Source organism: Pristiophorus japonicus, chromosome 19 (genome assembly GCF_044704955.1).
Source record: "Pristiophorus japonicus isolate sPriJap1 chromosome 19, sPriJap1.hap1, whole genome shotgun sequence".
Taxonomy (NCBI): Eukaryota; Metazoa; Chordata; class Chondrichthyes; family Pristiophoridae; genus Pristiophorus; species Pristiophorus japonicus.
Genome location: NC_091995.1, coordinates 5187739 through 5258403, shown reverse-complemented (window position 1 = coordinate 5258403; position 70665 = coordinate 5187739). Strand labels below are relative to the sequence as shown.

Genomic DNA, 70665 nt, shown 5'->3' with positions numbered 1-70665 from the left:
CTCTCTCCCCGCCCCCCGCTGTGACAGATGCCCATCAGTTTGCAGGAGACAGGGTGAAATTATGGGATGGGCCTGTTAGTGACCTTTAACCCCACAGATTGTCAGCGGGGCGGAGTTTTTCCCGTCATTCTGTCCCGGATTGAAGAAGGGAAAGATTCTCTCAGTGAAAGTCTGGGTGAAAGTGTGGAGATGGGACATGTTGTCCGCATTGTAAAATGACACCTGTCCGCCCTCATAGTCCAGGTACACCCCGATCTTCCGGGGCTCCACACTCGGGGTGAGGGGGGTCTGTGAGGGGGAGGTGCCGGCAAAATAGTCACTTCCGCGATACAGCCCCACAATCCAGTATACGGTCTCTGGGCTCGGGGGTGAATATCCCTCTCCTCCCGGCAGACTCTCGGGTCACTCCCAGACCCCACTCAGTCTTGTCCCCCACCTCCACCTCCCAGTAGTGTCTCCCTGATGTGTATCCCTCCGATCCCAGGACACAGGACCAGCGATCAAACCTCTCCGGGGTGTCAGGGAGCGGCTGTAGTCTGTCTCCGAGTCTCACACGGGTCCGGTCCTCAGACAGGATGAGCCGGGGATGGGCTGTGTTCGGATCCAGAGTCAGAGAGGCTGGAGCTGGGGGAAAGTTAAAGTAACACAGTCAGTGATTTAGTTTCTTGCTGTGATTTATTCAAACACTTTCCTGTTTAAAGAGCCCACTCGGGCTCTGGGTTGTGATCCTGGAATCTGCTGCCGCTCCAGGCTTTACGTCCCGGGGGTCGATTTCGGGCCCGACTCAGCGCAGTCAGTGCCCAGAGATAAAGACCCGGAAACCACTGGAGACAGCAGGGTGGGGGTGGGCAGAGAGAGATGGTGGGGGGGAGACTGGGGTTTAAGCAGCTGTTTCCAAAGGCCACAAGGAAAGTTGTGTTGTAAATAAAGTATTTCACAGGTAAGACAGAGTCCAGTATAAGGAATGCGATGGAAATAAACACACTGCAATTACATCTGAAGGAGAAACTTACATTTCTAATGTTCCTGACAAATGCCTCAAAGCACTTCCCACAATGTATTACTTCACATACACTCCGCAAAAAGTATTTGGGAGTGATTTACGTCTCACAATCGCCCGGATTTACACCGTAAACGGAGCAGTAACGAGACAAAAACCACCCGCAGTGCTTCCCACCTGGTTCCCACCAAGGCACGCCGGGAAATTATGCCGCATCCGCAAAATAGGAATCCAGCGCTCCCGCGCTAAACATGGGGGAAGCCTCATTAGTTTATACAAACCGGATCCCAGAATGTACATGGGACCCCAGTGCAATCTTGATCTTCCATTGGACGGTGCGTGAGCTGTGCAAGTCCCACCCAGTGGAACAGTCTGTAGAATGGCCCAACCTGTGGTCCTTAAAGGGACCGCTGGAACCCTCACAGGGAATGATGCAAGGAGTTAGTTCCCTCCGGTGTCCTGGACAATATTTATCCATCAACCAACATCATGAAAACAGGTTATCTGGTCATTATCACGTTGCTGCTTGTGGGAGCTTGCTGTGCATAAACTGGTTGTGGCGTTTCCTACATTACAACAGTGACTACACTTTAAAAACTCTTCATTGTCTGTAAAGAGCTTTGGGACGTCCTGAGGTCGTGAAGGTCGGATATAAAAACACGTTCTTTCTATTTATTCTCTGTGTAACAGCTTCTCTGTGGCCGGGAGGTGCATGAATTGTCCTGCCCGCTGCTGGCTGCTCCTCGGCTTTGCCCCTTCGCCCCACAACCCCCACCATCCTACCTCCTCCCCCCCGGATATATTTTCCTGTCATTCTCTGAGTTTGAGACTGTCGCTACTTTGTTGTAGACTCTGTGACTGTGTTAAACCTCTGGATGTTTATCTTCTCTCTGCGGTTTAGGATCTTGAATACTTCAGTAAGATCACCCCAAGCCCTCCCTTATCCAGTGCAAAGACTCCTGACTTCCAGACTAGACACGGACATCAGTGATCATTTAATCCGGGGTCTGGGAGCCGGTTTAGGCCCCTCTCATCTGGATTTAATGATCATGAAAAGGAATATAGGAGATTTACCGGGGTTAATGGCGTCTATCATGTCTCTCCACGTTGTGTACTGTAAAGGGCCGTTGAACTTTCCGATAGACAGGGCGCCATCTGCTACTGACAGCACGGGATAGTCCTCACTAAGCTTGTAAATATTACACAGTTAATGTTATAAATTGACCATAAACACTTCACCAAACTGTGCAGAGATTCTGTAAAGTGCATGTCCTACTTCCTCTTCCGACAAGCTTCCTCCTGAAATAAATAAAACACAAACAGTGAGGACAGTAAAAGACTTTCACAAATCTTGGAGAAGTGAGTAGGGATTTTATTATCAATGGCTTGTGATGATCTGGAATGCACTGACTGACAGGGTTGAGGAAGCAGATTTAACAGTAATTGTCAAAAGCGAATTGGAAATACACTTGATAGATCCAAGTATAAGAATACATAAGAATCAGAGTGTGATACAGCACAGAAGGAGGCCATTCGGCCCATCGTGCCTGTGAACCTTCAGAGACAGTCGCCACTTCTCGGGCCATTTTAATGGGGAAATCTTTCCTGCAGCACTGATATCCTGCCAGCAGGTGGCAGCGGTGCACCGTGTAACACTGAAAGACTTGCGATCAGACAGTGTCTCAGGGACTGGGAGGGCAGCACTTGCAGTGTTCAAATACAACAGTGCCGACATTTCTTCAAAAGTACTTCGAGCACTTTAAAGCGCTTTGGGACGTCCTGGGGTCTTCTGTGTACCTGTCACCGGATATCACTTCCTGACATTCAGGGCACTTTGTGCTTTCGGATGAGCGGCTGCAATCATTAACACAATTCAGTTTATCAATCTCGATCTCACACCGTGTGTCACCAGAGGGTTTGTGGTCGGCAGTGAGTTCGGTCTGGAGCAAAGTGCACTGGAATCTGGATCCCCACCCATCCCCGCCTCCTCCCTCCCTCTCTCTCCCTCCTCCCACTGCCAACACCCCAGGGACCGTTACCCTCCCGGACAGGGCTCAATTATTCCCCTCGGCTCTCTAACCCTGTTAGTCCTTCAAACTGCTCTAGGTTTTGTCTCCCTGTGTAAAAGTCGACGGGACATACACAAGTGTATAATAATAGTTCCCCGAATATTGCAGTGAATTCATCAGGAAATCGCTGAACTGAATTCAAGGCAACAACATCGAAACTGAAAGCGGATTGAACCAGGAAGTGCTGAAACTCAATCATGGCTTCTAATCAGCGGGCCCAGAGTTTTGCTGAGGAATTAAATTGTCCCATTTGTCTGGATTTCTTCACCGATCCGGTAATACTGGAGTGTGGGCACAACTTCTGCCGCTCCTGTATCACACGGTGCTGGGCAAAGAAGAGGAGAATCTCCTGCCCGGAATGTAGAGCGGAGTTTTCGAAAAGAAACCTCAAGGCTAATCGGGCCTTAGCGAGACTGGCTGAGAAAGTGCGAATATTAAACTTGAATCTGAAAGAGAAGGAACGTAAACTTCACTGTGAGGAACATCACGAAGAACTGAAGCTGTTTTGTGAAACTGACAAGAAATTGATCTGTGTGATCTGTAGAGATGCGCGGGAACACAAATCGCATAACTTCATGCCCATTAAAGAAGCTGTTGGAATCTACAAGGTAAAAGGGAACACATTGGATCACCTGATTATTTTATCACATTTTCATGGTCTAACACTTTAATTCTGTGATTTTCTCTCCCAATCCCAGGATCGGCTGAAATCTTCCTTAGATTCTCTCACAGAGAAGAAATCGGCGGCTCTAGAGACGGAATTAAAACAGAAACAGCAGATTTCCGGAGTTAGGGTAAGGTCTCCCTGAGCTGATTTTCTGGGATCTCGGTTAGTTTTGTTCCCTCTATCGCGGTACATTAATTATGTTTCACATTTCATTTGGTAGGAACAGTCGAGCAGTCTGCAGACCCGCATCACATCCCAGTTCGCTAAAATGCACCAGATTCTCACTGAGAAAGAGCAGCGTTTAATCCGAGATCTCAGGGAACAAGAGGGGAAGATTGTAGAAAAAATGGAGAAAAACCTTCGAGAAATTCAAGAGAATTTAAATTCTATTCAGGAGGAGCTCTCAAAGTTACAGAAACAGATGGAGCAAAAAGACGGACTGATATTTCTGAAGGTGAGGATTATATTGTGGGTCAGTTCAGTGAAACTTCACACAGTCACAAAATAACCGATGACAACTGAAATAAATGCAGCATTTGCTGAAAAATTCGAAACTGATTTAAACCGATTATTTTGTCTATTCCCGGCCGGTTCTGTTGTTGTCACTGAACTAATCGGCTCCCACTGTGTCCGCACATTCCCGGGAATACCTGCCACCTCCCGGGAATAAGTTGTTGTGTGTGGGTGTGTGTGGCACTGTGGGTGTGACAGTCACTGTGGGTTTGACAGTCACTGTGTCTGTGAGAGGCACTGATACGAACATATGAACAATGACGGACAGGTAAAGACCATCTGGGCCTGTCCCAGGTTCCGATACCTTGTGTATCACAACATATCCAGTCCACCCTCCCCGAAACCATGTGATCTTCTGGGAGAGGCAAAAACAGATTAAAAAAACCCGGGCCAATTAGGGGGAAAAATCTGCGAAATTCCTCTCTGACCCATCGAGGCAATCGAAACTAGTCCAGATCATCACTCTGGCCATTAAACTCCCTGTAATACCTACCTTCTGTTCGAGTTAATCTCCGCCGCAGCCAGAAACAAATCCAGCGTTTGCTCGAAGGAATTCAGTGAGTCTGCATCCACCACATGAGAGGGCAGCTTGTTTCAGAGGTCTACTATTCTGTGTGTAAAGAACCACCTCCTGACATCTAACCTAGATCTAGCCTTATAGAACTTAACTTTGTCCCCCTGGTCCTGCCTAGCCCATTGAAATAAACGGTCAGCTGGAACACTGTCGATTCCATTCATTATCATAAACCTCAATCATATCCCCCTTAAGTCTATACTGCTCCAAGGTAAAGAGTCCCAACTCATTTAACCTATCTTGATAACTAAGGTAACTTAGATTTGGAATTAGTCCAGTAACCCACTTCTGCACCCAGTCCAGAGCCTCAATATTAACCACCATGTAAGGAGACCAAAACTGGACATAGTATTACAAGTACGGCCTGACTAAGGTCTTGTACAAGGACAAAACAGTATGCCTCGTCTTATACTCAATTGTCCTATGGATACACTCCAATACCACATTTTCTCTAACTATTCCTGCATGGCACTGCTCATGTACCTTTAAGGATGTATGCACTAGAATGCCCAAATCTGTTTCTATCTCCACCATCTTTAATGCCGTTCCTGGAGGATGTATGAATATTGAGTTACAGTATCTGACACACAAATCAGAATGTTCAACTACTTACAACCATAGAATCTACACCACAAAAGGCCCACTGTGACTGTGCTGTCTCTTTGAGAGATATCCCAATAGTCCCACTCCCCCTGCTCTTTCCCCATAGCCCTGCATTTTTTTTTCCTTTCAAGTTTATTTCCAATTCACTTTTGACAATTACTGTTAAATCTGCTTCCTACACCCTGTCAGTCAGTGCATTCCAGATCATCACAAGTCATTGGTCAAAAAATTCTTACTCACTTCTCCAAGATTTGTGAATGTGATCCCCAGGTCTCTCTGTTCCTGCACCTCATTTAAAATTGTACCATTTAGTTTACAATGTCTCTCCTCATTCTTCCTTCCAAAATGCTTCACTTCACACTTCTCTGTGTTAAATTGTATCCGTCCTGTGTCTGCTCATTTCACCAGCCTGTCTGTGTCCTCCTGAAGTCTTTTACTGTCCTCACTGTTTGTGTTTTATTTATTTTAGGAGGAAGCTTGTCGGAAGAGGAGGTAGGACATGCTCTTTACAGAATCTCTGCACCGTTTGGTGAAATGTTTATGGTCAATTTATAACATTAACTGTGTAATATTTACAGGCTTAGTGAGGACAATCATTTGCTGTCAGTAGCAGATGGCGCCCTGTCTATCGGAAAGTTCAACGGCCCTTTACAGTACACAGCGTGGAGAGAAATGATAGACGCCATTAACCCCGGTAAATCTCCTATATTCCTTTTCATGATCATTAAATCCAGATGAGAAGGGCCTAAACCGGCTCCCAGACCCCGGATTAAATGATCACTGATGTCTGTGTCTAGTCTGGAAATCAGGAGTCTTTGCACTGGATAAGGGAGGGCTTGGGGTGATCTTACTGAAGTATTCAAGATCCTAAACCGCAGAGAGAAGATAAACATCCAGAGGTTTAACACAGTCACAGAGTCTACAACAAAGTAGCGACAGTCTCAAACTCAGAGAATGGCGGGAAAATATATCCGGGGGGAGCAACGTGATAATGACCAGATAACCTGTTTTCATGATGTTGGTTGATGGATAAATATTGTCCAGGACACCGGACGGAGCTAACTCCTTGCATCATTCCCTGTGAGGGTTCCAGCGGTCCCTTTAAGGACCACAGGTTGGGCCATTCTACAGACTGTTCCACTGGGTGGGACTTGCACAGCTCACGCACCGTCCAATGGAAGACCAAGATTGCATTGGGGTTACATGTACATTATGAGATCCGGTTTGCATAAACTAATGAGGCTTCCCCCATGTTTAGTGCGGGAGCGCTGGATTCCTATTTCGCGGCTGCGGTATAATTTCCCGGCGGGCCTTGGTGGGAACCAGGTGGGAAGCACTGCGGGTGGTTTTTGTCTCGTTACTGCTCCGTTTACGGTGTAAATCCGGGCGATTGTGAGACGTAAATCACTCCCAAATACTTTATGCGGAGGGTATGGGAAGTAATACATTGTGGGAAGTGCTTTGAGGCATTTGTCAGGAACATTAGAAATGTAAGTTTCTCCTTCAGATGTAATTGCAGTGTGTTTATTTCCATCGCATTCCTTATACTGGACTTTGTCTTACCTGTGAAATATTTTATTCACAACACTACTTTCCTTGTGGCCTTTGGAAACAGCTGCTGAAACCGCACTCACCCGCCTCCCCGCTCTCTTCCGCGCCCCGCCCACTCTCTCTCTCCATCCCCCGCTGTCTCCAGTGGTTTTCGGGTCTTTATCTCTGGGCACTGACTGCGCTGATTCTGGCCCGAAATCGACGTAAATCGACCCCCGGGGCGTAAACCCTGGAGCGGCAGCAGATTCCAGGATCACAACCCAGAGCCCGAGTGGGCTCTTTAAACAGGAAAGTGTTTGAATAAATCACAGCAAGAAACTAAATCACTGACTGTGTTACTTTAACTTTCCCCCAGCTCCAGCCTCTCTGACTCTGGATCCGAACACAGCGAATCCCTGGCTCATCCTGTCTGAGGACCGGACCCGTGTGAGACTCGGAGACAAACAGCAGCCGCTCCCTGACACCCCGGAGAGGTTTGATCGCTGGTCCTGTGTCCTGGGATCGGAGGGATTCACATCAGGGAGACACTACTGGGAGGTGGAGGTGGGGGACAAGACTTGGTGGGAGATCGGAGTGACCCGAGAGTCTGCCGGGAGGAAAGGGGCAATCTCCCCGAGCCCAGAGACCGGATACTGGATTGTGTGGCTGCGTCGCGGAAGTGACTATTTTGCCGGCACCTCCCCCTCACTGACCCACCTCACCCCGAGTGTGGAGCCCCGGAAGATCGGGGTGTACCTGGACTATGAGGGCGGACAGGTGTCATTTTACAATGCGGACAACATGTCCCGTCTCCACACTTTCACCCAGACTTTCACTGAGAGAATCTTTCCCCTCTTCAGTCCGGGACGGAGCTTCCACAGAATAAACTCCGCCCCGCTTACAATCTGTGGGGTTAAAGGTCACTAACAGGCCCATCCCATAACTCTTTTGGGCGGGGGGACAAAATAAACATTAGATCGAGTGCCCCCCGATCTGGGGGACACTGCAGACACTTTTAACTGCCCTCTTTATTTATTTTTTGTTTTTTGGGGGTTTTTTTGTGATTTTTTTGGGGGGCATTAAAACCATATAATTTACAAGTGCCCCCTATAAAAGGGGAGGGGGACACTAAAACCCAGCAATAAAAACAAATTAAACTTTAAAACATATAAAATCAAATTAAAATGTGGTTGCCGGGGGTGATGATGCTCTCCAGTCCCTCCGGCGCCCACCTCTCGCGGACCGGTGGAAGGCCCATCCCATAATTTCACCCTGCCTCCTGCAAACTGATGGGCGTCGGTCTCAGTCACAGCGGGGGGGGGGGGGGAGAGAGCGGCGGGGTGGGGGGGGGAGAGAGCGGCGGGGCGGGGGGGGGAGAGCCGGGGGGGGAGGGGGAGGGGGAGAGAGAGCGGGGGGGGGGGAGAGAGAGCGGGGGGGGGGAGAGAGCCGGGGGGGGAGGGGAAGGGGGAGAGAGAGCGGGGGGGGGGAAGAGAGAGCGGGGGGGGGGGGAGAGAGAGCGGGGGGGGTGGGGAGAGAGAGCGGGGGGGGGGGGAGAGCCGGTGGGGGAGGGGGAGGGGGAGAGAGCCGGGGGGCGGGGGGGAGGGGGAGGGGGAGGGGGAGAGAGCGGGGGGGGGGGGAGAGAGCGGGGGGGGGGGGGAGGGGGAGGGGGGGGGTGAAGAAACAAATGGATGGTGAATTGTGGAGCGGAACTCACTGGGTGGAATGAGCTGTGAACTGCAGGAACCCGGTGACCTTCCTGCCTGTAATGTTGCTCCACAGGCAGAAGGTGGCGCTACATGGCGGTGTTTGAGATCAATCAGCAACACCTCTGCTGCCAAGCCTGTTATTAAACTGCACAATAGAAGCGGCGTGTATTTGTTTTAAGCGATTTGGGGAATAATTACGTCCCAGAGTCATGGACTAAACGCATTTTTTTTCATTTGCACCTTGCTCTGGATCCTTATTTTACCCATCCCTGGAATTTAGAAGTTTCAGACGTGATTTGATCGAAGTTTTCAAGATATTAAGGGGAACTGAGAGCAAGTATTTCCGCTGCTTGGGGAGTCTAGCACTCGGGACATGGTCTAAAAATTATAGTCAGGCCTTTCAGGAGTGAAGTTAGAAAATACTTCGACACACAAAGAGTGGGAGAAGTTTGGAATTTTCTTCTGCATACCGCAATTGATGCTGGATCAATTGTTAATTTTAAACCTGAGGTTGATAGATTTTCGTTAACCAAAGGTATTAAGGGATATGGGCCAAAGGCAGATATATGGAGTTAGGGCACAGCTCAGCCATGATCTCATTGAATGGCGGGACAGGCTCCAGGGGCTGAATGGACTCCTCCTGCTCCTATCCTGAACTAACGGGGCCAATTTTAAGAGCCCCCACCTGGTGTAACCGGAGTGATAGTCGCCTGGAAATGGCACTAAAGTTTACGCTGGTGCTTCAGCCATCGCCACCTTGGGTGGGGTCCTGAGATGGGCAGCGGGAACGCCCGCCTGTTTCAGGGGGGAAACCTCGTCAAACCGGGGTCCCATGACGTAGAGGACCCTGATTGCAATCCTGAGATACAAATGGGCGGAGTGAAGGCGCGTTGAGCGGCCGAACCAGCTGCTCTTCAGACACCCGCTGCTCTTCAAACACCCGCTGGAGGCCACTCAGAAATCCCGCAAAGTTTCTTTTATTTTGTTCTGTCTCTGCTTCTTTCTAAAATCTACAGATTTAAAAGAACATTCCTGACATCACTTAACCATTATATTTCAGATTTACTTCATTTTGTTCACAAATATTTTCAACCTTCCCCATGTTCCATTCCCTTCAAGGCCGTTACTTAATCTTTTTTCAGAGAAGTGCAAAAATTCCATGTTGAAAGTCTCTTCTGTATTTTGTTCATTCATTCCTGGGATGTGATGGTGCAAGGCCAGCATTTATTGCCCATCCCTCATTGTCCTTGAGAAGGGGGTGGTGAGCCGCCTTTTTGAACTGCTGCAGTCTGTGAGGTGAAGGTGCTCCCACAGTGCTGTTAGGGAGGGAGTTCCAGGATTTTGACCCAGCGACAATGAAGGAACAGCCGATATATTTCCAAGTGAGGATGGTGTATAACTTGGAGGGGAACTTGTAGCTGAGGGTGTTCCCATGCGCCTGCTGCCCTTGTCCCTCCAGGTGGTAGAGTTCATGGGTTTGGGAGTTGCTGCAGTGCAACGTGTAGAGGGTACACACTGCAGCCACAGTGCGACGGTGGTGGAGAGAGTGAATGTTTAAGGTGGTGGGTGGGTGCCAATCAAGCGGGCTGCTTTGTCCTGGATGGTGTCAATCTTCTTGAATTTAATTGGAATTGCACTCACCCAGGAAAGTGGAGAGTATTCCATCACACTCCTGACTTGTGCTTTTTATATGGAGAACGGGTTTTGGGGAGTCAGGAGGTAATTGAAAGTCATTTGACCTAATCAGTTGTGAATATTCTCGTGCATTAATTCTCCACTTTTAAACATTGAAAGAACCTACTGTAACAGGTTAATGATTTAAATCACTGTTTTGGTTTGATAATGAATGAATTATAATGGCTGATTGCTTCTAAAATAGTCTATTATTATTTGATTGTTGCATTATTAATCATGAATCACACATTGCGTGCTGCCATTTCATTTATTTTCGTATTTGAACTGGGTATGGATAATATTTCCATTCTTGTACTTGTATCTGGTATTCTTAAGATGTACCCCTTATTGAGGGTTTTACTGGTTAAGTAAGAAACAGGAAAGGCCCTCAGTACCAGGGTTGACAATGTCCATTACATGCCTCCACACTATACTGAGTGGGCCCTTTGTGTTCAGAGACAGGCTGCCTTCCACTATGTTTGGCTGATGGTTGTCTTCACTAATAATGTAAATATGAAATATTAAATAGAAAATAAAACCAGCTCTTCAATATGCTACTGTATAATGTTGTTCAGTTATTTTTGGAGGACTCTCCTGAAATAGACAGAAACACAAATGTTAACGCACAGCAGACCGCTGGCAGTGCTCAAACAGACTAAACAAGGCTCGACTTTGCAGCATGAAAGAGCTCGAGAGTCAATAGTAAAGTGTGGAGCAACTCGCTGATCTCAGCTGCCCAAAACCTGAAGGAAAATGTCTGGGTCTTTCAGAGGAGCGGAAGGGAACTAATCAAAGGAAACGATTGGAAAGCTAATTAGTAAAGACCAATGGATAGTATTGGACTAATTGAGTCAGAGTTTAGTGAAGTGGATGGGCTCGTACTCAATATTGAGGGCGAGTCACTGGGAACCTGTGACAGGAATTTTTGCAACAGGTACAGGGGTAGCAAGAAACAGAAATAAGTGCTGGAGGAAACTGAGGACATAAGATAATAGAGAATACAGTGACGGCAGGAAGAATGCTTGTAAAGACACAATGTAGAGAGATATAGGAACATAGGAACAGGAGTCGGCCATTCAGACCCTCGAGCCTGTTCCAGCATTCAATTAGATCAAGCACTAACTCGTAATACAGAAGAACAAGTCATGGAGGAAGAAGCAGTTCAGAAGCCAGAGAACATGGTTAGGACAAAGATGCAGTTGGTGGGATGCAGGGAGATTCTGGCTGTCGGGAGGTGGGTGGCGATGAGTGTGGTAATGATGATGAGATAGGTCTGTGCACATTGAAGATAAATGACAAAAGTTACTGGAGGAGCAGGAAGGGCTAAATGACAGGACTGCCCTGCCTGAAAGGGCGGTGAAAGCAGATTCAATAATAACTTGCAAAAGGGATTTGGATAAATAGTTGAGTAGGAGACATTCACAGGGCCCTGGGGAAAGAGCAGGGAGTGAGACTAATGGGACAGCTCTTTCAAAGAGCCAGCACAGGCACAATGGGCCGAATGGCCCCCTCCTGTGCTGTGTGTCTATGATTCTAGGTGCTGACAATAGAGACATGGTGACCCCCCTTCATCCTCCTGACCCTCCCACCCCCCAGTCACCCTCTTCCGCAACCCCCTTACCCCAGCCACCGCTCAGCAGGTTCCCGGGGAAGAAGCGACTGTCCACCTCGCTCACCAAACCCGTTGCCATGACGCCCCGGCTCCCCCCGAGTGAATAATAACAAGAAGAATCCAAAGTGTGAAATAAACCCCGCCCCCCGAGTATAAAAGCAGGCGGCGGCCGCCGTGAGCCGCTCCCACCGGCTCCAACTCGCCGAGACAAGGGCCCAGCGCGGCGTCACTGGCGCACGACCCAAACACACTGCCCGAGCTCCGAGTCCGACTCCCACTGAGGCCCGGGCCCGTCCCGGAAACCCGCCTCCCTCATTCTGAGTGACAAGCACTCCGACCAATCCGCTTACCCCAGCAGTGCCCCGCCCCGGAAACCCGCCTCCTTCACTCTGAGTGAGAGGCACGCCGGCCAATCCGCTTCCACGAGAGCTCCTAACAGGCCGCCACTGACCAATCAGCGCCGCCGGGAGGCGGGGTTTGCGGCCATGATTCCGGTTGAAAGAGGCTCGCGCTCGGAACTTGCCGGTTGGGTTTAAATATTTAATGTTTAACGGCCGACAATCTAACACTTTAATTCTGTGATTTTCTCCCAATCCCAGGAGCGGCTGAAATCTTCCTTAGATTCTCTCACAGAGAAGGAATGGGCGGCTCTAGAGACGGCATTAAAACAGAAACAGCAGATTTCCGGAGTTCGGGGAAGGTCTCCCTGAGCTGATTTTCTGGGATCTCGGTTAGTTTTGTTCCCTCTATCGCGGGACATTAATTATGTTTCACATTTCATTTGGTAGGAACAGTCGAGCAGTCTGCAGACCAGCATCACATCCCAGTTCACTAAAATGCACCAGATTCTCACTGAGAAAGAGCAGCATTTAATCCGAGATCTCAGGGAACAAGAGGGGAAGATTGTAGAAACAATGGAGAAAAACCTTCGGGAAATTCAAGAGAATTTAAATTCTATTCAGGAGGAGCTCTCAAAGTTACAGAAACAGATGGAGCAAAAAGACGGACTGATATTTCTGAAAGTGAGGATTATATTGTGGGTCAGTTCAGTGAAACTTCACACAGTCACTAAATAACCGATCAGAACTGAAATAAATGCAGCATTTGCTGAACATTTGGAAGCTGATTTAAACCGATTGTTTTGTCTATTCCGGGGCGGTTCTGTTGTTGTCACTGAACTAACCGGCTCCCACATTGCTCCCTCCCGGGAATGAGTTGCCGTGTGTGGGTGTGACAGTCCCTGTGTCTGTGTAACCCTGATGTTCACTTCCAGTATCTGACACAAATCATAATAAGAACATAAGAACATAAGAATTCGGAACAGGAGTAGGCCATCGAGCCCCTCGAGCCTGCTCCGCCATTCAACAAGATCATGGCTGATCTGGCGGTGGACTCAGCTCCACTTACCCGCCCGCTGCCCGTAACCCTTAATTCCCTTATTGGTTAAAAATCTATCTATCTGTGACTTGAATACATTCAATGAGCTAGCCTCAACTGCTTCCTTGGCAGAGAATTCCACAGATTCACAACCCTCATTTTCTATGTTTCTATGTTTCTATGTTTCTCTGGGAGAAGAAATTCCTTCTCAACTCGGTTTTAAATTGGCTACCCTGTATTTTGAGGCTGTGCCCCCTAGTTCTAGACTCCCTGACCAGTGGAAACAACCTCTCTGCCTCTATCTTGTCTATCCCTTTCATTATTTTAAATGTTTCTATAAGATCACCCCTCATCCTTCTGAACTCCAACGAGTAAAGACCCAGTCTACTCAATCTATCATCATAAGGTAACCCCCTCATCTCCGGAATCAGCCTAGTGAATCGTCTCTGTACGCCCTCCAAAGCTAGTATATCCTTCCTTAAGTAAGGTGACCAAAACTGCACGCAGTACTCCAGGTGCAGGCTCAGCAATACCCTATACAGTTGCAGCAGGACCTCCTTGCTTTTGTACTCCATCCCTCTCGCAATGAAGGCCAACATTCCATTCGCCTTCCTGATTACCTGCTGCACCTGCAAACTAACTTTTTGGGAGTTCATGCACAAGGACCAATGGTGGAGCTTTGGAGGCGTGGCCTATTCAGTTGGAGCCTGGAGCAGTGAGGGAAGGAGCTACCTGTTTTTGCTCCTGTCTGGAAGGCCTTTGAGAGACCTGAGACCAGCCCAGGAAGAGGAGGAAGGGGCATTCTACAATTCTAATCCATCTAGAGGGAGAGGAGGAGAGCTGCAAATTCAACAACTTTATTACTGCTACAGAGAGTTGGGGAGAGAGAGGGAAAAGAACAACAACCGGAAAAAAAAAAACACCATCCAGTATGGAAGGAGGGAGAAACTTCAACAACCAAAGGTGGGTGTGTTTTGGTGCATTCCCCTAAAAGACTTTGTTGTATTGGTGGGGGGAGGAAAGAAGACCACTCGAGGGCCGGAACATCGCGGGGGGTGTGTGTGTGTGGAAGTGTGTGTGGGGGTCTTGCTTACAGCTAGGCCCCACACACCCTCCCCCATTACCTAGCATGGGATAGCTGGAGCTACCTGGCTGAAGAGTATTTAAGTACACTATTTAACATCGTTGGGAGTGTGTGCCTGGGTGGCTCTAGCTACCCCAGGTGAAGACATCTTCTCCCCCCACCCGAAGACCATCCGCAAAGACTGTGTTTGCTGTTTTTCCATCATCTGGGGAGTGCACCCCAAGAAAAACACCCACCCATCGCTGTGAGGGGAGACCTGCCCTCGCAGACTCCCTCTTTCACACCCCCCTCTCTCTTTCTCTCTCTCTCTGCCTCTCCCCTCTCTCTCTGAGAGCCCCTTTCCTCCTTAAAATTAAATTAAGACAACTGAGCAGAGGGAGCAAGGCCCCTCCCCATTCGTTATTTAGGGGAGAGGTGTGCCCCATTAAGAACTCCCTCTGCTCAAAACACCAATGAGGCCAATTAAAGAACACTAAGGCCTGTGACTTTGGGGTGGGTGTGGCCCTTAAAGGGACCCTGTGATGGCGACTCCATCCACGCCGGTGGCAGGGTCAGCAAAGACATATGCGCAGGCAGCGTTGACATCCACGGCGCGTCCTGCGCCTCCTGCTGCCCTGCCACCTTTCAGATTGATTACAAAAAAACACGGGGTCAAGAGCTACACTCACCCCACAATGAGCATCGAGGAGTGCGTGCGGGCGATGGCTGGGGTAGTCGGCCCCTCGGCCATTGTCGCAGCCTCCAAGATGTCTGGGAAGGCTGTGTTCTTCCTGGGGTAGGAGCGGGCGGTGTCCCTGGCCCTTGAAAAGGGGCTCACGGTGGGTGGCACGTTCCTGCCGGTGGACCCTCTCGAGGCCACTGCGCAGAGGGTCATCATTTCTAACGTCCCGCCCTTTGTTCCCACTGATCTCCTCCTCCCTCACCTACACCAACTGGGGGAGGTAAGGTCGGGGATTAACCCATACCGCTCGGCCTCAGAGAGAACAGCCTGCGCCACGTCTTCTTCCGCCGCCAGCTTTTTGTCCAGCTGGCGCGGGAGGAGACGACGGAAGGTAATTTTAATGTAGTGCACGAGGGGACTGCCTACCGCGTCTTCTGGACGTCGGACGGCGTGCGGTGCCATGCCTGTAGGGAGGTGGGGCATGTTCGTAAGAACTGCCCCGCCGCCAAACCACCGAGGGCGGCCAAGACTGGCGCCGCCACCACCCCTCCCCCTAGTAGCATCCGCGTGCCGGGAGCTGTGGGTGCGCGGGCATCGTCGGGGGGCCTTTGTTTTCACGGCCTCCGGCGGGGGGGGAGGGAGAGCGTCCGATCGGAAGGAAGGCGCGGAAGAAGGCGAAACATCTGGAGGCGGGTCCCCTCGGTGCGCCAGACAATTTGTTTATCGCGCTCATCCCAACCCCGTCACCGGCGAGCGCGGGGTGCCTTGAGCCCGTGCCCAAGCACTCTACCAATACCGCAGAGGGGTTCGGGAGCGAGCAAGATAAGGAAAAGGGGGGAGTGGAGCGGGAGGCCTCGGCAGACATGGAGGTCTCCCTGCCTCCGCTCCGCCCCAGGAACAAAAGGAGGCACCGCTCCAATGAGGCGGAGGGGGAACAACATCCCTCCGCGGAGGAGTCGGTGCCCGCCGCGTGTCCCGCGTCCCCCACCGGCGCCCCCAAATTGCGCCGTAGGCGGGAGGAATCTGTCCCCGGGGAGGGTGAGGCAGTCGAGGCTGCCCAGCCTCTGCCTCCCGGGGATGGCGTGAAAGATCTGCCTGTCGTGGGGGACGTGGGGCCAGCGGAGGAATGCGTAGCCGCCGGGTCGAGCGTCCCGGGGACTGAGGCGGGCGGGGCCGAAAAGGCCGAACCTGAGCCCGCCCAGCTATTAACTAACTTCCCCCGGGAGTCGCTCGGCCCGGAAGAAACTGAAAATATGATTAATTTTAACGATACTCTACACGCTGGGCCGGGGGGTGGCGGCGGGGAAGGGGAAGAACAACAACCCTCGCCCCCTACTTTGGAGCTGAGGGACTTGGTGGACCTGGAGAATTTCCTAGACCAGGTCTCTCCGTGTTCCCCGGCTCCTGGGGTGGGGGAGGACCCCCTTCCGCTGTCGCTTCCCGACCCAGCACCACTTTTAAAAGAGCCCAGTGGGGACTTCTCTGCCGACGATCCTGGGGGTGGGATCGGGGCAGAGCCAGGGCCAGAAGGAGCGGCCAGGCCGTTTGCCGTACCTCGTGCGGTCGACGGGCCGGCAGCTGGCGGCGACATCCCGGGGGAGGACGGGGACTCAGTGGGGGACGCGGGAGAAGATCTAGAGGAAGGCCGCGCTGAAGGACCTGCAGCTCGTCGGGTCCCGAGGCGCGTTCGTGAGGTCGCGGATCCGGTTCCTGCGGGATCTGGACCGCGGCTCCCCCTTCTTCTACTCGCTGGAAAAAAGACAGAGTGTCCGTAAGCAGCTCTTGACGCTGCTGGCCGCCGACGGCTCTCTCGTCTCGGATCCGGAGGGCGTCAACAACAGGGCCCGTGAATATTACGGGGCTCTGATCTCTCCGGATCCGTCCAGCGAGGAAGCGCGTAGAGTTTTGTGGGTGGACCTGCCGAAGGTCGGCCCGGAGGGCGCCGATAATCTGGAAGCTCCGCTAAGCCTGGTGGAGCTGACCGGCGCCCTCGCCCGGCTCTCGAGGGGAAAAGCCCCGGGGCTGGACGGGCTGACCGTGGAGTTCCACAGGGCGTTCTGGGACGTCCTGGGGGGCGACTACGCGCGGGTCCTGGGGGAAAGTCTGGCGACCGGGGAGATGCCCCTCTCTTGGCGCAGGGCAGTCATCGACCTGCTGCCTAAGAAGGGCGATCTCCGCCTCCTTAAGAACTGGCGCCCGGTCTCCCTCCTCAGCACGGACTACAAAATCTTCGCCAGGGTGATGTCTGCTCGCCTTGGCGCCGTGCTGGACCACATGATCCACCCCGACCAGTCCTACACGGTCCCAGGCCGGACAATCCACGATAACATCCATCTGGTCCGGGACCTCATCCATTATTCCCAGGAGGCTGGTCTGTCGGTCGCCTTCCTATCCCTCGATCAAGAGAAGGCGTTCGACAGGGTGGATCACGACTATCTGCTCGGAACTCTGCGCGCTTTCGGGTTCGGGACGCATTTCGTCGCCGGGATCTGACTTTTCTACGCTGCCGCGGAGTGTCTGATTAAGGTTAACGGGTCCTTGACGGCGCCCCTTCGCTTTGGGAGAGGGGTGCGCCAGGGATGCCCCATGTCCGGCCAGTTATATGCCGTCTGCGTGGAGCCTTTCCTGCGCCTCCTGCGGACGAGGTTGATGGGAATGGCTCTGCAAGGGCCGGGCATGGAGGTCGTCCTCTCGGCTTACGCCGATGACGTGCTCCTCGCGGTAGAGGATCCCGCTGACCTGCGGAGGATGCGTGAGTGCCAGATGTACTCGGCCGCGTCCTCCGCCAGGATCAACTGGGAAAAATGTTTCGGACTCCTGGTGGGTCAGTGGTGGGTGGACTCCCTGCCGGAGGAGCTCAGGCCTTTTGCCTGGAGCACGACCCATCTCCTCTATCTGGGAGTCTTCCTTAGCCCCGACGAGGAAGCCTGGCCGGCGAACTGGCAGGAGCTGGAGGCCAAGGTCGCCGCTCGCCTAGGGCGTTGGACAGGACTGCTCCGAGTGCTGTCCTACAGGGGTCGAGCGCCAGTCATAAACCAGCTGGTGGCCGCAATGTTGTGGTACCGGCTGGTCACTTTGACCCCTCCCCCTGCGTTTGTCGCCAAGATACAGAAGAAGCTGGTGGACTTCTTCTGGAACAACAGGAAGCACTGGGTCTCTGCCGCTGTCTTGAGTCTCCCGCTTAGGGAGGGCGGTCTGTCGTTGGTGTGCGTCAGTGCCCAGCTCGCGACTTTCCGTCTTCAGACCCTGCAGAGATACCTTTACGTTGAGCCCCCTCCTAGGTGGCGTGCTCTGGCGATGTATTTCTTCCGCCAGCAGCACGGCCTCAACTACAACACGCAGCTCCTGTTTGTGAGTGTGGGGGGCGTCAGGACCGCCCTCCGGGAGCTGCCTGTCTTTTACAAGGAACTCATCAGGGTCTGGAACAAAGTCTCCACCAAGTGCAGCTTTCCACCGGCTGGAGTGGCGGCCGTCCTGCAGGAGCCGCTGCTCGGGAATCCACGACCGAGGTTTTGGGTGGCGGTCGGACGAGAGGGCTGTGGCTGGTGAGGTGACCAGGGTCAGGGACCTGCTCGATGGCGGAGGAGCAGGCTGGATGGCGCCAGACACGCTGGCGCGGCGCCTAAATTCTGCCAACGTCTGCCGCGCGGCCGATGCCATCGAGTCGCTAAAAAGAGCTCTGGGCCCCGACTCCGTTAGGTGCATCGAGGAGGCTCAAGCACGTGGGGAGATCCCGTCCGAACTGACTCCCGTCCGGACGGAATTCCTCATCGGCGCCAAACCCCGGAACCTCCCTCGGGGGCCGGCGCCTCACAACTTGAGCCGCCTCGGGGAAATCCCTTCCGTACCTTTCAGTTCCGCGCGGAGGGGTTTCCTGTACGGGCTGCTCCTGCACACACTCAACTTTGCCATCCTCGCCTGCCATCCGGACACGCCATGGCGTACCATCTTGCCGTCCGGAGGAGGCGGGGGTCGCCGATGGAGGGCACTCTACGCGGGGGTCCTCCCACTATTTATCGGGGACTTGGCCTGGAGGGTGGTGCACGGAGCAGTCCCGTGCAATAAATTTTTAAGACGGTTCACGGGCTCCCAGGCCGCCTGCAATTTCTGCGGTCTGGAGGAGTCCGTGTTCCATGTTTTTATTGAGTGCACGAGGTTGCAGCCCCTGTTTTGTTATTTAAAGGGGCTGCTCCTGAAATTCTGGCTGCACTTCAGTCCCACGCTCCTGTGCGGAGGGGAGCGGGTAGGTCCGAGGGCCTCCTCGTAGGACTGCTCCTGGGCACGGCCAAGGGTGCCATCAGCCGGTCCAGGCAGCGGGCGGTCGAGGGGGTCGTTCAACCTGACTGCCTGCCTCTCTTCCACGCGTACATCCGCGCCAGGGTGTCCTTGGAGATGGAGCACGCGGTGTCCACCGGTACGCTCGCGGCCTTCCGCGAGAGGTGGGCACCGGAGGGACTGGAGTGCATCATCACGCCCGGCAACCAAATTTGAATTTGATTTTATGTTTTAAAGTTTAATTTGTTTTTAATTGCCAGTGTTTTTTAGTGTCCCCCTCCCCTTTTATAGGGGGTACTTAGAGAAAAAAATAATATGATTTTAGTGCCCAAAAAAAAACTTTAAAAAAAACACAAAAAAAAATCCAAAAAATGGGCGTTGTAAATGTTTGGTGCGTCCCCCAGATCGGGGGGCCACGATTTAATGTTTTTGTTTTCCCCAAAAAGAGTTTCATGGAGAAGGACCCCCCAGGTCCCTCTGCACCGCAGCATGTTGTAATTTCTCCCCATTCAAATAATATAACCTTTGTTAATTCCTGGATTCTTTTACCTCAATCTGGTTCAGTAAAATTACTGAGTCGAATACCTCTTGTGCTTTGAACAAAGCAGTCTTTATTACCGGCCAGTAAGACCTATCAGACAGAAGATATACTCTCTGGATAGAGCGTACACACTCCCTACGGATAGGTGAAGTTACATCGTAAAGCGTCAACAGTTATACAGTTTTGAAATCAGATAACAAAATACAAATGGATTGACAGTCTAACTCAGCCACTCATTAGTCAATCTATATGAGATGTTTTTTATGAAAGCACAAGCATTGCCTCTAAATGTTTCAATCTAGTGGTGTGACTATTAACTGAGACCTTGCAATTCTGCAGATTTCTTTCATGTTACAATTAGATGTTATTGGCAGGATTTAGTGACTTGAAACCTTGAGAAAGACAGTTAGCTATGCTGATGTTGCACTATTTGCAATCTGACATTCTCCCAGCTATTCTTCCATGGCTTATACATTTTCATATATCCCGTTTACTTTACTGTCCTTAATTCCATATATTCCGTTCAGATATCCACATCCCTCCTTTTATCATTCTATGATAACATTTAGAATCATTCTAGGAGTATTGCATTCATCCGTTCGCACTCCCTTTCCAGAATCATATTATTGTTGAGTAGTTCTCTAGTTTGTTGGATCATAACCCGGGAACCCTTGACCACAAGAGGGTCTGTTAACCTTGTCATTACTTTACAGCAGAGGTTAAGGCAACCAACAATCAAACAGCAGGTAATTATTATGATGAGAACAATTGCGCCATGTATTAGATAGGATCTCCAAGATCCACCCAGAAACCAATCAAACCTGCTAAGTTCTTTTGCTGGTTTGGATAACTTCTTCACCTCCCTCCTTATGTGATCGGCAAGGTGGGTTATGTTTTCTGAACTATCAGGAATGTAAGTGCAACATTCAGATCCTATCAGGGCACACGTTCCCCCTTTCTCAACTAACAGGTAATCGAGGGCCATTCGGTTTTGTAATGCTACGGTCCTTATCGCTACCATTTCAGCTGTGATGCCCTCCAGAGCCTCAGCAGTGCGGTTAGCTACCTGTTCCAATATCGTTTCTTTGAATCCATCTAACAGTCTCAGTTAGGGTCAGTGGAACGGTGCGCAAAGGAATTCCCCCTTTGGAATGTATAGGGATATGTGAACACACCCAGCATCTAGTGAAGTGCCCTTTTTCCGCATAAACGTAAGATATATACAAAAAGGTGTTTACATGGAGCTCTCGCCTTTGTCTTCCTTCCCGTGCGCCAAAACTGTCATATATCAACACTATTATGCAGACAGTGGCATACAGACACAGTCTCATCTTATGGCTCAGGATTCAGATAAATAGTCCAATTATTTTGCTGATTAAAAGAGTTCAGTTTTCCCGTCTCTCTTCTCAGGTCACCGTCGGTGTAGCTGGCTGTCTATCACTACGGGTAAAAGTTCAAACTGGTCCACGTTCCAATTTAGGATGCCAACGGCCTTGTTCAGCTATGGAGAAGAGGAAGTCTGGAACAGAAACAGGAGTTAGAATAACCAGTAAAATAGGTTTGTTAGAGGGTGTGGCTTGCAGTAATGCAGGTGAACCCAGGCACTTTTCCCCTCAACCTTGGCTGCAGTGGGGGGTAGTGAGTGACACCTAAAAAGGCCCCTCCCATTGTGGCTCTAATCCCTTCCGAATCCATACTTCCCTGGTGCCACGAGGGACAATTCGGGTAAAACTGGGAGGTCGAGGTGAGCATCTTGAACCTGGTTGTGAACTAGTCGCAGAGCCTGAGTCAGAGAAAGAACATAGGTGGTCATCAGTCTAGCTGAGATCTCATATCTAGGAACAATTTCCCTCATTAACACCTTAACAACAGTCTGAGTCTTATTGTCCAGGTTAGGGTAGGCTTCAATCCATCTGCCAAACACATCTACTATTACTACCACATATTTGTAACACTGAACTTTTTGCAACTCAATGTAGTCCAACTGAAATGTCTCAAAGGGACCTTCGGGTAGGGGCGTTTTACCTCAATCACAGGGGACTCCCTTCCCTGGATTATGTTGCTGGCCAACCAGGCAACGACTATTGGTTTCTGGGTGAGCGCCTGGAGTCTAGGGTGCCCCCAAGTAGCCAAAAGCGTATCACTTGTTGCCCTTGCTCCACAATGAGTAGCAAAATGCAGACATTCTATAACCCATGAGGCCAACTCGTCAGACATGCAAGTCTGTTCCGCGGGAGTGGTCCAGAGTTTAGAAACATTGTCATAAGTACATGCATAATATTTCCACAGCAGTTTATCTTTTTCAGGAGCGTCCTCCTGTGCTTTTATAACATCTTGGATGGTTGGCATTGGTTTTTCCGAGGCTAACTTATCCTTCGCAGGATTTTTAGTCTGACTCATAATTTTGGGCACTACCATCTGTTGGTCACGAGAGGCCTGTTTGGCCTCTTGGTCAGGACAACGATTCCCTACATCAACCAAAGAATTTCCGGTAGTATGGGCGGTACATTTGACAATGGCAATGCGTTTGGGGAACATGAGTGCTTGCAACAAATCAGATACTAACTGTTTATGAGATATCTCATTCCCTTGCGAGGTTAGGAATCCCCTATTTTTCCATAATTGTCCGAAATCATGGACCACCCCAAAGACATACCTAGAGTCGGTATAGATATTGACTTTGAGATCTTTGGCCAAGATACAGGCTCGGGTGAGGGCGAATAGTTCAGCTTGTTGAGCAGAATAGGCGGTTTCAAAAGCGGCAGATTCCAAGACCTGATTCTCCTGGTTTACTATGGCGTATCCTGAGATTCGTGTATCTTCTGGATTAATAGAAGTACTTCGGTCAACATACATAAACAATCATGACTGGGTTCTTCCTCATCTTGGGTTGGCTCAGTAAGAATACAGTCTGGATCTTCCATTGGTACATCAACTAAATCTTCCCTGACTGATGTGGCCTCTTAAATTAAAGATAAGCAATCATGACTGGGTTCTTACTCATCTTGGGGTGGCTCAGTAAGAATACAGGCCGGATTAATTGCAGTACAGTGCCGAAAGGTCAGTTTAGGATTGCCTGTGATTTGAGTGGGTTCTGTCGGATAGAGGGCCAGTCCACATTGCCCTGCACTGGGATCTCAATCGGATCAATGGGAGTATAACCCACTTGGGAGGGGTTCTCTGCCCACACATGAGGATCCACATAGTCAGGTATGTCCGAGCCAGTATGATGCTGTAGAGTCGTTAAGACCTTCTCGGGGTCCCCATGAAATTGGACTGTTCGGCCATGTTTTACGATTTGCACATCCCGGCTGGTAGGGTCAGCCTCATCTATGGCCTTGCGTACCATAACTCCCAAATCTTTAGCATGGTGAGGGGCTAATACTTCACGAGCAATATGCGGTGCCATTGTTAGGGGCTGTTTCCACAGATTCTTATCCACTTCCACAAAATCTGCCTCTCTTTCCAGTCCAGTCACTCTAGCCCTTAATAGAATTCCCTTCACTTCCCCTTCGTGATCCTGATAAAAGTTCTGCAGGTCCTGATTCTTTCCACTGGGATCGTATGCTAGGGTCACGTGATAGGGTGCCTGCGGCAGGTCCAGAGACCACCACTGAGGGGTTCTAGTGGTATAATACTGCCGCTTAAGGGTTTCCTGTTTTACAATAATCCCATCATCTCCACACTCCAAATGCAACTGGAATTTGCAGAGGAGGTCTCTAGCCATCAAGTTACAGTCCAGATTGGTAGTGATGACAAATCGATGTTCTATCAATTCTTCTTGGTAACCCACTTTAACTAATTCTGACACCGGGAATGTCGAGATTTGTCCCAGGAATCCCGAAAGTTCCTGTGTTTCAGTAGAGGCAGGGAGTTTAAGCTTTGATTGTACAGAAGACATGAAGGCTCCCGTATCTATCAAAAAGGGTTGCCATTCATTCAGAATTTTTAACGATATCATTGGTTCGTCGTCCGGGGAGGATCCCTGTACAATCAAGCTGTGTAGTCAATTGGGGGACAAGTGACCAAAGGGGTTGTTCTGGGAGAAGTTAGTGTAAAATCCTCCTCTCCCCCCTTGCCCCCCTCCTTTCCCTCCTCTTCCTCTTCCACGCTGATGGTAGGGGCAATTTTTAATCCAATGTCCTTCCTGCCCACAATTAAAACATCCATCTCTCCTTTCCCAGCCCCGACCTTTTCCCATACCAGGCCGGGGACAGTAGGGTGGTCCGTAATTAGCAGGGCCCGGGCCATTTGGGTGTTCGATATAACCGTATCCCTGCTTATTCACCCAACCAGGCACGCAATACTGCGGTTCCATCTGGTATCCCCTTGGATCGGGTTTTGGTCCTTCCATCTGAGGCGGCTCTTCCCTTCTAGTCACGTATTCAGTCTTGACTCGGGTTGGGGGCGCACCTCCCCCCTTCCCTTTCTTTTCCTGCCAATAATATCTAACTGCCCTTTCCATTTGTCTGGATAGCGTGAGCAATCAAATAGTTGTTTGAAGATCACAGACATCTATAGAGGGGTGGTCTGCAGCTTGTTGTGCATCAGGGTTTGGCATTGGTCTGACAGGGAATTGGTGTCGGGACTTTGGGATCTTGGAAATCACTTCTAGGCTGGAGGATGTTTCAGAGCTGTCTGACTGCTTGACAGTTCTGCGTCTCGATCGGCGGGGGTGTTTGCTATGTTTTTCACAACTTGGACTGGTAGATTGACTAGAAGATTTACGGGACTGTCTGTGATGTCGAGATATGAGATCTGGTTCTTTCGGCTATATTGCTTGTGAACTGGGGATCCGAATCGCTATCAGAGGATGAGGAGTCAGTTTGGGTTAGTTGCTTTGGTGATATGTGGTTGTTCCTAACTCCTCTCGCCGAAGTGTAAGGTGGAGGGTGTTGGGAAGAGGACTGGAGCAAGAGGCCAGGGGGTGCGGGAGGCGCCGTTGGGCGCTGAGTCAGTGGCCACTCATCAATTTCATCATCAGCCTCGGTTAACACAATGCCAGCCATTTTAACTCGTAGTTGATCAATACCTTTCTCAGAGGTCCCAGAGGATCTCTTAGTAAGTTTCTCGTGCACACATTCTTTTTTTAAAGACGTCTACAGTTTTAACATGTGTTCCCTCTGTCAATGCAAGTCCGAATTTAATAGCATTTGTTTGCCAACTTGACAGAAGTGATGCATCTTTTAATTTCTGACAATAATGTCGCCAGGTTGCAATTAAATTTTTAGCCCCTTCTCCTCGTCCCCTTCTCCAAATTAATCCCTGTGCTTTTTTTTTTGCTACCTCTACGCTTCTAGTGCCACCTAGAGGCCACTGGTCATCCCCTAATAATTTATTCAGGGCTCCTGATAACTTTCTAAAGTCTTCAGCTCTTTCAGGGAATTCCTCACATAGCTTTTGTAGCGGACTATCCGCATCCGTGGTTTTATCTAACTGATTACCCATTTTCACGCTGCTCCTCGTATTACTGTGTCGCTACGCGTTCGTGTCGTCGTGCAATTTAAACAAACTTAAAAATAGACACAGACTTTACAGAAACTAACACTGACTTTAACTAACTCCAAATAACCAAACTTTACTAATGCTAACACTGACCCGCGTCGCCGCGCGATTTAGGATACTAAACTACCACGTCGCCTCGCAGTTCACGTCGCCGCGCAATCCGCGTCGACCCGTGGCTCGCGTCGCCGCGCGAGTTAAGATACTTAAAACTTTAAAAGATAAACAAGGACTTCTAACACTTACCCGCGTCGCCGCGCGATTTCAATACTTAAAACTTTACTTAAAACTCTAAACACTTAAGACTTACAAAGACTTACTGACATTAGCACTGACTTTCGCGATTCGCGTTGCTGCGCCTCTACGTCACTACGCGTTGGCGTCACTGCGCGTTTACGTACTGCGCGTCTACGTCACTGCGCGTTCGCTTTCCTGCGCGTTCGTTTCGGCCCTTCTCCTCTCGGCCGGACGCTCGCGCCGCTGCGCGTCTCGCGTTGTTTGTGCGTCTGCGCCGCTGCGCGTTCGCGTCGGCCCTACCTTCCGAGTTGCTGCGGGGGTTTTTTTTTTAATTCAATCAGAGCCTAGACGGGCCAAGTGATATACAAGGTCGACGTCGTACCTGAGTTGAACACCTATCTTCTATTTAAATCCCCATTTTATTCCCTGTGAGCCTAATTTTCTAATTTTCTAAAGTCTTATGAGCCTCAATTAATTTCTTTCAGTCTCCAAATTTCCCTATCCTTTCGCGTTACTGCGCAGTTTAAATTCAATCAGTCAATGAAAGCCCTAATTTAATGGAGTTTTTCTGCCAACTGGACAGGAGTGATTTTTTTTTTACTGCAGTGGAATTTTTCTCATAATTTAAAATCTCAGAACATTTAGTACGTTATTTTTTTTCATAACTAGAGAGAAGTCTGGCACGTAGGCTGTGGACTGCTTTTCGTTATCTCAATTGTTCCAGCCTCAAGGTCGTGTTATTTAATATAATTTTTTTTTGGAATCCTTTTGAATCCATCTCATTTGCTTTGCTGTGCCTTCTCTGAATGTTTTCTTTCAACAAGTTTTTCTTTTTTTTTAACCACCGGGACCATGTAATTTTTTTCTTTTAACAAACCTATCCTTTGTGCATTTCCTGGCTCCGTAACTTATCATCCGAATATACGTAATTCAATAAGGTTCACACTCTTAAAATTCCCACATACAGGACAACACTACGAAGGGTTAAAACAAACTTTCATTCTGTTTGAGATAAAACAAACCACAACTCCCCGGCTTTTTTTTTACAGTAAAAATCACAGAAGCATTTCTCATTTAAACAGACATTCACAAGAGTCTCTTTTCTTTCCTATTAATTTTTGGATCCATGATTGATCATCTATCCCTATCTAGCTCTAACTATAACCTATCTTTCCAAGTCGCCGCTTGGTTTGCGTCATCGCGCAATTTCCCTATCTCTCTATCCCTATTCTAAGTTTGAAGGGTATTCACCAGATTGTCCTGGATCTCGTTCAGACACTACCTGAGAACCAGCGAGTGGCCACACTTTCCTCAGACTTTTGAAACCGGGGGAAACTGGAGCAGTATTGAAATCATACTCACTCCAGTGGCCACTTTCCCCTCGTCTCGTCCAAGGCTAGTCTGGCTCTTAATTCGCAAGTTTTCGTCAGTCGTCCGTTGAGATCCCACTTCTGACACCAAATGTTAATTCCTGGATTCTTTTACCTCAATCTGGTTCAGTAAAATTACTGAGTCGAATACCTCTTGTGCTTTGAACAAAGCAGTCTTTATTACCGGCCAGTAAGACCTATCAGACAGAAGATATACTCTCTGGATAGAGCGTACACACTCCCTACGGATAGGTGAAGTTACATCGTAAAGCGTCAACAGTTATACAGTTTTGAAATCAGATAACAAAATACAAATGGATTGACAGTCTAACTCAGCCACTCATTAGTCAATCTATATGAGATGTTTTTTATGAAAGCTCAAGCATTGCCTCTAAATGTTTCAATCTAGTGGTGTGACTATTAACTGAGACCTTGCAATTCTGCAGATTTCTTTCATGTTACAATTAGATGTTATTGGCAGGATTTAGTGACTTGAAACCTTGAGAAAGACTGTTAGCTATGCTGATGTTGCACTATTTGCAATCTGACATTCTCCCAGCTATTCTTCCATGGCTTATACATTTTCATATATCCCGTTTACTTTACTGTCCTTAATTCCATATATTCCGTTCAGATATCCACACCTTTTACTGTGTTTTTTCCCCAAGGTGGATGACCTCACACTTTCTGACATTGTATTCCATCTGCTAAACCTTAGCCCATTCGCTTAACCTATCGAAATCTCTTTGTAACCTCTCTGTGTCCTCTACACAACCCGCTTTCCCACTAATATTTTATCATCTGCAAATTTTGTTACGCTACACTTTTTGCAGCTGACCGAAGATTTGGAAATGTATAAACTGTGAAGAAAGGTTGTCGCAGCCATTGGGAGGACAGAGACAGACTGGTGGAATGGGCAGATGAGATTTAACGCAGATAACTGCTGCATTTTGGAAGGAAGAATGATGAGAGGCAACATAAACAGAATGGTACCATTTTATAGGATGTGTTACAACAAAGACACCTAGGGAATCACATACACAAATCTTTTAAGGTGACAGGACAAGTGAATGAAACTGTCAAAAAACATATGGGATCCTGTGCTTAGTAACTTTATTTATAGAGTAACAAAACAAGGCACTTATTCTGAATCTTTATAAATCTCGGATTCGGCCTCAGCTGCAGTATTATTTCTACACTTTTGGAAGGATGACCAGAATTGGAGAGGGTGCAAAAGAGATTCACCAGAATGGTACTATGGAGGAAAGATTTCAGTTCCGTCGAGAGACTAGATAAGCTGGGATTGTTCTCCTTAGAGCAGAGAAGGTTAAGGGGATATTTGATTGAGGTGTTCAAAATCATGAAGGCTTTTGATAGAGTAACTAAGGAAAAGCTGTTTCCACTGGCAAAAGACAAAGGGTTAACATAATTGGGAAACAATCGGAGGGGAGATTTATTTGTTTTACAATGGGTTGTGATGATATGGAACGCACTTACCGAAAGGGGGCAGCGATTCAACTATCTCTGTAATCTCCTCCAGCTCCACAACCCCCCGAGATGTCTGCACTTCTCTAATTCTGCCCTCCTGACCATCCCTCATTATAATCGCTCCACAATCGGTGGCTGTGCCTTCAGCTGCCTGGGCCCCAAGCTCTGGAACTCCCTCCCTAAACCTCTCGCCTCTCCACCTCACTTTCCTCCTTCAACCCGCTCCTTAAAACCTCCCTCTTTGCCCGAGCTTTTGGTCATCTGCCGCAATTTCTTCCTACGTGGCTCGTGTCAAATTTATCTGTTTTGTCTCATAACACTTCTGTGGGATATTTTACTTCTTTAAAGGCGCTGTATAAATAGAAGTTGTTGTTGTTATGGTGGAAGCTGATTCAACAGTAACATTCAAAATGCAACTAGAAATATACCTGTAAAGGAAAAAATACAGGTCTATGGGGTAGAGCAGGGGGGCGGGACTAAGTAGATAAGTCTTTAAAGGAGCAGACACAGGCAAGATGGGACCAATGTCTGTGCTGTAGGATTCTATAATTTCAATATTTGAAAAGGCTGATGAATGTGAGATACTGGAACTCAACTTCAGTGCCATTCACAGACAGTGACTGTCACACCCACCGTACCACACACACCCACACAGTCACAACATGGAACTGTATCTGAATTACAATGTGAGTTCCAGGAGAATATTAAACTATTGGGGAACACAGAAATAATTACAAACTAAGTGTCAAGATCATGGCAAATGGAATAAAGGGCCCAAGTTACTGGTGGAGTTGAAAAAGGCACACCTCCGTGCAATGCGCCGTCTTGTTAAGACTAAAAAGCGCGCTAAAAACTAACCTTATAATTCTCCCCACTCCAGGAACCTTGGCGTGGCGTAGCAAAAGCTGTGGGGGGGGGGGTGCGGAGCTAGGGCCGTGCCGGCTCAACCCAGCTGGCAGGGGCTAGGGATCAGAGTTCTTCTGAGTGCCAGCAGCGTTGCGCATGCGCGTTGGAGCGTGCGCGCATGAGCAATGGCTCAGCAGGGCACTTTTCCCCCAGTCTGTCTTTGAATTATATCTAAAAGAGCAGGCAGGCAGACACAAGCTGCAAAATGGTGTCCTTGTACTGACCTATACTTTTAAGGCTAGGTGTTGGGCTTAACAGTGGAATGTAGAGACCCATTGGATATTGGTGGAACTGTACTGAACCGGTTAACTATATTTTTACTTCAATGAAACTGGCTTCCTTAACCCAGATTATTCATGGATCCACATTTTTTGTGGGGGGGAATCCAATGCCGTTGGTCATCGAGCCTGGGGTGTGTATACTGCAGAGTGCAGGTGATAGAGTGAGACCCCTATATTCCCAGTGAGTTCCGCTCCTGTAGGTGTCTATTAGTCAGAAACCTTGCTTCTCAGCCTGTTTACATTGGAGGAAATTGAGATATTTGTGTACGACTTCAGTTTATGGAAGTTTGTCAGGCGATTTCCTGAAATGGAAGTTGGATAAATTGCATTTGCGATAAATATTTCTTCAAACCTGGCATGGAAACAGTTACTTTTGGGTCACATCAGGAATAATCTAGTTTGAACCCAGATAAATTTCTGGCAGATGGCGCAGTGTGAAAATGGACCTGATGGTTCAGTTATTTCCTACTGCCAAAGGTTTTCTTCATATATGCTCGTACGAAAAGTCGTTCTTTAATATGCAGAATACCGTGACTGAACAAGACTATATAGATGTTTCGTTGCTCGTCAAAGGAAATGCCATTCAGATTGAAGCCTCCCATTCAGCCTTCAGCCTCCCCCCTCCCTCCCTCCCTCCTCCTCCCCCTCCACCTCCCCCCTCGCACTCCCTCCCTCCCCCCCCCAACACCTCACTGTCAGAAACACAGAGAGACACGGACAGAGACACAGAGAGAGGCTGACAGAAACACATAAAGGTCGGACTTCTATTTTTTATTTGTTATTTGCTCTCGGTAAAGGTTTTTCAGAACTTACAAAAGTGGACACTTACTCCATTCTAAGTTAGTTTGGAGTAAGTTTTCGCTGACGAAACTTGCAAAATAGGCCTAAGTAGCTGGACACACCCTCTTTTGAAAAAATATACCTGAACTAAAACAAACCTAAACTAACTCACTAGAACTGGAGCAAACTAAGTGCCGAGAATTGCGATTCCTAAGATACTCCAAATTAAACTAGTTGCTCCAAGAAAATTGGAGCAACTCCACCCAAAACTTGGGCCCATAATGTGGAGAAATGTATCCACTTTGGTAGGAAAGATAGAAAATCAGAATACTTTTTAAAATGGTGAGAGATTGGGACGTGTTGGTGTTCAGAACAACCTGGGTGTCCTTGTACACGCATGCCAGTTAACATGCAGCTACAGAAAGTAATTAAGAAAGCAAATATGATGTTGGCCTTTATTACAAGAGGATTTTAGTGTAACAGTAAGGCCGGCTTACCCCAATTATATAGGGCCCTGGTGATACCGCACCTGGAGTATTGTGTACAGTTTTGGTCTCCTTACCTCAGGAAGAATATACTTGCCATCGAGAAGGTTCACCAGACTGATTCCTGGGATGGTGCAATTGTCCTATGAGGAGAGATTGAGTAGGCTAGGCCTATATTCTCTGGAGTTTAGAAGAATAAGAGGTGATCTCATTGAAACATACAACATTCTTACACGGCTTGACAGGGTAGATGCAGGGAGATTGTTTCCTCTGGCTGGGGAGCCTAGAACCAGGGGTCACACTCTCAGAATAAGGGGTATTTAGAAATAAGGTGAGGAGGCATTTCTTCATGCAGAGAATGGTGAATCTCTGGAATTCTCTACCCAGGAGGGCTGTGGAGGCTCAGTATTTGAGTATATTCAAGACAGAGTTCGATAGATTTTTTAATATTAAGGGAATCAAGGGATATGGGGAACGTGCAGGAAAGTGGAGTTGAGACAGAACATCAGCCATGATATCATTGAATGGCAGAGCAGGCTCGAGGGGCTGAATGGCCCACACCTGCTCCTAATTCTTATGTTCTTATGATCACGGAACTCATTCCCGGGAGTCCTTTCATGCCCTGCCACAGCATTGAAACAGCCTTTTATCAAAGTCACAAATGACATCCTATGTGACTGCGACCATGGTAAATTATCCCTCGACATCCTTTGCGACCTGTTCACATCATCCCCCTCCAACACCTCTCCTCCTCCGGCCAGTTGTGTGGCACTACCCTCGGCTGCTTCAATTCCTTTCTATCCAGGTGTCACCTGCAATGGCTTCTCTTCCTGTGCCCCCAAGGATCTATCCTTGGCCCCCTCCTACTTCTTATCTAATGCTGCCCCAGGTGACATCATCTGAAAACACAAGGTCAGTTTCCACATGTACGCTGATGAAACCCACCTCTACATCACCACCACCTCCCTCGAACCCTCCAATACCTCTGATCTGTTGCACTGTTTGTATGATATCCAATATTGGACGAGCAGAAATTTCCTCCCGCACCAGCCTGAGTCCACCTGCTGCTGAAGCCCCCATCCATACCTTTGTTACCGCTAGACTTGATTATTGTCATGCTCTCCTGGGCTGCCTCACATCTTCTACCCTCAAATTTAATGGAGGAAGGCCAATGGAATCTTGGCCTTTATTGCGAAGGGGGGTGGAGTATTAAAAACACAGAAGTCCTGCGACAGTTATAGAGTATTGGTGGGGCCACACCTGGAATACTGCGTGCAGTTTTGCTCTCCATTTTTAAGAAAGGATATACTTGCTTTGGAGGCAGTTCAGAGAAGGTTCACTAGGAGGATTCCGGAGACGAGGGGCGTTGACTTATGAGGAAAGGTTGAGGAGTTGGGCCTCTACTCATTGGTATTCAGAAGAATGAGAGGTGATCTTATCGAAATGTATAAGATTATGAGGGGGCCTGACAAGGTGGATGCAGAGAGGATGTTTCCACTGATGGGGGAGACTAGAACTAGAGGGCATAATCTTAGAATAAGGGGCCGCTCATTTAAAACTGAGATGAGGAGGAATTTCTTCTCTCAGAGGGTTGTAAATCTGTGAAATTCGCTGCCTCAGAGAACTGTGGAAGCCAGGTCATTGAATAAATTTAAGACAGAAATGGACAGCTCCTTAACCGATAAGGGAATAAGGAGTTATGGAGAGCGGGCAGGGAAGTGGAGCTGACTCCATGATTGGATCAGCCATGATCGTATTAAATGGTGGAGCGGGCTCGAGGGGCCGAATGGCCTATTCCTGCTCCTATTTCTTATGTTCTAATGTTAAACAATATTTGCAGTCACATCTAACCACTGAAGATATGTTTCGAGTTTATTTCTGTGCCCGCCCGTACCCACATTTATCTTCACAAGATAGTAACGTTTTCTGTCAGGATGAACTTGAGCTCATCCAAAGCTATACTTCCGGTGTCCTAACTCGCATCAAGTCCCGTTTACCCATTACCCTGTGCTCACTGATCCACATTGGCTCCTGGTCTGTAATGCCTCGATTTTAAAATTCTCATCCTTGATTTCCAATCTCTCCGTGGCCTCACCCCACCCTGTCTCTGTAATCACCGACAGCTCTCCGAAATCTCCAACTCCTCCTTGTCTGTCCCCGATTTCAATCGCTCCACCACTGGTGGCCGTGCCTTCTGTTGCCGAGGCCCTAAGCTCAGGAATTCCCTCCTTAAACTTCGCCACCTCTCTACTTCTCTAGGTCCACCTTTGAACACGCTCCTTTAAACCTATCTCTTTGACAAATCTTTCGGTCAACTCCGCTGATATCTCCTCATATGGCTGGGTGTCAAATGTTGTTGATAACACTGCTGTGAAGTGGCTAGGGATTTTCGACGCAGTTAAAGGCGCTATATAAATGTACGTTTTTGTTGTTAGGCTTTGGGCATTCTGGGATTCAGCAGACAGTGTGAGAGACGCTTATCTCCACATCGATAGCAGAACCGCCCCGGAATAGACAAAACAATCGGTTTAAATCAGTTTGGAATTTTTCAACAAATGTTGCATTTATTTTAATTCTCATCGGTTATTTTGTGACTGTGTGAAGTTTCACTGAACTGACCCACAATATAATCCTCACCTTCAGAAATATCAGTCCGTCTTTTTGTTCCATCTGTTTCTGCAACTTTGAGAGCTCCTCCTGAATAGAATTTGAATTCTCTTGAATTTCCCAAAGGTTTTTCTCCATTCTTTCTACAATCTTATGCTCTTATATTCTTATGTTCTTCCCCTCTTGTTCTCTGAGATCTCGGATTAAACGCTGCTCTTTCTCAGTGAGAATCTGGTGCATTTTAGTGAACTCGGATGTGATGCGGGTCTGCAGACTGCTCGACTGTTCCTACCAAATGAAATGTGAAACATAATTAATGTACCGCGATAGAAGGAACAAAACTAACCGAGATCCCAGAAAATCAGCTCAGGGAGACCTTCCCCTAACTCCGGAAATCTGCTGTTTCTGTTTTAATTCCGTTTCTAGAGCCGCCGATTTCTTCTCTGTGAGAGAATCTAAGGAAGATTTCAGCCGCTCCTGGGATTGGGAGAGAAAATCATAGAATTAAATTGTTAGACCATGAAAATGTGATAAAATAATCAGGTGATCCAATCTGTTCCCTTTTACCATGTAAAATACAACAGCTTCTTTAATGGGCATGACGCGATGCTCTCTGTGTTCCCGCGCATCTCTACAGATCACACAGATCAGTTTCTTGTCAGTTTCACAAAACAGCTTCAGTTCTTCCTTGATAAGTCCCTTGCTATACAGTATAAATGCACACGAGGCCCATACTTGAGAGAATGTCAGTCTGTGATCTGTCCTTTATTCCTTAGCACTCAAGTGCAGGAAGTGGGTGGAGCTTCCCCTTTTATATCTGAAGGTCTAGGTTAGGAGTGTCTCCCACAAGTTCACCACCTAGTGTTCAATGTTCTCACAGTGTACAACTTAGGTCAGTTTATACATGGGTTACAATGCTGGTTGAATACATGATATCACCTCCTCCGCAAAGTCTTATTGGGATCACAGGTTGAGTCTCTCTGGTGGTTTACGCTCCCTTGTAGAGCGCCTGAGTTGGGGCTCCGGTTGTTGGGCGCTGGCCTGAGTGTCTGCTGTTTGCGGTGCCAGGCCTGTCCGGACTGCCCACAGTGACTCGGCTCTCGTCCCTTTGGTTCCTGTGTTCGGTCATCTGTGGTGGAGTGAACTCTACATCGTGTTCTTCCTCTGCTTCTTCTATGGGGTTGCTGAACCTCCTTTTTGTTTGATCCACATGTTTGCAGCAGATTTGTCCATTGGTAAGCTTAACTACCAGAATCCTATTTCTCTCTTTGGCAATCACAGTGCCTGCGAGCCATTTGGGCCCTGCAGCGTAGTTGAGGACAAAAACAGGATCATTTACATCAATACATCGCGCCCTCGCATTCCTGTCATGGTAGTGATATTGTGACTGGCGCCTGCTCTTGACAATTTCTTTCATGATGGGGTGTATAAGGGATAACCGGGTTTTGAGCGTCCTTTTCATTAGTAGCTCTGCGGGTGGAACCCCTGTGAGCGAGTGTGGTCAGGATCTATAGGCCAACAGGAGGCGTGATAAGCACCTTTGTAGGGAACCCCCTTGGATTCTGAGCATCCCCTGTTTGATTATCTGCACTGCTCGTTCTGCCTGGCTGTTTGAGGCCGGCTTGAATGGTGCCGTTCTAACATGGTTAATTCCATTGCCTGCCATGAAGTCCTGGAATTCAGTGCTTGTGAAGCATGGGCCATTGTCGCTGACCAAGATGTCCGGTAGACCGTAGGCGGCGAACATTGCCCGTAGACTTTCTACCATGGCAGAAGATGTGCTTGAATTTAAAATGTCATACTCGATCCATTTGGAGTAGGCGTCTACTACAACCAAAAACATTTTCCCCATGAAAGGACCTGCGTAGTCCACATGGATGCGTGACCAAGGCTTGGCGGGCCATGGCCAGGGGCTAAGGGGGGCTTCCCTGGGTGCATTGCCCAGCTGGGCACATGTATTGCACCCACAAACACAAAGTTCCAGATCTGCGTCTTTCCCTGGCCACCAAACGTGTGACCTGGCAATTGCCTTCATCGTGACAATGCCCGGATGCTCATTGTGGAGTTCTCTGATGAACACCTCTCTGCCCATCTGGGGCATGACTACGCGGTTTCCCCACAGTAGGCAATCGGCCTGAATCGAGAGTTCATCCTTGCGCCTGTGAAATGGTTTAAATTTCTCAGGGCATGCCCTGTACGTGGCTGCCCAGTCCCCATTCAGGACACATTTCTTGAATAGAGACAATAGCGGGTCTCTATTTGTCCAGACTTCAATCTGACGGGCTGTCACGGGTGAGCCTTCGCTTCCGAAAGCTTCAACAGCCATGAACATCTCAGCATCATGCTCGGTAGCCCCCTCAGTGGTGGCTAGTGGGAGCCTGCTGAGTGCATCGGCGCAGTTTTCGGTGCCCGGTCTGTGCTGAATTGTGTAGTCATAGGCGGCTAACGTAAGTGCCCACCTCTGTATGCGGGCCGATGCGTTTGCATTTATGGCCTTGTTGTCGGCCAAAAGGGATGTTCGGGGTTTGTGATCTGTCTCCAACTCAAATTTCCTGCCAGCAGGTACTGGTGCATTTTCTTTACCGCATGTACACATGCGAGCACCTCCTTTTCTACCATCCCGTAGCCCCTTTCTGCCTGGGGCAGACTTCTGGAGGCATAAGCTACTGGCTGTAACTGACCCTTGGCATTGACATGCTGCAACACATACCCGACACCATAGGATGACGCATCGCACATTAACACAAGTTTCTTACATGGGTCATATAGCGTTAACAGATTGTTGGAACATAACAAATTGCGTGCTCTATTAAAAGCCCTTTCCTGGCTGTCCCCCCAGACCCATTCGCGACCTCTGCGTAGGAGCACCTGTAGCGGCTCTAGCAGGGTGCTCAATTTGGGAAGAAAGTTACCAAAATAGTTCAGGAGCCCTAGGAATGAACGCAGCTCCGTCGTGTTACGGGGTCTGGGTGCTCTCTGGATCGCTTCCGTCTTGGACGCAGGAGGGCTGATCCCGTCTGCTGCTACCCTCATCCCCAGGAATTGTACCTCTGGAGCTAGGAAGACACACTTCGCCTTTTTCAGTCGCAGCCCTACCTGGTCCAGTCTGCGTAGCACCTCCTCCAGGTTGTAGAGGTGTTCTTCAGTATCGTAACCCGTGATGAGGATGTGGTCCTGAAAAACCACCGTCTCTGGAATCAACTTGAGGAGGCTTTCCATATTTCGTTGGAAGATCGCGGCGGCCGAGTGAATCCCGAACGGACATCTGTTGTACTCAAACAACCCCTTGTGTGTCATGATGGTGGTCAGCTTCTTCGACTCACTCGCCAGCTCCTGGGTCATGTAAGCTGAGGTCAGGTCCAATTTTGAAAAAAGTTTGCCACCGGTTAGCGTTGCAAAGAGGTCCTCCACTCTCGGTAGCGGGTACTGGTCTTGGACTGACACCCGATTGATGGTGGCCTTGTAATCGCCACATATCCTGACCGACCCATCCGCCTTGAGCACCGGCACAATCGGGCTCGCCCAATCACTGAATTCGACTGGCGAGATGATGCCTTCCCTCAGCAGGCGGTCCAATTCGCCTTCTATCTTTTCCCGCATCACGTACGGCACCGCTCTGGCCTTGTGGTGTACTGGTCTGGCGTCCGGGTTTATGTAAATCACTACCTTGGCCCCCATGAAAGTGCCAATGCTGGGTTGAAATAATGAGTCAAATTTGTCCAGGACCTGTGAGCATGATACTCACTCCACAGAGGAAATTGCATTGACATCGCCCCATTTCCAGTTCATGACAGCAAGCCAACTCCTCCCCAGTAGTGCGGGGCCGTCCCCTGGGACAATCCAGAGTGGCAACCTGTTCTCCAAATCTTTGTGGGTCACGACTATCGTGGCGCTGCCTAGCACCGGAATGATCTGCTTTGTGTAAGTCCGTAGCTGTGCGTCAATCGGCGATAATTTTGGCCTCCTGGCCTTGGATGCCCACAACTTTTCGAACTGTCTGATACCCATCAGGGACTGACTGGCACCCATGTCTAACTCCATTGATACTGGGATGCAATTGAGGAGCACTTTCATCATTATCGGTGGCGTCCTGGTGTATGAACTGTATACGTGCTCCACATGAACTCGCTGAACTTCAGCTTCCAGCGATTTCCTCCAGTGTCCATTTCTGCAATTTCTGCAGGTATTTTGCTCATCTCTGCAAAATCCGGCTGAGTGTGTGCCTCCACGCCTCCAGCATGAGTTGCGGTTTGAAACAAAAGGTCCCTTGCCAGTCGATCGTCCCTGACTGCCCCTGTTATTGCACCATTAACAGGTGTTGATGGCCCCATTGTCACTTGCAATGGCGTAAATCGCTGTTTAGCTTGCCATTGTCTCTGTCGAACTCCCCCTCTGGGTTCAACTACATGTTGGGGCATGCCTGACTGTCCTTGTCTGCCTGGAGAACTGTGTGCTGCTTTAACAATGTTGAATCTCGGTCCCAACCATTCCTTAACACAGTACCTCTCGTCTGTTCTGCTAGTGGCCATGCTCGCGCGGTTTAAATCCCAGTTTCTTGTCGCCATTGATACGTCCTTACTACACAGTATAAATACACACGAGGTCCATGCTTGAGAGAAGCTCAGTCTGTGACCTGTCCTTTATTCCTTAGCACTCAAGTGATGAAGGTGGGTGGAGCTTCCCCTTTTATACCTGAAGGTCCAGGTTAGGAGTGTCTCCCACCTAGTGGTCAGTGTTCTCACGGTGTACAACTTTGGTCAGTTTATACATGGGTTACAATGCTGGTTGAATGCATGACACTTTGTGTGTCGAAGTATTTTCTAACTTCACTCCTGAAAGGCCTGGCTATAATTTTTAGATCATGTCCCGAGTGCTAGACTCCCCAAGCAGCGGAAATACTTGCTCTCAGTTCCCCTTAATCTCTTGAAAACTTCGATCAAATCACGTCTGTAACTTCTAAATTCCAGGGATGGGTCAAATAAGGATCCAGAGCAAGGTGCAAATAAAAAAAAACGTTTAGTCCATGATTCTGGGACGTAATTATTCCCCAAACCGCTTAAAACAAATAAACGCCGCTTCTATTGTGCAGTTTAATAACAGGCTTGGCAGCAGAGGTGTTGCTGATTGATCTCAAACACCGCCATGTAGCGCCACCTTCTGCCTGTGGAGCAACATTACAGGCAGGAAGGTCACCGGGTTCCTGCAGTTCACAGCTCATTCCACCCAGTGAGTTCCCCTCCACAATTCACCATCCATTTGTTTCTTCTCCCACCTCCCCGCTGCTCTCTCTCTCCCCGCCCCCCGCTGTGACAGACTGATGCCCATCAGTTTGCAGGAGACAGGGTGAAATTATGGGATGGGCCTGTTAGTGACCTTTAACCCCGCAGATTGTCAGCGGGGCGGAGTTTTTCCCGTCATTCTGTCCCGGATTGAAGAAGGGAAAGATTCTCTCAGTGAAAGTGTGGGTGAAAGTGTGGAGATGGGACATGTTGTCCGCATTGTAAAATGACACCTGTCCGCCCTCATAGTCCAGGTACACCCCGATCTTCCGGGGCTTCACACTCGGGGTGAGGGGGGTCAGTGAGGGGGAGGTGCCGGCAAAATAGTCACTTCCGCGATACAGCCCCACAATCCAGTATACGGTCTCTGGGCTCAGGGTGAATATCCCTCTCCTCCCGGCAGACTCTCGGGTCACTCCCAGACCCCACTCAGTCTTGTCCCCCACCTTCACCTCCCAGTAGTGTCTCCCTGATGTGAATTCCTCCGATCCCAGGACACAGAGCCAGCGATCAAACCTCTCCGGGGTGTCAGGGAGCGGCTGTAGTCTGTCTCCGAGTCTCACACGGGTCCGACCCTCAGACAGGATGAGCCAGGGACTCGCTGTGTTCGGATCCAGAGTCAGAGAGGCTGGAGCTGGGGGAAAGTTAAAGTAACACAGTCAGTGATTTAGTTTCTTGCTGTGATTTATTCAAACACTTTCCTGTTTAAAGAGCCCACTCGGGCTCTGGGTTGTGATCCTGGAATCTGCTGCCGCTCCAGGCTTTACGTCCCGGGGGTCGATTTCGGGCCCGACTCAGCGCAGTCAGTGCCCAGAGATAAAGACCCGGAAACCACTGGAGACAGCAGGGTGGGGGTGGGCAGAGAGAGATGGTGGGGGGGAGACTGGGGTTTAAGCAGCTGTTTCCAAAGGCCACAAGGAAAGTAGTGTTGTAAATAAAGTATTTCACAGGTAAGACAGAGTCCAGTATAAGGAATGCGATGGAAATAAACACACTGCAATTACATCTGAAGGAGAAACTTACATTTCTAATGTTCCTGACAAATGCCTCAAAGCACTTCCCACAATGTATTACTTCACATACACTCCGCAAAAAGTATTTGGGAGTGATTTACGTCTCACAATCGCCCGGATTTACACCGTAAACGGAGCAGTAACGAGACAAAAACCACCCGCAGTGCTTCCCACCTGGTTCCCACCAAGGCACGCCGGGAAATTATGCCGCATCCGCAAAATAGGAATCCAGCGCTCCCGCACTAAACATGGGGGAAGCCTCATTAGTTTATACAAACCGGATCCCAGAATGTACATGGGACCCCAGTGCAATCTTGATCTTCCATTGGACGGTGCGTGAGCTGTGCAAGTCCCACCCAGTGGAACAGTCTGTAGAATGGCCCAACCTGTGGTCCTTAAAGGGACCGCTGGAACCCTCACAGGTAATGATGCAAGGAGTTAGTTCCCTCCGGTGTCCTGGACAATATTTATCCATCAACCAACATCATGAAAACAGGTTATCTGGTCATTATCACGTTGCTGCTTGTGGGAGCTTGCTGTGCATAAACTGGTTGTGGCGTTTCCTACATTACAACAGTGACTACACTTTAAAAACTCTTCATTGTCTGTAAAGAGCTTTGGGACGTCCTGAGGTCGTGAAGGTCGGATATAAAAACACGTTCTTTCTATTTATTCTCTGTGTAACAGCTTCTCTGTGGCCGGGAGGTGCATGAATTGTCCTGCCCGCTGCTGGCTGCTCCTCGGCTTTGCCCCTTCGCCCCACAACCCCCACCATCCTACCTCCTCCCCCCCCGGATATATTTTCCTGTCATTCTCTGAGTTTGAGACTGTCGCTACTTTGTTGTAGACTCTGTGACTGTGTTAAACCTCTGGATGTTTATCTTCTCTCTGCGGTTTAGGATCTTGAATACTTCAGTAAGATCACCCCAAGCCCTCCCTTATCCAGTGCAAAGACTCCTGACTTCCAGACTAGACACGGACATCAGTGATCATTTAATCCGGGGTCTGGGAGCCGGTTTAGGCCCCTCTCATCTGGATTTAATGATCATGAAAAGGAATATAGGAGATTTACCGGGGTTAATGGCGTCTATCATGTCTCTCCACGTTGTGTACTGTAAAGGGCCGTTGAACTTTCCGATAGACAGGGCGCCATCTGCTACTGACAGCACGGGATAGTCCTCACTAAGCTTGTAAATATTACACAGTTAATGTTATAAATTGACCATAAACACTTCACCAAACTGTGCAGAGATTCTGTAAAGTGCATGTCCTACTTCCTCTTCCGACAAGCTTCCTCCTGAAATAAATAAAACACAAACAGTGAGGACAGTAAAAGACTTTCACAAATCTTGGAGAAGTGAGTAGGGATTTTATTATCAATGGCTTGTGATGATCTGGAATGCACTGACTGACAGGGTTGAGGAAGCAGATTTAACAGTAATTGTCAAAAGCGAATTGGAAATACACTTGATAGATCCAAGTATAAGAATACATAAGAATCAGAGTGTGATACAGCACAGAAGGAGGCCATTCGGCCCATCGTGCCTGTGAACCTTCAGAGACAGTCGCCACTTCTCGGGCCATTTTAATGGGGAAATCTTTCCTGCAGCACTGATATCCTGCCAGCAGGTGGCAGCGGTGCACCGTGTAACACTGAAAGACTTGCGATCAGACAGTGTCTCAGGGACTGGGAGGGCAGCACTTGCAGTGTTCAAATACAACAGTGCCGACATTTCTTCAAAAGTACTTCGAGCACTTTAAAGCGCTTTGGGACGTCCTGGGGTCTTCTGTGTACCTGTCACCGGATATCACTTCCTGACATTCAGGGCACTTTGTGCTTTCGGATGAGCGGCTGCAATCATTAACACAATTCAGTTTATCAATCTCGATCTCACACCGTGTGTCACCAGAGGGTTTGTGGTCGGCAGTGAGTTCGGTCTGGAGCAAAGTGCACTGGAATCTGGATCCCCACCCATCCCCGCCTCCTCCCTCCCTCTCTCTCCCTCCTCCCACTGCCAACACCCCAGGGACCGTTACCCTCCCGGACAGGGCTCAATTATTCCCCTCGGCTCTCTAACCCTGTTAGTCCTTCAAACTGCTCTAGGTTTTGTCTCCCTGTGTAAAAGTCGACGGGACATACACAAGTGTATAATAATAGTTCCCCGAATATTGCAGTGAATTCATCAGGAAATCGCTGAACTGAATTCAAGGCAACAACATCGAAACTGAAAGCGGATTGAACCAGGAAGTGCTGAAACTCAATCATGGCTTCTAATCAGCGGGCCCAGAGTTTTGCTGAGGAATTAAATTGTCCCATTTGTCTGGATTTCTTCACCGATCCGGTAATACTGGAGTGTGGGCACAACTTCTGCCGCTCCTGTATCACACGGTGCTGGGCAAAGAAGAGGAGAATCTCCTGCCCGGAATGTAGAGCGGAGTTTTCGAAAAGAAACCTCAAGGCTAATCGGGCCTTAGCGAGACTGGCTGAGAAAGTGCGAATATTAAACTTGAATCTGAAAGAGAAGGAACGTAAACTTCACTGTGAGGAACATCACGAAGAACTGAAGCTGTTTTGTGAAACTGACAAGAAACTGATCTGTTACACTTGTAGAGATGCGCGGGAACACAAATCGCATAACTTCATGCCCATTAAAGAAGCTGTTAGAATCTACAAGGTAAAAGGGAACAGATTGGATCACCTGATTATTTTATCACATTTTCATGGTCTAACACTTTAATTCTGTGATTTTCTCTCCCAATCCCAGGATCGGCTGAAATCTTCCTTAGATTCTCTCACAGAGAAGAAATCGGCGGCTCTAGAAACGGAATTAAAACAGAAACAGCAGATTTCCGGAGTTAGGGTAAGGTCTCCCTGAGCTGATTTTCTGGGATCTCGGTTAGTTTTGTTCCCTCTATCGCGGTACATTAATTATGTTTCACATTTCATTTGGTAGGAACAGTCGAGCAGTCTGCAGACCCGCATCACATCCGAGTTCACTAAAATGCACCAGATTCTCACTGAGAAAGAGCAGCGTTTAATCCGAGATCTCAGGGAACAAGAGGGGAAGATTGTAGAAAAAATGGAGAAAAACCTTCGAGAAATTCAAGAGAATTTAAATTCTATTCAGGAGGAGCTCTCAAAGTTACAGAAACAGATGGAGCAAAAAGACGGACTGATATTTCTGAAGGTGAGGATTATATTGTGGGTCAGTTCAGTGAAACTTCACACAGTCACAAAATAACCGATGACAACTGAAATAAATGCAGCATTTGCTGAAAAATTCGAAACTGATTTAAACCGATTATTTTGTCTATTCCCGGCCGGTTCTGTTGTTGTCACTGAACTAATCGGCTCCCACTGTGTCCGCACATTCCCGGGAATACCTGCCACCTCCCGGGAATAAGTTGTTGTGTGTGGGTGTGTGTGGCACTGTGGGTGTGACAGTCACTGTGGGTTTGACAGTCACTGTGTCTGTGAGAGGCACTGATACGAACATATGAACAATGACGGACAGGTAAAGACCATCTGGGCCTGTCCCAGGTTCCGATACCTTGTGTATCACAACATATCCAGTCCACCCTCCCCGAAACCATGTGATCTTCTGGGAGAGGCAAAAACAGATTAAAAAAACCCGGGCCAATTAGGGGGAAAAATCTGCGAAATTCCTCTCTGACCCATCGAGGCAATCGAAACTAGTCCAGATCATCACTCTGGCCATTAAACTCCCTGTAATACCTACCTTCTGTTCGAGTTAATCTCCGCCGCAGCCAGAAACAAATCCAGCGTTTGCTCGAAGGAATTCAGTGAGTCTGCATCCACCACATGAGAGGGCAGCTTGTTTCAGAGGTCTACTATTCTGTGTGTAAAGAACCACCTCCTGACATCTAACCTAGATCTAGCCTTATAGAACTTAACTTTGTCCCCCTGGTCCTGCCTAGCCCATTGAAATAAACGGTCAGCTGGAACACTGTCGATTCCATTCATTATCATAAACCTCAATCATATCCCCCTTAAGTCTATACTGCTCCAAGGTAAAGAGTCCCAACTCATTTAACCTATCTTGATAACTAAGGTAACTTAGATTTGGAATTAGTCCAGTAACCCACTTCTGCACCCAGTCCAGAGCCTCAATATTAACCACCATGTAAGGAGACCAAAACTGGACATAGTATTACAAGTACGGCCTGACTAAGGTCTTGTACAAGGACAAAACAGTATGCCTCGTCTTATACTCAATTGTCCTATGGATACACTCCAATACCACATTTTCTCTAACTATTCCTGCATGGCACTGCTCATGTACCTTTAAGGATGTATGCACTAGAATGCCCAAATCTGTTTCTATCTCCACCATCTTTAATGCCGTTCCTGGAGGATGTATGAATATTGAGTTACAGTATCTGACACACAAATCAGAATGTTCAACTACTTACAACCATAGAATCTACACCACAAAAGGCCCACTGTGACTGTGCTGTCTCTTTGAGAGATATCCCAATAGTCCCACTCCCCCTGCTCTTTCCCCATAGCCCTGCATTTTTTTTTCCTTTCAAGTTTATTTCCAATTCACTTTTGACAATTACTGTTAAATCTGCTTCCTACACCCTGTCAGTCAGTGCATTCCAGATCATCACAAGTCATTGGTCAAAAAATTCTTACTCACTTCTCCAAGATTTGTGAATGTGATCCCCAGGTCTCTCTGTTCCTGCACCTCATTTAAAATTGTACCATTTAGTTTACAATGTCTCTCCTCATTCTTCCTTCCAAAATGCTTCACTTCACACTTCTCTGTGTTAAATTGTATCCGTCCTGTGTCTGCTCATTTCACCAGCCTGTCTGTGTCCTCCTGAAGTCTTTTACTGTCCTCACTGTTTGTGTTTTATTTATTTTAGGAGGAAGCTTGTCGGAAGAGGAGGTAGGACATGCTCTTTACAGAATCTCTGCACCGTTTGGTGAAATGTTTATGGTCAATTTATAACATTAACTGTGTAATATTTACAGGCTTAGTGAGGACAATCATTTGCTGTCAGTAGCAGATGGCGCCCTGTCTATCGGAAAGTTCAACGGCCCTTTACAGTACACAACGTGGAGAGAAATGATAGACGCCATTAACCCCGGTAAATCTCCTATATTCCTTTTCATGATCATTAAATCCAGATGAGAAGGGCCTAAACCGGCTCCCAGACCCCGGATTAAATGATCACTGATGTCTGTGTCTAGTCTGGAAATCAGGAGTCTTTGCACTGGATAAGGGAGGGCTTGGGGTGATCTTACTGAAGTATTCAAGATCCTAAACCGCAGAGAGAAGATAAACATCCAGAGGTTTAACACAGTCACAGAGTCTACAACAAAGTAGCGACAGTCTCAAACTCAGAGAATGGCGGGAAAATATATCCGGGGGGAGCAACGTGATAATGACCAGATAACCTGTTTTCATGATGTTGGTTGATGGATAAATATTGTCCAGGACACCGGACGGAGCTAACTCCTTGCATCATTCCCTGTGAGGGTTCCAGCGGTCCCTTTAAGGACCACAGGTTGGGCCATTCTACAGACTGTTCCACTGGGTGGGACTTGCACAGCTCACGCACCGTCCAATGGAAGACCAAGATTGCATTGGGGTTACATGTACATTATGGGATCCGGTTTGCATAAACTAATGAGGCTTCCCCCATGTTTAGTGCGGGAGCGCTGGATTCCTATTTCGCGGCTGCGGTATAATTTCCCGGCGGGCCTTGGTGGGAACCAGGTGGGAAGCACTGCGGGTGGTTTTTGTCTCGTTACTGCTCCGTTTACGGTGTAAATCCGGGCGATTGTGAGACGTAAATCACTCCCAAATACTTTATGCGGAGGGTATGGGAAGTAATACATTGTGGGAAGTGCTTTGAGGCATTTGTCAGGAACATTAGAAATGTAAGTTTCTCCTTCAGATGTAATTGCAGTGTGTTTATTTCCATCGCATTCCTTATACTGGACTTTGTCTTACCTGTGAAATATTTTATTCACAGCACTACTTTCCTTGTGGCCTTTGGCAACAGCTGCTGAAACCGCACTCACCCGCCTCCCCGCTCTCTTCCGCGCCCCGCCCACTCTCTCTCTCCATCCCCCGCTGTCTCCAGTGGTTTTCGGGTCTTTATCTCTGGGCACTGACTGCGCTGATTCTGGCCCGAAATCGACGTAAATCGACCCCCGGGGCGTAAACCCTGGAGCGGCAGCAGATTCCAGGATCACAACCCAGAGCCCGAGTGGGCTCTTTAAACAGGAAAGTGTTTGAATAAATCACAGCAAGAAACTAAATCACTGACTGTGTTACTTTAACTTTCCCCCAGCTCCAGCCTCTCTGACTCTGGATCCGAACACAGCGAATCCCTGGCTCATCCTGTCTGAGGGTCGGACCCGTGTGAGACTCGGAGACAAACAGCAGCCGCTCCCTGACACCCCGGAGAGGTTTGATCGCTGGCCCTGTGTCCTGGGATCGGAGGGATTCACATCAGGGAGACACTACTGGGAGGTGGAGGTGGGGAACAAGACTCGGTGGGAGATCGGAGTGACCCGAGAGACTGCCGGGAGGAAAGGAGCAATCACCCCGAGCCCAGAGACTGGATACTGGATTGTGTGGCTATATCGCGGAAGTGACTATGTTGCCCGCACCTCCCCCTCACTGACCTCCCTCACCCCGAGTGTGACGCCCCGGAAGATCGGGGTGTACCTGGACTATGAGGGCGGACAGGTGTCATTTTACAATGTGCACAACATGTCCCATCTCCACACTTTCACCCAGACTTTCACTGAGAGAATCTTTCCCCTCTTCAGTCCGGGACTGAATGATGGCGGGAAAAACTCCGCCCCGCTAACAATCTGCGGGGTTAAAGGTCACTAACAGGCCCATCCCATAACTCTTTTGGGCGGGGGGACAAAATAAACATTAGATCGAGTGCCCCCCGATCTGGGGGACACTGCAGACACTTTTAACTGCCCTCTTTATTTATTTTTTGTTTTTTGGGGTTTTTTTTGTGATTTTTTTGGGGGGCATTAAAACCATATAATTTACAAGTGCCCCCTATAAAAGGGGAGGGGGACACTAAAACCCAGCAATAAAAACAAATTAAACTTTAAAACATATAAAATCAAATTAAAATGTGGTTGCCGGGTGTGATGATGCTCTCCAGTCCCTCCGGCGCCCACCTCTCGCGGACCGGTGGAAGGCCCATCCCATAATTTCACCCTGCCTCCTGCAAACTGATGGGCGTCGGTCTCAGTCACAGCGGGGGGGGGGGGAGAGCGGGGTGAGGGGGAGAGAGCGGCGGGGGGGGGAGAGAGCGGGGGCGGGGGGGGGGGGAGAGAGCGGGGGCGGGAGGGGGAGAGAGCCGGGGGGCGGGGGAGGGGGAGAGAGCTGGGGGGCGGGGGGGAGGGGGAGAGAGCGGGGTGAGGGGGAGAGAGCCGGGGGGGGAGGGGGAGGGGGAGAGAGCCGAGGGGCGGGGGGGAGGGGGAGAGAGAGAGCAGCGGGGAGGGGGGAGAAGAAACAAATGGATGGTGAGTTGTGGAGGGGAACTCACTGGGTGGAATGAGCTGTGAACTGCAGGAACCCGGTGACCTTCCTGCCTGTAATGTTGCTCCACAGGCAGAAGGTGGCGCTACATGGCGGTGTTTGAGATCAATCAGCAACACCTCTGCTGCCAAGCCTGTTATTAAACTGCACAATAGAAGCGGCGTGTATTTGTTTTAAGCGATTTGGAGGAATAATTACGTCCCAGAGTCATGGACTAAACGCATTTTTTTTCATTTGCACCTTGCTCTGGATCCTTATTTTACCCATCCCTGGAATTTAGAAGTTTCAGACGTGATTTGATCGAAGTTTTCAAGATATTAAGGGGAACTGAGAGCAAGTATTTCCGCTGCTTGGGGAGTCCAGCACTCGGGACATGGTCTAAAAATTATAGTCAGGCCTTTCAGGAGTGAAGTTAGAAAATACTTCGACACACAAAGAGTGGGAGAAGTTTGGAATTTTCTTCTGCATACCGCAATTGATGCTGGATCAATTGTTAATTTTAAACCTGAGGTTGATAGATTTTCGTTAACCAAAGGTATTAAGGGATATGGGCCAAAGGCAGATATATGGAGTTAGGGCACAGCTCAGCCATGATCTCATTGAATGGCGGGACAGGCTCCAGGGGCTGAATGGACTCCTCCTGCTCCTATCCTGAACTAACGGGGCCAATTTTAAGAGCCCCCACCTGGTGTAACCGGAGTGATAGTCGCCTGGAAATGGCACTAAAGTTTACGCTGGTGCTTCAGCCATCGCCACCTTGGGTGGGGTCCTGAGATGGGCAGCGGGAACGCCCGCCTGTTTCAGGGGGGAAACCTCGTCAAACCGGGGTCCCATGACGTAGAGGACCCTGATTGCAATCCTGAGATACAAATGGGCGGAGTGAAGGCGCGTTGAGCGGCCGAACCAGCTGCTCTTCAGACACCCGCTGCTCTTCAAACACCCGCTGGAGGCCACTCAGAAATCCCGCAAAGTTTCTTTTATTTTGTTCTGTCTCTGCTTCTTTCTAAAATCTACAGATTTAAAAGAACATTCCTGACATCACTTAACCATTATATTTCAGATTTACTTCATTTTGTTCACAAATATTTTCAACCTTCCCCGTGTTCCATTCCCTTCAAGGCCGTTACTTAATCTTTTTTCAGAGAAGTGCAAAAATTCCATGTTGAAAGTCTCTTCTGTATTTTGTTCATTCATTCCTGGGATGTGATGGTGCAAGGCCAGCATTTATTGCCCATCCCTCATTACCCTTGAGAAGGGGGTGGTGAGCCGCCTTTTTGAACTGCTGCAGTCTGTGAGGTGAAGGTGCTCCCACAGTGCTGTTAGGGAGGGAGTTCCAGGATTTTGACCCAGCGACAATGAAGGAACAGCCGATATATTTCCAAGTGAGGATGGTGTATAACTTGGAGGGGAACTTGTAGCTGAGGGTGTTCCCATGTGCCTGCTGCCCTTGTCCCTCCAGGTGGTAGAGTTCATGGGTTTGGGAGTTGCTGCAGTGCAACGTGTAGAGGGTACACACTGCAGCCACAGTGCGACGGTGGTGGAGAGAGTGAATGTTTAAGGTGGTGGGTGGGTGCCAATCAAGCGGGCTGCTTTGTCCTGGATGGTGTCAATCTTCTTGAATTTAATTGGAATTGCACTCACCCAGGAAAGTGGAGAGTATTCCATCACACTCCTGACTTGTGCTTTTTATATGGAGAACGGGTTTTGGGGAGTCAGGAGGTAATTGAAAGTCATTTGACCTAATCAGTTGTGAATATTCTCGTGCATTAATTCTCCACTTTTAAACATTGAAAGAACCTACTGTAACAGGTTAATGATTTAAATCACTGTTTTGGTTTGATAATGAATGAATTATAATGGCTGATTGCTTCTAAAATAGTCTATTATTATTTGATTGTTGCATTATTAATCATGAATCACACATTGCGTGCTGCCATTTCATTTATTTTCGTATTTGAACTGGGTATGGATAATATTTCCATTCTTGTACTTGTATCTGGTATTCTTAAGCTGTACCCCTTATTGAGGGTTTTACTGGTTAAGTAAGAAACAGGAAAGGCCCTCAGTACCAGGGTTGACAATGTCCATTACATGCCTCCACACTATACTGAGTGGGCCCTTTGTGTTCAGAGACAGGCTGCCTTCCACTATGTTTGGCTGATGGTTGTCTTCACTAATAATGTAAATATGAAATATTAAATAGAAAATAAAACCAGCTCTTCAATATGCTACTGTATAATGTTGTTCAGTTATTTTTGGAGGACTCTCCTGAAATAGACAGAAACACAAATGTTAACGCACAGCAGACCGCTGGCAGTGCTCAAACAGACTAAACAAGGCTCGACTTTGCAGCATGAAAGAGCTCGAGAGTCAATAGTAAAGTGTGGAGCAACTCGCTGATCTCAGCTGCCCAAAACCTGAAGGAAAATGTCTGGGTCTTTCAGAGGAGCGGAAGGGAACTAATCAAAGGAAACGATTGGAAAGCTAATTAGTAAAGACCAATGGATAGTATTGGACTAATTGAGTCAGAGTTTAGTGAAGTGGATGGGCTCGTACTCAATATTGAGGGCGAGTCACTGGGAACCTGTGACAGGAATTTTTGCAACAGGTACAGGGGTAGCAAGAAACAGAAATAAGTGCTGGAGGAAACTGAGGACATAAGATAATAGAGAATACAGTGACGGCAGGAAGAATGCTTGTAAAGACACAATGTAGAGAGATATAGGAACATAGGAACAGGAGTCGGCCATTCAGACCCTCGAGCCTGTTCCAGCATTCAATTAGATCAAGCACTAACTCGTAATACAGAAGAACAAGTCATGGAGGAAGAAGCAGTTCAGAAGCCAGAGAACATGGTTAGGACAAAGATGCAGTTGGTGGGATGCAGGGAGATTCTGGCTGTCGGGAGGTGGGTGGTGATGAGTGTGGTAATGATGATGAGATAGGTCTGTGCACATTGAAGATAAATGACAAAAGTTACTGGAGGAGCAGGAAGGGCTAAATGACAGGACTGCCCTGCCTGAAAGGGCGGTGAAAGCAGATTCAATAATAACTTGCAAAAGTGATTTGGATAAATAGTTGAGTAGGAGACATTCACAGGGCCCTGGGGAAAGAGCAGGGAGTGAGACTAATGGGACAGCTCTTTCAAAGAGCCAGCACAGGCACAATGGGCAGAATGGCCCCCTCCTGTGCTGTGTGTCTATGATTCTAGGTGCTGACAATAGAGACATAGTGACCCCCCCCTCATCCTCCTGACCCTCCCACCCCCCAGTCACCCTCTTCCGCAACCCCCTTACCCCCGCCACCGCTCAGCAGGTTCCCGGGGAAGAGGCGACTGTCCACCTCGCTCACCAAACCCGTTGCCATGACGCCCTGGCTCCCCCCGAGTGAATAATAACAAGAATAATCCAAAGTGTGAAATAAACCCCGCCCCGAGTATAAAAGCAGGCGGCGGCCGCCGTGAGCCGCTCCCACCGGCTCCAACTCGCCGAGACAAGGGCCCAGCGCGGCGTCACTGGCGCTCGGCCCAAACACACCGCCCGTGCTCCGAGTCCAACTCCGACTGAGGCCCGGGCCCGCCCCGGAAACCCGCCTCCCTCACTCTGCGTGACAGGCACTCCGACCAATCCGCTTACCGCAGCAGTGCCCCGCCCCGGAAACCCGCCTCCTTCACTCTGAGTGAGAGGCACGCCGGCCAACCCGCTTCCACGAGAGCTCCTAACAGGCCGCCACTGACCAATTAGCGCCGCTGGGAGGCGGGGTTAGCGGCCATGATTCCGGTTGAAAGAGGCTCGCGCTCGGAACTTGCCGGTTGGGTTTAAATATTTAATGTTTAACGGCCGACAATCTAACACTTTAATTCTGTGATTTTCTCCCAATCCCAGGACCGGCTGAAATCTTCCTTAGATTCTCTCACAGAGAAGGAATGGGCGGCTCTAGAGACGGAATTAAAACAGAAACAGCAGATTTCCGGAGTTAGGGGAAGGTCTCCCTGAGCTGATTTTCGGGGATCTCGGTTAGTTTTGTTCCCTCTATCGCGGGACATTAATTATGTTTCACATTTCATTTGGTAGGAACAGTCGAGCAGTCTGCAGACCCGCATCACATCCCAGTTCACTAAAATGCACCAGATTCTCACTGAGAAAGAGCAGCGTTTAATCCGAGATCTCAGGGAACAAGAGGGGAAGATTGTAGAAACAATGGAGGAAAACCTTTGGGAAATTCAAGAGAATTTAAAGTCTATTCAGGAGGAGCTCTCAAAGTCACAGAAACAGATGGAGCAAAAAGACGGACTGATATTTCTGAAGGTGAGGATTATATTGTGGGTCAGTTCAGTGAAACTTCACACAGTCACAAAATAACCGATCAGAACTGAAATAAATGCAGCATTTGCTGAACATTTGGAAGCTGATTTAAACCGATTGTTTTGTCTATTCCGGGGCGGTTCTGTTGTTGTCACTGAACTAACCGGCTCCCACATTGCTCCCTCCCGGGAATGAGTTGCCGTGTGTGGGTGTGACAGTCCCAGTGTCTGTGTAACCCTGATGTTCACTTCCAGTATCTGACACAAATCATAATAAGAACATAAGAACATAAGAATTCGGAACAGGAGTAGGCCATCGAGCCCCTCGAGCCTGCTCCGCCATTCAACAAGATCATGGCTGATCTGGCCGTGGACTCAGCTCCACTTACCCGCCCGCTGCCCGTAACCCTTAATTCCCTTATTGGTTAAAAATCTATCTATCTGTGACTTGAATACATTCAATGAGCTAGCCTCAACTGCTTCCTTGGCAGAGAATTCCACAGATTCACAACCCTCATTTTCTATGTTTCTATGTTTCTCTGGGAGAAGAAATTCCTTCTCAACTCGGTTTTAAATTGGCTCCCCTGTATTTTGAGGCTGTTCCCCCTAGTTCTAGACTCCCTGACCAGTGGAAACAACCTCTCTGCCTCTATCTTGTCTATCCCTTTCATTATTTTAAATGTTTCTATAAGATCACCCCTCATCCTTCTGAACTCCAACGAGTAAAGACCCAGTCTACTCAATCTATCATCATAAGGTAACCCCCTCATCTCCGGAATCAGCCTAGTGAATCGTCTCTGTACGCCCTCCAAAGCTAGTATATCCTTCCTTAAGTAAGGTGACCAAAACTGCACGCAGTACTCCAGGTGCAGGCTCAGCAATACCCTATACAGTTGCAGCAGGACCTCCTTGCTTTTGTACTCCATCCCTCTCGCAATGAAGGCCAACATTCCATTCGCCTTCCTGATTACCTGCTGCACCTGCAAACGAACTTTTTGGGAGTTCATGCACAAGGACCAATGGTGGAGCTTTGGAGGCGTGGCCTATTCAGTTGGAGCCTGGAGCAGTGAGGGAAGGAGCTACCTGTTTTTGCTCCTGTCTGGAAGGCCTTTGAGAGACCTGAGACCAGCCCAGGAAGAGGAGAAAGGGGCATTCTACAATTCTAATCCATCTAGAGGGAGAGGAGGAGAGCTGCAAATTCAACAACTTTATTACTGCTACAGAGAGTTGGGGAGAGAGAGGGAAAAGAACAACAACCGGAAAGAAAAAAACACCATCCAGTGTGGAAGGAGGGAGAAACTTCAACAACCAAAGGTGGGTGTGTTTTGGTGCATTCCCCTAAAAGACTTTGTTGTATTGGTGGGGGGAGGAAAGAAGACCACTCGAGGGCCGGAACATCGCGGGGGGTGTGTGTGTGTGGAAGTGTGTGTGGGGGTCTTGCTTACAGCTAGGCCCCACACACCCTCCCCCATTACCTAGCATGGGATAGCTGGAGCTACCTGGCTGAAGAGTATTTAAGTACACTATTTAACATCGTTGGGAGTGTGTGCCTGGGTGGCTCTAGCTACCCCAGGTGAAGACATCTTCTCCCCCCACCCGAAGACCATCCGCAAAGACTGTGTTTGCTTTTTTTCCATCATCTGGGGAGTGCACCCCAAGAAAAACACCCACCCATCGCTGTGAGGGGAGACCTGCCCTCGCAGACTCCCTCTTTCACACCCCCCTCTCTCTTTCTCTCTCTCTCTGCCTCTCCCCTCTCTCTCTGAGAGCCCCTTTCCTCCTTAAAATTAAATTAAGACAACTGAGCAGAGGGAGCAAGGCCCCTCCCCATTCGTTATTTAGGGGAGGGGCCTTGCTCCCTCTGCTCAAAACACCAATGAGGCCAATTAAAGAACACTAAGGCCTGTGACTTTGGGGTGGGTGTGGCCCTTAAAGGGACCCTGTGATGGCGACTCCATCCACGCCGGTGGCAGGGTCAGCAAAGACATATGCGCAGGCAGCGTTGACATCCACGGCGCGTCCTGCGCCTCCTGCTGCCCTGCCACCTTTCAGATTGATTACAAAAAAACACGGGGTCAAGAGCTACACTCACCCCACAATGAGCATCGAGGAGTGCGTGCGGGCGATGGCTGGGGTAGTCGGCCCCTCGGCCATTGTCGCAGCCTCCAAGATGTCTGGGAAGGCTGTGTTCTTCCTGGGGTCGGAGCGGGTGGTGTCCCTGGCCCTTGAAAAGGGGCTCACGGTGGGTGGCACGTTCCTGCCGGTGGACCCTCTCGAGGCCACCGCGTAGAGGTTCATCATTTCTAACGTCCCGCCCTTTGTTCCCGCTGAGCTCCTCCTCCCTCACCTACACCAACTGGGGGAGGTAAGGTCGGGGATTAACCCATACCGCTCGGCCTCAGAGAGAACAGCCTGCGCCACGTCTTCTTCCGCCGCCAGCTTTTTGTCCAGCTGGCGCGGGAGGAGACGACGGAAGGTAATTTTAATGTAGTGCACGAGGGGACTGCCTACCGCGTCTTCTGGACGTCGGACGGCGTGCGGTGCCATGCCTGTAGGGAGGTGGGGCATGTTCGTAAGAACTGCCCCGTCGCCAAACCACCGAGGGCAGCCAAGACTGGCGCCGCCACCACCCCTCCCCCTAGTAGCATCCGCGTGCCGGGAGCTGTGGGTGCGCGGGCATCGTCGGGGGGCCTTTGTTTTCACGGCCTCCGGCGGGGGGGGAGGGAGAGCGTCCGATCGGAAGGAAGGCGCGGAAGAAGGCGAAACATCTGGAGGCGGGTCCCCTCGGTGCGCCAGACAATTTGTTTATCACGCTCATCCCAACCCCGTCACCGGCGAGCGCGGGGTGCCCTGAGCCCGTGCCCAAGCACTCTACCAATACCGCAGAGGGGTTCGGGCGCGGGCAAGATAAGGAAAAGGGGGGAGTGGAGCGGGAGGCCTCGGCAGACATGGAGGTCTCCCTGCCTCCGCTCCGCCCCAGGAACAAAAGGAGGCACCGCTCCAATGAGGCGGAGGGGGAACAACATCCCTCCGCGGAGGAGTCGGTGTCCGCCGCGTGTCCCGCGTCCCCCACCGGCGCCCCCAAATTGCGCCGTAGGCGGGAGGAATCTGTCCCCGGGGAGGGTGAGGCAGTCGAGGCTGCCCAGCCTCTGCCTCCCGGGGATGGCGTGAAAGATCTGCCTGTCGTGGGGGACGTGGGGCCAGCGGAGGAATGCGTAGCCGCCGGGTCGAGCGCCCCGGGGACTGAGGCGGGCGGGGCCGAAAAGGCCGAACCTGAGCCCGCCCAGCTATTAACTAACTTCCCCCGGGAGTCGCTCGGCCCGGAAGAAACTGAAAATATGATTAATTTTAACGATACTCTACACGCTGGGCCGGGGGGTGGCGGCGGGGAAGGGGAAGAACAACAACCCTCGCCCCCTACTTTGGAGCTGAGGGACTTGGTGGACCTGGAGAATTTCCTAGACCAGGTCTCTCCGTGTTCCCCGGCTCCTGGGGTGGGGGAGGACCCCCTTCCGCTGTCGCTTCCCGACCCAGCACCACTTTTAAAAGAGCCCAGTGGGGACTTCTCTGCCGACGATCCTGGGGGTGGGATCGGGGCAGAGCCAGGGCCAGAAGGAGCGGCCAGGCCGTTTGCCGTACCTCGTGCGGTCGACGGGCCGGCAGCTGGCGGCGACATCCCGGGGGAGGACGGGGACTCAGTGGGGGACGCGGGAGAAGATCTAGAGGAAGGCCGCGCTGAAGGACCTGCAGCTTGTCGGGTCCCGAGGCGCGTTCGTGAGGTCGCGGATCCGGTTCCTGCGGGATCTGGACCGCGGCTCCCCCTTCTTCTACTCGCTGGAAAAAAGACAGAATGTCCGTAAGCAGCTCTTGACGCTGCTGGCCGCCGACGGCTCTCTCGTCTCGGATCCGGAGGGCGTCAACAACAGGGCCCGTGAATATTACGGGGCTCTGTTCTCTCCGGAGCTGTCCAGCGAGGAAGCACGTAGAGTTTTGTGGGTGGACCTGCCGAAGGTCGGCCCGGAGGGCGCCGATAATCTGTAAGCTCCGCTAAGCCTGGTGGAGCTGACCGGCGCCCTCGCCCGGCTCTCGAGGGGAAAAGCCCCGGGGCTGGACGGGCTGACCGTGGAGTTCCACAGGGCGTTCTGGGACGTCCTGGGGGGCGACTACGCGCGGGTCCTGGGGGAAAGTCTGGCGACCGGGGAGATGCCCCTCTCTTGGCGCAGGGCAGTCATCGACCTGCTGCCTAAGAAGGGCGATCTCCGCCTCCTTAAGAACTGGCGCCCGGTCTCCCTCCTCAGCACGGACTACAAAATCTTCGCCAGGGCGATGTCTGCTCGCCTTGGCGCCGTGCTGGACCACATGATCCACCCCGACCAGTCCTACACGGTCCCGGGCCGGACAATCCACGATAACATCCATCTGGTCCGGGACCTCATCCATTATTCCCAGGAGGCTGGTCTGTCGGTCGCCTTCCTATCCCTCGATCAAGAGAAGGCGTTCGACAGGGTGGATCACGACTATCTGCTCGGAACTCTGCGCGCTTTCGGGTTCGGGACGCATTTCGTCGCCGGGATCTGACTTTTCTACGCTGCCGCGGAGTGTCTGATTAAGGTTAACGGGTCCTTGACGGCGCCCCTTCGCTTTGGGAGAGGGGTGCGCCAGGGATGCCCCATGTCCGGCCAGTTATATGCCGTCTGCGTGGAGCCTTTCCTGCGCCTCCTGCGGACGAGGTTGATGGGACTGGCTCTGCAAGGGCCGGGCATGGAGGTCGTCCTCTCGGCTTACGCCGATGACGTGCTCCTCGCGGTAGAGGATCCCGCTGACCTGCGGAGGATGCGTGAGTGCCAGATGTACTCGGCCGCGTCCTCCGCCAGGATCAACTGGGAAAAATGTTTCGGACTCCTGGTGGGTCAGTGGTGGGTGGACTCCCTGCCGGAGGAGCTCAGGCCTTTTGCCTGGAGCACGACCCATCTCCTCTATCTGGGAGTCTTCCTTAGCCCCGACGAGGAAGCCTGGCCGGCGAACTGGCAGGAGCTGGAGGCCAAGGTCGCCGCTCGCCTAGGGCGTTGGACAGGACTGCTCCGAGTGCTGTCCTACAGGGGTCGAGCGCCAGTCATAAACCAGCTGGTGGCCGCAATGTTGTGGTACCGGCTGGTCACTTTGACCCCTCCCCCTGCGTTTGTCGCCAAGATACAGAAGAAGCTGGTGGACTTCTTCTGGAACAACAGGAAGCACTGGGTCTCTGCCGCTGTCTTGAGTCTCCCGCTTAGGGAGGGCGGTCTGTCGTTGGTGTGCGTCAGTGCCCAGCTCGCGACTTTCCGTCTTCAGACCCTGCAGAGATACCTTTACGTTGAGCCCCCTCCAAGGTGGCGTGCTCTGGCGATGTATTTCTTCCGCCAGCAGCACGGCCTCAACTACAACACGCAGCTCCTGTTTGTGAGTGTGGGGGGCGTCAGGACCGCCCTCCGGGAGCTGCCTGTCTTTTACAAGGAACTCATCAGGGTCTGGAACAAAGTCTCCACCAAGTGCAGCTCTCCACCGGCTGGAGTGGCGGCTGTCCTGCAGGAGCCGCTGCTCGGGAATCCACGACCGAGGTTTTGGGTGGCGGTCGGACGAGAGGGCTGTGGCTGGTGAGGTGACCAGGGTCAGGGACCTGCTCGATGGCGGAGGAGCAGGCTGGATGGCGCCAGACACGCTGGCGCGGCGCCTAAATTCTGCCAACGTCCGCCGCGCGGCCGATGCCATCGAGTCGCTAAAAAGAGCTCTGGGCCCCGACTCCGTTAGGTGCATCGAGGAGGCTCAAGCACGTGGGGAGATCCCGTCCGAACTGACTCCCGTCCGGACGGAATTCCTCATCGGCGCCAAACCCCGGAACCTCCCTCGGGGGCCGGCGCCTCACAACTTGAGCCGCCTCGGGGAAATCCCTTCCGTACCTTTCAGTTCCGCGCGGAGGGGTTTCCTGTACGGGCTGCTCCTGCACACTCTCAACTTTGCCATCCTCGCCTGCCATCCGGACACGCCATGGCGTACCATCTTCCCGTCCGGAGGAGGCGGGGGTCGCCGATGGAGGGCACTCTACGCGGGGGTCCTCCCACTATTTATCGGGGACTTGGCCTGGAGGGTGGTGCACGGAGCAGTCCCGTGCAATAAATTTTTAAGACGGTTCACGGGCTCCCAGGCCGCCTGCAATTTCTGCGGTCTGGAAGAGTCCGTGTTCCATGTTTTTATTGAGTGCACGAGGTTGCAGCCCCTGTTTTGTTATTTAAAGGGGCTGCTCCTGAAATTCTGGCTGCACTTCAGTCCCACGCTCCTGTGCGGAGGGGAGCGGGTAGGTCCGAGGGCCTCCTCGTAGGACTGCTCCTGGGCACGGCCAAGGGTGCCATCAGCCGGTCCAGGCAGCGGGCGGTCGAGGGGGTCGTTCAACCTGACTGCCTGCCTCTCTTCCACGCGTACATCCGCGCCAGGGTGTCCTTGGAGATGGAGCACGCGGTGTCCACCGGTACGCTCGCGGCCTTCCGCGAGAGGTGGGCACCGGAGGGACTGGAGTGCATCATCACGCCCGGCAACCAAATTTGAATTTGATTTTATGCTTTAAAGTTTAATTTGTTTTTAATTGCCAGTGTTTTTTAGTGTCCCCCTCCCCTTTTATAGGGGGTACTTAGAGAAAAAAATAATATGATTTTAGTGCCCAAAAAAAAACTTTAAAAAAAACACAAAAAAAAATCCAAAAAATGGGCGTTGTAAATGTTTGGTGCGTCCCCCAGATTGGGGGGCCACGATTTAATGTTTTTGTTTTCCCCAAAAAGAGTTTCATGGAGAAGGACCCCCCAGGTCCCTCTGCACCGCAGCATGTTGTAATTTCTCCCCATTCAAATAATATAACCTTTGTTAATTCCTGGATTCTTTTACCTCAATCTGGTTCAGTAAAATTACTGAGTCGAATACCTCTTGTGCTTTGAACAAAGCAGTCTTTATTACCGGCCAGTAAGACCTATCAGACAGAAGATATACTCTCTGGATAGAGCGTACACACTCCCTACGGATAGGTGAAGTTACATCGTAAAGCGTTAACAGTTATACAGTTTTGAAATCAGATAACAAAATACAAATGGATTGACAGTCTAACTCAGCCACTCATTAGTCAATCTATATGAGATGTTTTTTATGAAAGCACAAGCATTGCCTCTAAATGTTTCAATCTAGTGGTGTGACTATTAACTGAGACCTTGCAATTCTGCAGATTTCTTTCATGTTACAATTAGATGTTATTGGCAGGATTTAGTGACTTGAAACCTTGAGAAAGACTGTTAGCTATGCTGATGTTGCACTATTTGCAATCTGACATTCTCCCAGCTATTCTTCCATGGCTTATACATTTTCATATATCCCGTTTACTTTACTGTCCTTAATTCCATATATTCCGTTCAGATATCCACATCCCTCCTTTTATCATTCTATGATAACATTTAGAATCATTCTAGGAGTATTGCATTCATCCGTTCGCACTCCCTTTCCAGAATCATATTATTGTTGAGTAGTTCTCTAGTTTGTTGGATCATAACCCGGGAACCCTTGACCACAAGAGGGTCTGTTAACCTTGTCATTACTTTACAGCAGAGGTTAAGGCAACCAACAATCAAACAGCAGGTAATTATTATGATGAGAACAATTGCGCCATGTATTAGATAGGATCTCCAAGATCCACCCAGAAACCAATCAAACCTGCTAAGTTCTTTTGCTGGTGTGGATAACTTCTTCACCTCCCTCCTTATGTGATCGGCAAGGTGGGTTATGTTTTCTGAACTATCAGGAATGTAAGTGCAACATTCAGATCCTATCAGGGCACACGTTCCCCCTTTCTCAACTAACAGGTAATCGAGGGCCATTCGGTTTTGTAATGCTACGGTCCTTATCGCTACCATTTCAGCTGTGATGCCCTCCAGAGCCTCAGCAGTGCGGTTAGCTACCTGTTCCAATATCGTTTCTTTGAATCCATCTAACAGTCTCAGTTAGGGTCAGTGGAACGGTGCGCAAAGGAATTCCCCCTTTGGAATGTATAGGGATATGTGAACACACCCAGCATCTAGTGAAGTGCCCTTTTTCCGCATAAACGTAAGATATATACAAAAAGGTGTTTACATGGAGCTCTCGCCTTTGTCTTCCTTCCCGTGCGCCAAAACTGTCATATATCAACACTATTATGCAGACAGTGGCATACAGACACAGTCTCATCTTATGGCTCAGGATTCAGATAAATAGTCCAATTATTTTGCTGATTAAAAGAGTTCAGTTTTCCCGTCTCTCTTCTCAGGTCACCGTCGGTGTAGCTGGCTGTCTATCACTACGGGTAAAAGTTCAAACTGGTCCACGTTCCAACTTAGGATGCCAACGGCCTTGTTCAGCTATGGAGAAGAGGAAGTCTGGAACAGAAACAGGAGTTAGAATAACCAGTAAAATAGGTTTGTTAGAGGGTGTGGCTTGCAGTAATGCAGGTGAACCCAGGCACTTTTCCCCTCAACCTTGGCTGCAGTGGGGGGTAGTGAGTGACACATAAAAAGGCCCCTCCCATTGTGGCTCTAATCCCTTCCGAATCCATACTTCCCTGGTGCCACGAGGGACAATTCGGGTAAAACTGGGAGGTCGAGGTGAGCATCTTGAACCTGGTTGTGAACTAGTCACAGAGCCTGAGTCAGAGAAAGAACATAGGTGGTCATCAGTCTAGCTGAGATCTCATATCTAGGAACAATTTCCCTCATTAACACCTTAACAACAGTCTGAGTCTTATTGTCCAGGTTAGGGTAGGCTTCAATCCATCTGCCAAACACATCTACTATTACTACCACATATTTGTAACACTGAACTTTTTGCAACTCAATGTAGTCCAACTGAAATGTCTCAAAGGGACCTTCGGGTAGGGGCGTTTTACCTCAATCACAGGGGACTCCCTTCCCTGGATTATGTTGCTGGCCAACCAGGCAACGACTATTGGTTTCTGGGTGAGCGCCTGGAGTCTAGGGTGCCCCCAAGTAGCCAAAAGCGTATCACTTGTTGCCCTTGCTCCACAATGAGTAGCAAAATGCAGACATTCTATAACCCATGAGGCCAACTCGTCAGACATGCAAGTCTGTTCCGCGGGAGTGGTCCAGAGTTTAGAAACATTGTCATAAGTACATACATAATATTTCCACAACAGTTTATCTTTTTCAGGAGCGTCCTCCTGTGCTTTTATAACATCTTGGATGGTTGGCATTGGTTTTTCCGAGGCTAACTTATCCTTCGCAGGATTTTTAGTCTGACTCATAATTTTGGGCACTACCATCTGTTGGTCACGAGAGGCCTGTTTGGCCTCTTGGTCAGGACAACGATTCCCTACATCAACCAGAGAATTTCCGGTAGTATGGGCGGTACATTTGACAATGGCAATGCGTTTGGGGAACATGAGGGCTTGCAACAAATCAGATACTAACTGTTTATGAGATATCTCATTCCCTTGCGAGGTTAGGAATCCCCTATTTTTCCATAATTGTCCGAAATCATGGACCACCCCAAAGACATACCTAGAGTCGGTATAGATATTGACTTTGAGATCTTTGGCCAAGATACAGGCTCGGGTGAGGGCGAATAGTTCAGCTTGTTGAGCAGAATAGGCGGTTTCAAAAGCGGCAGATTCCAAGACCTGATTCTCCTGGTTTACTATGGCGTATCCTGAGATTCGTGTATCTTCTGGATTAATAGAAGTACTTCGGTCAACATACATAAACAATCATGACTGGGTTCTTCCTCATCTTGGGTTGGCTCAGTAAGAATACAGTCTGGATCTTCCATTGGTACATCAACTAAATCTTCCCTGACTGATGTGGCCTCTTAAATTAAAGATAAGCAATCATGACTGGGTTCTTACTCATCTTGGGGTGGCTCAGTAAGAATACAGGCCGGATTAATTGCAGTACAGTGCCGAAAGGTCAGTTTAGGATTGCCTGTGATTTGAGTGGGTTCTGTCGGATAGAGGGCCAGTCCACATTGCCCTGCACTGGGATCTCAATCGGATCAATGGGAGTATAACCCACTTGGGAGGGGTTCTCTGCCCACACATGAGGATCCACATAGTCAGGTATGTCCGAGCCAGTATGATGCTGTAGAGTCGTTAAGACCTTCTCGGGGTCCCCATGAAATTGGACTGTTCGGCCATGTTTTACGATTTGCACATCCCGGCTGGTAGGGTCAGCCTCATCTATGGCCTTGCGTACCATAACTCCCAAATCTTTAGCATGGTGAGGGGCTAATACTTCACGAGCAATATGCGGTGCCATTGTTAGGGGCTGTTTCCACAGATTCTTATCCACTTCCACAAAATCTGCCTCTCTTTCCAGTCCAGTCACTCTAGCCCTTAATAGAATTCCCTTCACTTCCCCTTCGTGATCCTGATAAAAGTTCTGCAGGTCCTGATTCTTTCCACTGGGATCGTATGCTAGGGTCACGTGATAGGGTGCCTGCGGCAGGTCCAGAGACCACCACTGAGGGGTTCTAGTGGTATAATACTGCCGCTTAAGGGTTTCCTGTTTTACAATAATCCCATCATCTCCACACTCCAAATGCAACTGGAATTTGCAGAGGAGGTCTCTAGCCATCAAGTTACAGTCCAGATTGGTAGTGATGACAAATCGATGTTCTATCAATTCTTCTTGGTAACCCACTTTAACTAATTCTGACACCGGGAATGTCGAGATTTGTCCCAGGAATCCCGAAAGTTCCTGTGTTTCAGTAGAGGCAGGGAGTTTAAGCTTTGATTGTACAGAAGACATGAAGGCTCCCGTATCTATCAAAAAGGGTTGCCATTCATTCAGAATTTTTAACGATATCATTGGTTCGTCGTCCGGGGAGGATCCCTGTACAATCAAGCTGTGTAGTCAATTGGGGGACAAGTGACCAAAGGGGTTGTTCTGGGAGAAGTTAGTGTAAAATCCTCCTCTCCCCCCTTGCCCCCCTCCTTTCCCTCCTCTTCCTCTTCCACGCTGATGGTAGGGGCAATTTTTAATCCAATGTCCTTCCTGCCCACAATTAAAACATCCATCTCTCCTTTCCCAGCCCCGACCTTTTCCCATACCAGGCCGGGGACAGTAGGGTGGTCCGTAATTAGCAGGGCCCGGGCCATTTGGGTGTTCGATATAACCGTATCCCTGCTTATTCACCCAACCAGGCACGCAATACTGCGGTTCCATCTGGTATCCCCTTGGATCGGGTTTTGGTCCTTCCATCTGAGGCGGCTCTTCCCTTCTAGTCACGTATTCAGTCTTGACTCGGGTTGGGGGCGCACCTCCCCCCTCCCCTTTCTTTTCCTGCCAATAATATCTAACTGCCCTTTCCATTTGTCCGGATAGCGTGAGCAATCAAATAGTTGTTTGAAGATCACAGACATCTATAGAGGGGTGGTCTGCAGCTTGTTGTGCATCAGGGTTTGGCATTGGTCTGACAGGGAATTGGTGTCGGGACTTTGGGATCTTGGAAATCATTTCTAGGCTGGAGGATGTTTCAGAGCTGTCTGACTGCTTGACAGTTCTGCGTCTCGATCGGCGGGGGTGTTTGCTATGTTTTTCACAACTTGGACTGGTAGATTGACTAGAAGATTTACGGGACTGTCTGTGATGTCGAGATATGAGATCTGGTTCTTTCGGCTATATTGCTTGTGAACTGGGGATCCGAATCGCTATCAGAGGATGAGGAGTCAGTTTGGGTTAGTTGCTTTGGTGATATGTGGTTGTTCCTAACTCCTCTCGCCGAAGTGTAAGGTGGAGGGTGTTGGGAAGAGGACTGGAGCAAGAGGCCAGGGGGTGCGGGAGGCGCCGTTGGGCGCTGAGTCAGTGGCCACTCATCAATTTCATCATCAGCCTCGGTTAACACAATGCCAGCCATTTTAACTCGTAGTTGATCAATACCTTTCTCAGAGGTCCCAGAGGATCTCTTAGTAAGTTTCTCGTGCACACATTCTTTTTTTAAAGACGTCTACAGTTTTAACATGTGTTCCCTCTGTCAATGCAAGTCCGAATTTAATAGCATTTGTTTGCCAACTTGACAGAAGTGATGCATCTTTTAATTTCTGACAATAATGTCGCCAGGTTGCAATTAAATTTTTAGCCCCTTCTCCTCGTCCCCTTCTCCAAATTAATCCCTGTGCTTTTTTTTTTGCTACCTCTACGCTTCTAGTGCCACCTAGAGGCCACTGGTCATCCCCTAATAATTTATTCAGGGCTCCTGATAACTTTCTAAAGTCTTCAGCTCTTTCAGGGAATTCCTCACATAGCTTTTGTAGCGGACTATCCGCATCCGTGGTTTTATCGAACTGATTACCCATTTTCACGCTGCTCCTCGTATTACTGTGTCGCTACGCGTTCGTGTCGTCGTGCAATTTAAACAAACTTAAAAATAGACACAGACTTTACAGAAACTAACACTGACTTTAACTAACTCCAAATAACCAAACTTTACTAATGCTAACACTGACCCGCGTCGCCGCGCGATTTAGGATACTAAACTACCACGTCGCCTCGCAGTTCACGTCGCCGCACAATCCGCGTCGACCCGTGGCTCGCGTCGCTGCGCGAGTTAAGATACTTAAAACTTTAAAAGATAAACAAGGACTTCTAACACTTACCCGCGTCGCCGCGCGATTTCAATACTTAAAACTTTACTTAAAACTCTAAACACTTAAGACTTACAAAGACTTACTGACATTAGCACTGACTTTCGCGATTCGCGTTGCTGCGCCTCTACGTCACTACGCATTGGCGTCACTGCGCGTTTACGTACTGCGCGTCTACGTCACTGCGCGTTCGCTTTCCTGCACGTTCGTTTCGGCCCTTCTCCTCTCGGCCGGACGCTCGCGCCGCTGTGCGTCTCGCGTTGTTTGTGCGTCTGCGCCGCTGCGCGTTCGCGTCGGCCCTACCTTCCGAGTTGCTGCGGGGGTTTTTTTTAAATTCAATCAGAGCCTAGACGGGCCAAGTGATATACAAGGTCGACGTCGTACCTGAGTTGAACACCTATCTTCTATTTAAATCCCCATTTTATTCCCTGTGAGCCTAATTTTCTAAAGTCTTATGAGCCTCAATTAATTTCTTTCAGTCTCCAAATTTCCCTATCCTTTCGCGTTACTGCGCAGTTTAAATTCAATCAGTCAATGAAAGCCCTAATTTAATGGAGTTTTTCTGCCAACTGGACAGGAGTGATTTTATTTTTTTTTACTGCAGTGGAATTTTTCTCATAATTTAAAATCTCAGAACATTTAGTACGTTATTTTTTTTCATAACTAGAGAGAAGTCTGGCACGTAGGCTGTGGACTGCTTTTCGTTATCTCAATTGTTCCAGCCTCAAGGTCGTGTTATTTAATATAATTTTTTTTTGGAATCCTTTTGAATCCATCTCATTTGCTTTGCTGTGCCTTCTCTGAATGTTTTCTTTCAACAAGTTTTTCTTTTTTTTTAACCACCGGGACCATGTAATTTTTTTCTTTTAACAAACCTATCCTTTGTGCATTTCCTGGCTCCGTAACTTATCATCCGAATATACGTAATTCAATAAGGTTCACACTCTTAAAATTCCCACATACAGGACAACACTACGAAGGGTTAAAACAAACTTTCATTCTGTTTGAGATAAAACAAACCACAACTCCCCGGCTTTTTTTTTACAGTAAAAATCACAGAAGCATTTCTCATTTAAACAGACATTCACAAGAGTCTCTTTTCTTTCCTATTAATTTTTGGATCCATGATTGATCATCTATCCCTATCTAGCTCTAACTATAACCTATCTTTCCAAGTTGCCGCTTGGTTTGCGTCATCGCGCAATTTCCCTATCTCTCTATCCCTATTCTAAGTTTGAAAGGTATTCACCAGATTGTCCTGGATCTCGTTCAGACACTACCTGAGAACCAGCGAGTGGCCACACTTTCCTCAGACTTTTGAAACCGGGGGAAACTGGAGCAGTATTGAAATCATACTCACTCCAGTGGCCACTTTCCCCTCGTCTCATCCAAGGCTAGTCTGGCTCTTAATTCGCAAGTTTTCGTCAGTCGTCCGTTGAGATCCCACTTCTGACACCAAATGTTAATTCCTGGATTCTTTTACCTCAATCTGGTTCAGTAAAATTACTGAGTCGAATACCTCTTGTGCTTTGAACAAAGCAGTCTTTATTACCGGCCAGTAAGACCTATCAGACAGAAGATATACTCTCTGGATAGAGCGTACACACTCCCTACGGATAGGTGAAGTTACATCGTAAAGCGTCAACAGTTATACAGTTTTGAAATCAGATAACAAAATACAAATGGATTGACAGTCTAACTCAGCCACTCATTAGTCAATCTATATGAGATGTTTTTTATGAAAGCTCAAGCATTGCCTCTAAATGTTTCAATCTAGTGGTGTGACTATTAACTGAGACCTTGCAATTCTGCAGATTTCTTTCATGTTACAATTAGATGTTATTGGCAGGATTTAGTGACTTGAAACCTTGAGAAAGACTGTTAGCTATGCTGATGTTGCACTATTTGCAATCTGACATTCTCCCAGCTATTCTTCCATGGCTTATACATTTTCATATATCCCGTTTACTTTACTGTCCTTAATTCCATATATTCCGTTCAGATATCCACACCTTTTACTGTGTTTTTTCCCCAAGGTGGATGACCTCACACTTTCTGACATTGTATTCCATCTGCTAAACCTTAGCCCATTCGCTTAACCTATCGAAATCTCTTTGTAACCTCTCTGTGTCCTCTACACAACCCGCTTTCCCACTAATATTTGTATCATCTGCAAATTTTGTTACGCTACACTTTTTGCAGCTGACCGAAGATTTGGAAATGTATAAACTGTGAAGAAAGGTTGTCGCAGCCATTGGGAGGACAGAGACAGACTGGTGGAATGGGCAGATGAGATTTAATGCAGATAACTGCTGCATTTTGGAAGGAAGAATGATGAGAGGCAACATAAACAGAATGGTACCATTTTATAGGATGTGTTACAACAAAGACACCTAGGGAATCACATACACAAATCTTTTAAGGTGACAGGACAAGTGAATGAAACTGTCAAAAAACATATGGGATCCTGTGCTTAGTAACTTTATTTATAGAGTAACAAAACAAGGCACTTATTCTGAATCTTTATAAATCTCGGATTCGGCCTCAGCTGCAGTATTATTTCTACACTTTTGGAAGGATGACCAGAATTGGAGAGGGTGCAAAAGAGATTCACCAGAATGGTACTATGGAGGAAAGATTTCAGTTCCGTCGAGAGACTAGATAAGCTGGGATTGTTCTCCTTAGAGCAGAGAAGGTTAAGGGGATATTTGATTGAGGTGTTCAAAATCATGAAGGCTTTTGATAGAGTAACTAAGGAAAAGCTGTTTCCACTGGCAAAAGACAAAGGGTTAACATAATTGGGAAACAATCGGAGGGGAGATTTATTTGTTTTACAATGGGTTGTGATGATATGGAACGCGCTTACCGAAAGGGGGCAGCGATTCAACTATCTCTGTAATCTCCTCCAGCTCCACAACCCCCCGAGATGTCTGCACTTCTCTAATTCTGCCCTCCTGACCATCCCTCATTATAATCGCTCCACAATCGGTGGCTGTGCCTTCAGCTGCCTGGGCCCCAAGCTCTGGAACTCCCTCCCTAAACCTCTCGCCTCTCCACCTCACTTTCCTCCTTCAACCCGCACCTTAAAACCTCCCTCTTTGCCCGAGCTTTTGGTCATCTGCCGCAATTTCTTCCTACGTGGCTCGTGTCAAATTTATCTGTTTTGTCTCATAACACTTCTGTGGGATATTTTACTTCTTTAAAGGCGCTGTATAAATAGAAGTTGTTGTTGTTATGGTGGAAGCTGATTCAACAGTAACATTCAAAATGCAACTAGAAATATACCTGTAAAGGAAAAAATACAGGTCTATGGGGTAGAGCAGGGGGGCGGGACTAAGTAGATAAGTCTTTAAAGGAGCAGACACAGGCAAGATGGGACCAATGTCTGTGCTGTAGGATTCTATAATTTCAATATTTGAAAAGGCTGATGAATGTGAGATACTGGAACTCAACTTCAGTGCCATTCACAGACAGTGACTGTCACACCCACCGTACCACACACACCCACACAGTCACAACATGGAACTGTATCTGAATTACAATGTGAGTTCCAGGAGAATATTAAACTATTGGGGAACACAGAAATAATTACAAACTAAGTGTCAAGATCATGGCAAATGGAATAAAGGGCCCAAGTTACTGGTGGAGTTGAAAAAGGCACACCTCCGTGCAATGCGCCGTCTTGTTAAGACTAAAAAGCACGCTAAAAACTAACCTTATAATTCTCCCCACTCCAGGAACCTTGGCGTGGCGTAGCAAAAGCTGTGGGGGGTGGGGGGGCGCGGAGCTAGGGCCGTGCCGGCTCAACCCAGCTGGCAGGGGCTAGGGATCAGAGTTCTTCTGAGTGCCAGCAGCGTTGCGCATGCGCGTTGGAGCGTGCGCGCATGAGCAATGGCTCAGCAGGGCACTTTTCCCCCAGTCTGTCTTTGAATTATATCTAAAAGAGCAGGCAGGCAGACACAAGCTGCAAAATGGTGTCCTTGTACTGACCTATACTTTTAAGGCTAGGTGTTGGGCTTAACAGTGGAATGCAGAGACCCATTGGATATTGGTGGAACTGTACTGAACCGGTTAACTATATTTTTACTTCAATGAAACTGGCTTCCTTAACCCAGATTATTCATGGATCCACATTTTTTGTGGGGGGGAATCCAATGCCGTTGGTCATCGAGCCTGGGGTGTGTATACTGCAGAGTGCAGGTGATAGAGTGAGACCCCTATATTCCCAGTGAGTTCCGCTCCTGTAGGTGTCTATTAGTCAGAAACCTTGCTTCTCAGCCTGTTTACATTGGAGGAAATTGAGATATTTGTGTACGACTTCAGTTTATGGAAGTTTGTCAGGCGATTTCCTGAAATGGAAGTTGGATAAATTGCATTTGCGATAAATATTTCTTCAAACCTGGCATGGAAACAGTTACTTTTGGGTCACATCAGGAATAATCTAGTTTGAACCCAGATAAATTTCTGGCAGATGGCGCAGTGTGAAAATGGACCTGATGGTTCAGTTATTTCCTACTGCCAAAGGTTTTCTTCATATATGCTCGTACGAAAAGTCGTTCTTTAATATGCAGAATACCGTGACTGAACAAGACTATATAGATGTTTCGTTGCTCGTCAAAGGAAATGCCATTCAGATTGAAGCCTCCCATTCAGCCTTCAGCCTCCCCCCTCCCTCCCTCCCTCCTCCTCCCCCTCCACCTCCCCCCTCGCACTCCCTCCCTCCCCCCCCCAACACCTCACTGTCAGAAACACAGAGAGACACGGACAGAGACACAGAGAGAGGCTGACAGAAACACATAAAGGTCGGACTTCTATTTTTTATTTGTTATTTGCTCTCGGTAAAGGTTTTTCAGAACTTACAAAAGTGGACACTTACTCCATTCTAAGTTAGTTTGGAGTAAGTTTTCGCTGACGAAACTTGCAAAATAGGCCTAAGTAGCTGGACACACCCTCTTTTGAAAAAATATACCTGAACTAAAACAAACCTAAACTAACTCACTAGAACTGGAGCAAACTAAGTGCCGAGAATTGCGATTCCTAAGATACTCCAAATTAAACTAGTTGCTCCAAGAAAATTGGAGCAACTCCACCCGAAACTTGGGCCCATAATGTGGAGAAATGTATCCACTTTGGTAGGAAAGATAGAAAATCAGAATACTTTTTAAAATGGTGAGAGATTGGGACGTGTTGGTGTTCAGAACAACCTGGGTGTCCTTGTACACGCATGCCAGTTAACATGCAGCTACAGAAAGTAATTAAGAAAGCAAATATGATGTTGGCCTTTATTACAAGAGGATTTTAGTGTAACAGTAAGGCCGGCTTACCCCAATTATATAGGGCCCTGGTGATACCGCACCTGGAGTATTGTGTACAGTTTTGGTCTCCTTACCTCAGGAAGAATATACTTGCCATCGAGAAGGTTCACCAGACTGATTCCTGGGATGGTGCAATTGTCCTATGAGGAGAGATTGAGTAGGCTAGGCCTATATTCTCTGGAGTTTAGAAGAATAAGAGGTGATCTCATTGAAACATACAACATTCTTACACGGCTTGACAGGGTAGATGCAGGGAGATTGTTTCCTCTGGCTGGGGAGCCTAGAACCAGGGGTCACACTCTCAGAATAAGGGGTATTTAGAAATAAGGTGAGGAGGCATTTCTTCATGCAGAGAATGGTGAATCTCTGGAATTCTCTACCCAGGAGGGCTGTGGAGGCTCAGTATTTGAGTATATTCAAGACAGAGTTCGATAGATTTTTTAATATTAAGGGAATCAAGGGATATGGGGAACGTGCAGGAAAGTGGAGTTGAGACAGAACATCAGCCATGATATCATTGAATGGCAGAGCAGGCTCGAGGGGCTGAATGGCCCACACCTGCTCCTAATTCTTATGTTCTTATGATCACGGAACTCATTCCCGGGAGTCCTTTCATGCCCTGCCACAGCATTGAAACAGCCTTTTATCAAAGTCACAAATGACATCCTATGTGACTGCGACCATGGTAAATTATCCCTCGACATCCTTTGCGACCTGTTCACATCATCCCCCTCCAACACCTCTCCTCCTCCGGCCAGTTGTGTGGCACTACCCTCGGCTGCTTCAATTCCTTTCTATCCAGGTGTCACCTGCAATGGCTTCTCTTCCTGTGTCCCCAAGGATCTATCCTTGGCCCCCTCCTACTTCTTATCTAATGCTGCCCCAGGTGACATCATCTGAAAACACAAGGTCAGTTTCCACGTGTACGCTGATGAAACCCACCTCTACATCACCACCACCTCCCTCGAACCCTCCAATACCTCTGATCTGTTGCACTGTTTGTATGATATCCAATATTGGACGAGC

At 48.9% G+C, this 70665-nt stretch overlaps 3 protein-coding genes and 1 long non-coding RNA gene across 4 annotated transcripts; 2 read left to right on the top strand and 2 right to left on the bottom strand.

Annotated features, from left to right (window-relative positions):
- Positions 1–3020: 3020 nt before the first annotated feature.
- On the top strand, positions 3021–8268 carry LOC139229669 (zinc-binding protein A33-like). Its single transcript, XM_070861184.1, has 6 exons — positions 3021–3677; positions 3768–3863; positions 3957–4190; positions 5896–5918; positions 6005–6120; positions 7333–8268. The coding sequence occupies exons 1-6, from the start codon at positions 3267–3269 to the stop codon at positions 7881–7883; spliced, it is 1431 nt and encodes a 476-aa protein (XP_070717285.1). The 5' UTR covers positions 3021–3266; the 3' UTR covers positions 7884–8268.
- An 11665-nt stretch (positions 8269–19933) lies between these two features.
- LOC139230336 (uncharacterized) lies at positions 19934–25757 on the bottom strand. Its single transcript, XR_011587903.1, has 2 exons — positions 25709–25757; positions 19934–21405 (listed from the first exon to the last, which is right to left on the bottom strand). It is a non-coding gene; the product is annotated as an uncharacterized lncRNA (long non-coding RNA).
- A 13150-nt stretch (positions 25758–38907) lies between these two features.
- LOC139230638 (zinc-binding protein A33-like) lies at positions 38908–42100 on the bottom strand. Its single transcript, XM_070862451.1, has 3 exons — positions 41975–42100; positions 40907–41021; positions 38908–39455 (listed from the first exon to the last, which is right to left on the bottom strand). Exons 1-3 carry the CDS (start codon positions 42098–42100, stop codon positions 38908–38910), a joined length of 789 nt encoding a protein of 262 aa, XP_070718552.1.
- LOC139230637 (zinc-binding protein A33-like) lies at positions 41853–46715 on the top strand. The gene is made up of 5 exons (XM_070862450.1): positions 41853–42509; positions 42600–42695; positions 44728–44750; positions 44837–44952; positions 46165–46715. Exons 1-5 carry the CDS (start codon positions 42099–42101, stop codon positions 46713–46715), a joined length of 1197 nt encoding a protein of 398 aa, XP_070718551.1. The 5' UTR covers positions 41853–42098.
- The last annotated feature ends 23950 nt before the right edge of the window (positions 46716–70665 follow it).

Coding starts and splice junctions, on each gene's coding strand:
- LOC139229669 (XM_070861184.1), top strand. CDS start 3,267: ATGGCTTCTAATCAGCGGGCCCAGAGTTTTGCTGAGGAATTAAATTGT. Junction 3,678..3,767: donor AAGCTGTTGGAATCTACAAG/GTAAAAGGGAAC, acceptor TCCCAATCCCAG/GATCGGCTGAAATCTTCCTT. Junction 6,121..7,332: donor GATAGACGCCATTAACCCCG/GTAAATCTCCTA, acceptor ACTTTCCCCCAG/CTCCAGCCTCTCTGACTCTG.
- LOC139230637 (XM_070862450.1), top strand. CDS start 42,099: ATGGCTTCTAATCAGCGGGCCCAGAGTTTTGCTGAGGAATTAAATTGT. Junction 42,696..44,727: donor AGCAGATTTCCGGAGTTAGG/GTAAGGTCTCCC, acceptor TATTTATTTTAG/GAGGAAGCTTGTCGGAAGAG. Junction 44,751..44,836: donor GAAGCTTGTCGGAAGAGGAG/GTAGGACATGCT, acceptor TAATATTTACAG/GCTTAGTGAGGACAATCATT.
- LOC139230638 (XM_070862451.1), bottom strand. CDS start 42,100: ATGATTGAGTTTCAGCACTTCCTGGTTCAATCCGCTTTCAGTTTCGAT. Junction 41,022..41,974: donor AACTATTATTATACACTTGT/GTATGTCCCGTC, acceptor AATATTTACAAG/CTTAGTGAGGACTATCCCGT. Junction 39,456..40,906: donor GATAGACGCCATTAACCCCG/GTAAATCTCCTA, acceptor ACTTTCCCCCAG/CTCCAGCCTCTCTGACTCTG.